Source organism: Pempheris klunzingeri, chromosome 7 (genome assembly GCF_042242105.1).
Source record: "Pempheris klunzingeri isolate RE-2024b chromosome 7, fPemKlu1.hap1, whole genome shotgun sequence".
NCBI lineage: Eukaryota > Metazoa > Chordata > Actinopteri > Acropomatiformes > Pempheridae > Pempheris > Pempheris klunzingeri.
In genome coordinates, this window is record NC_092018.1 from 15,000,033 (window position 1) to 15,061,357 (window position 61,325).

The 61,325-nt window shown below is 41.0% G+C and overlaps 4 protein-coding genes across 4 annotated transcripts; all 4 read right to left on the reverse strand.

Moving 5' to 3' along the window:
- Window positions 1-10,333: 10,333 nt before the first annotated feature.
- LOC139203357 (noelin-like) lies at window positions 10,334-18,730 on the reverse strand. Its single transcript, XM_070833042.1, has 6 exons — window positions 18,540-18,730; window positions 15,024-15,173; window positions 14,619-14,774; window positions 12,809-13,028; window positions 12,440-12,546; window positions 10,334-10,997 (listed from the first exon to the last, which is right to left on the reverse strand). The coding sequence occupies exons 1-6, from the start codon at window positions 18,621-18,623 to the stop codon at window positions 10,335-10,337; spliced, it is 1,380 nt and encodes a 459-aa protein (XP_070689143.1). The 5' UTR covers window positions 18,624-18,730; the 3' UTR covers window position 10,334.
- A 12,749-nt stretch (window positions 18,731-31,479) lies between these two features.
- Window positions 31,480-32,776, reverse strand: pierce1 (piercer of microtubule wall 1). Its single transcript, XM_070833044.1, has 3 exons — window positions 32,677-32,776; window positions 32,232-32,310; window positions 31,480-31,781 (listed from the first exon to the last, which is right to left on the reverse strand). Exons 1-3 carry the CDS (start codon window positions 32,769-32,771, stop codon window positions 31,539-31,541), a joined length of 417 nt encoding a protein of 138 aa, XP_070689145.1. The 5' UTR covers window positions 32,772-32,776; the 3' UTR covers window positions 31,480-31,538.
- Window positions 32,777-35,064: 2,288 nt separating this feature from the next.
- On the reverse strand, window positions 35,065-54,059 carry fnbp1a (formin binding protein 1a). The gene is made up of 18 exons (XM_070833039.1): window positions 54,030-54,059; window positions 51,657-51,772; window positions 50,508-50,558; window positions 49,870-50,017; window positions 47,561-47,623; window positions 47,274-47,369; window positions 45,477-45,491; window positions 44,821-44,949; window positions 44,283-44,429; window positions 43,428-43,604; window positions 43,058-43,249; window positions 42,899-42,913; window positions 42,689-42,798; window positions 42,321-42,453; window positions 41,274-41,419; window positions 40,906-41,042; window positions 40,081-40,239; window positions 35,065-35,093 (listed from the first exon to the last, which is right to left on the reverse strand). The coding sequence occupies exons 1-18, from the start codon at window positions 54,057-54,059 to the stop codon at window positions 35,065-35,067; spliced, it is 1,893 nt and encodes a 630-aa protein (XP_070689140.1).
- A 3,575-nt stretch (window positions 54,060-57,634) lies between these two features.
- Window positions 57,635-60,555, reverse strand: med27 (mediator complex subunit 27). Its single transcript, XM_070833043.1, has 8 exons — window positions 60,351-60,555; window positions 59,262-59,406; window positions 58,861-58,991; window positions 58,472-58,565; window positions 58,208-58,315; window positions 58,082-58,123; window positions 57,919-57,996; window positions 57,635-57,839 (listed from the first exon to the last, which is right to left on the reverse strand). The coding sequence occupies exons 1-8, from the start codon at window positions 60,551-60,553 to the stop codon at window positions 57,705-57,707; spliced, it is 936 nt and encodes a 311-aa protein (XP_070689144.1). The 5' UTR covers window positions 60,554-60,555; the 3' UTR covers window positions 57,635-57,704.
- Window positions 60,556-61,325: the final 770 nt, after the last annotated feature.

Sequence of the window (61,325 nt, forward strand, 5' to 3'; positions counted from 1 at the left end):
AAATTGAAGGCCATGTCCCTGGAGATGGAACTCTCACTATACATGGGCAATTCCTATTAGTAGCCAATCTCACAGAATGAGTTAACTGTTGAAACCACAAATTCCTACTTGCCCATGGATCTGCTATTTGTAACTGTGAAGAATCAAACCCAAATGCTTTCCACTTAGTCTCCCTCTTCCGTAATGCATGATAAGATTCAGTCATATTACCTGATGTCCAATCAAAAGCAACCAAATCATGATCTATGTTTGTAATCCTCTGATCCTTCACAGCTGACTCCATGACTCTCTTCTTAACATCTGGCATTTGATCTCCGACTTCTTCCCTATCCTCATGCAAACCATCCTTCAACTCTGTCTTGGGTTTCTGAGTCACACTTCCTAATAGCTTCAACATAGCATATGTTGTATCTGTCATTTCCAAGGTTGTCACCATATCTGGAGATTTTATAGACACTTCAGAAGACATCACCGTTTTATTGGACGAGGGTATCAACCTCTCTATCTTACTTGTATAATTATTCAATACAGCAGAAGTAGCAATCGTCACTGTCAAGTTCCAGTACTGCGAACAACTTCAAATGGTCCTTCGCGGCGTTCGTTATACCACTTCCTTCTAAACACCTTCACGAATACCTTGTCTCCAGGTTGCACTGTGTCCCTCTTTTTCTCATCAAGTCTTTCTTGTACCTCCTCCTGTTTTTGCCTGTCAGAAACATACATGGATATTCTCTTATGCAAAGCAACCATATACGTAACGTAGGCTCGCATTTCATCTTCCAAGAGGGCCACACTTGGACCTTTTCCATTTGTGCGCAGACAAGGTGTTGGCATCAGTCTGCCTGTGATCAACTCATGAGGTGTCATACGCAAATCACGAAGCTCACTTGAGCGACACACCATTAATGCTAATGGAAGCGCTGCAACCCAGTTTAAGCCTGTGTGTTGACAGATCTTAACAATACGATTTTTCAATACCCCATTCATTTTTTCACAAATACCTTGGCTTTGCGGATGGTACACAGCTCCCAAACGCTGTTTAATTCCCAATTTTTGTAAAATTAGTCTTACCGTTTTATCCACAAACTCTTTACCATTATCTGAGGATATGCGATCTGGAAGTCCCCATCTACTTATGACCTCACGACACAAAAACTTGGCAACAGATTGAGCATCCTTCCGCTTGGTAGGACAAGCCTCAGGCCATCGCGAAAATCTGTCCACTACAACCAGCATGTATCTTTTACCACCGACTGGTTTTATCATGTCAACAAAATCCACCACTAGCTCTCGCATAGGACCTGTCGGAGTTGGAATGTAACCAGGAGAAACTGACACACCCCTCCGTACATTGTTTTTTAGACAGATTGTACACCTACCAATGACATAATCAATCTGCTCAAGCAAATAAGGTGCCCAAAATCCTGGATCACTGGAAGCTGAGGATAAACATCAGCAAACTCTATCTTCTCCTCATATGGTGGGGGTCTCCTTACCGGGGCTGTATGCGAAAAAGGTGCGTCTGCCTTTGTGACTAGCTTTTCCGCTTCCTTAGTATTCTTTTCTATCTCTTCCATGCCTCTTTTCCTTCTTTCTTTTGCCGCTTGCAACCGTTTCTGTCCTTCATTGTCGAACAATTGCAGAATGCCAAGCTCTCTCTGTCTCTTCTCCTTACGTTTCTGTCCCTTCTTACCTTTCTTCTGCTCTACCTTATATGTAGATACAAGCACTTGCATTATCTTAATGACATTCGGATTAAGAGTCCCTTCCATGGGCCAAGGCTGATCAATATCAGGCCAACGCTTACTCCATTTCTCTGACATTTGTGTGATACCTTTAATGAGTGGATTGTTCTTTTGCACTACTTCAACTGGGGTTATTACCTTAGAACTTTTAATATCCATGGTTGATTACTTATTTAAGATATACTATTTATTTTGTAGTTTCCTTATTTCCCTGTTATAGAAATTTGCCAACCTCAGAAGATCCCAAAAGCAAACCAAAGAATTGCACTGCTTATGCCTGACTCTTCTTCAAACCAAACTAGATCATGCTCAGACAATGAAACTAGCATCAACAACTCTCAACAATATGTGATCACACTCAACCCAAATGCAAGCAATAGAATCAAAGCTTGAAACTAGTACTCCACCCAAATCGATCAATCTGTTGCCAAGCCTTCCTTTTTGGATGACTACACCATGTAATATCTCTCAGACATACACTTAATTAACCCCAAATTTTCAGTATATGAACAAAGAACGCTATATTACTATATGTAATATCACACTTAACATATATCTCAACAGTATTAGCTTTGAATGGATATATATGCAGGTAGATAATCGAAATTGCTTTAAAAGAGTTTGTGGATAAATTACACTGGCCTTGATTGAGCTGTTTTCTGGATCATCCGCAAGCCTTGATGTATGTGAATCACCGTCAGCAGTGTTTCCGCCTGTCGTATGGAGGATCCAAAATCAGACACACCTCCTCCTCCTTGTCTCCTCCCCAACTCTCATACATTATAGGCAAATAGACAGAAGGGAAGAGAAAACAAAGCAAGAAGTTAATGCCTTAGTACCCTCCTAAAACCTCTTAAATAATTCAGTAAACAATTAAATACAATTTGCACCAATCCTCTATCAACATTTTAGGTTATAAAACAGATTATTATTTTACCTATTTATTTATATTTTCATAAGAGTTTCTTTTTAAACCATATACTATTAACAGACACCTTTCTAGCAATGTATTATTAACATAACACTTCAAAGAATTAATACTTCTTTTATTTCTAAAGGTGAATCTGTAATTACTCTTCAATGTGCTATGGCCTTTCAAAACTTGAGCAACACCCCTTGCTCCGCCTCCTAAATCTAACCAGGCCTTTTAGTCTATTCTGACCGTCAGAGAGCGAACATCTAGCTCAAACTGCCTGAGGGCCAGGCAGACCCAGTCTAATGAGACCCAAAGCACAAAGCACACAAGTACACTCATAAAAACTAGAAAAAACCTACTTCCCAACGACCAAATTACAAAACCTATCCTCTAACAGTTAAACCCCTCTTTTCTCCTATTTTGAGTGAACCCCCATGCTCTTTCAAATAAATAGATTCTCCTCATATTACAGTCTGACATACTCACACACATTTGCAGACTAAAAGAAAAGACAAAGAGAAACTGCATTCCCTTTTTAAACCATCATCATCCTTTTTTCTTTTTCTAACCTCACTGTCAACCACAATCTTCCACCTTCTCAAAGGTTTATCTTTTCCTTTATTCTACTTCTTAAATTTATACTTCTTTATATTTGTATTATCAGAATGTCCTCACTGGTCTCTCCACTCCTCCACAGACTCAGTAAAGGCTCATATATTTTATCAGTTATAAAAATGTCCTCTTTTGAGGCTCATGTGTTCTCTTGTATATACTAAGTCCTCTTATTCATAAGGCTCATGTGTTGTTTAAAAACGTCCTCTTATGAGGCTCATAGGATTTACAAATGTCCTTTTATGAGGCTCATACTCATTTATCAATGATATAAAATGTCCCTTTATGAGAGGGCTCATAATTTTTATCATTAATGGAACAAAAATGTCTCTTTCTTATACATTACTAACCTCTCCTATAGTCAATCATACCATATGTATTTCTATTTGCTAAAAATCTATTATACACATATCAATTACACAGCCAAAAACATTGCCAAACTTTTCACACACAGCTGCAGCACCACTAACACCCACACACACACTCACAAGATATCCAACAGACAAAAACTCCTCAACAGACCAACATCAATCCCCAAGAAATACCCAGAGCTCTCAATCCTAAATTTTAAAGTCGACTAATTTTCCTCTATCTTCTTGATAATTTCTCACTTTGGCCAAATTTCTTCAAAACCATTTGTCACTTTAACAAATATCTTCACTATGCATGCTCCATGAGCACCATTCACTTCTGGGCTCTTTCAGCCCTTATTTCACTTTCCTCAACTTTATTTTCTATCTCTTCTCTTAGGCCTATATCTTCTCTTTTACCTCTTCTCTTTATTTCATCTCTTCTTTTCTCTTTATTTCTCTTATCTTCCCTTTTTATCTCTTCTTATCTTTCTTTATATTTTGCCAATTTCTCTGGGCCCAGAGCTATTTATTTCCTCTTTTCCTTATACCAATTCGACTATCTCTCAAAGCCAACTTTCACTTCAGTATCTAATTTACACATGTCTTACCGTTAAGAAGATACGGGCCCTGTCTTCATTAATCTTGCATGGTTATTTAGCTTACTTTATCATTACTAGTTCTGCTATTCTACACTTTTACTTCAACTTTTACTTCTCTTTTCTCTTTTCTCTTTAACTCTTTAACTTCTATTTCTCTAACTCTATCTTAATCCCCGTTTTACCCCAATTTAGACGGAATATCACTCTCAACATCAACACATCATCGTCCACACAGTTAAGTATACAGTGCAACCGACCAGCAGTAGCACAACAGCTTCGATGTCCCAACCAGTGCCCCTCATATAGTGAGAAAAACACTCACCTGACGTCAATGTAGGACAGGAGTTGGCCCAACGAAGTCTGTCAGCAACCAGAGCCACATCTGCAATCCTGTTCGTGACGCCAAATTTGTTGTGACTTCTCTGATGATGATGATGTGCAGCTGATGAAAGGAAACTTCCGCTGACAACGACTTAATGAATAAAAATAGGTTTATTGCAAAAAGGTCAGTTGTCTAACAGGCACCATGGAAGCCTGAGAAGACGTTCAGCCAATTGTAGGAACAGACAGCATAACCCCTAGCCAAATCTACTGCCTTTGTCCTCGTCTCCCCCTGAGCTCATTCTTTAGCCACCTTATATACCCTTTACAACTACCCAGCTCAGCATCTGGTGTCTTTGTTAAAATGCAAAGGAATGTAACATAAACATCTGCTTTTCTCTGTGTCCAGATAAGGAGGTAAAGATCAGGTCACTCCTGCCTAGGTCATGCTTTCCCAGGTCTGATTCCTTTAGATAAACAAACACAGATCCCAATACTGACACAATCATAAATAACCCTCCTTTGATGCACCCACCAGACACCACAAGTGTGTTCTGCTGCTCCGAGAACTCCTCATGGACATTAGTGCTGCGTCTTTCTCCGCGTCTTTTAACCCAACTTTATAGCTATATTTTGCAGTCAGAGCAGTTCAGCAGGAGCACAACACACTCAATCCCTTCACTCAGTAACCAATCTCCCCCTCCTTTTTCTAGCCTCTCTCCTTCTTTTTTTTTTTTTTCTACCGGAGAGTCACTGCTCAGATGTGAGCAGACTCTCCCCCCTCCTTTTCCTCCTCTCTCAGCCGGTTTTTGTTTTGACGTCACAAAACCCGCTTTTACCAAACCGCTCCTTAGTTCTACTTCACCGGAGCTCTAACATCCACAGAAACACAAAACAGTATCCAAAATGCATCAAGAACACACACAAGACTTGTAAAAAAACTACTAAACTACAATATGGCGTGGCTTTCAATTTAACGTTTTTAGGACGACCCAGTGCACCACACTGGAGGTGAGACAACAAGGCACTCGTCAGCTACCATGCGTAACTCACTCTCCAACATGCCGTTCCAAACGGGCCTGGCAACTGTCCCGCAGGCTCTCTACCAGGTCTTTTGCACTGGCCTCGTCAATCCTTAATTGTGATTTTAATTCTTCAGCAGGATAAGAGTCGCATCTCCCGCAGGCGCTGGCTCTTTCCTCTGGTATACCTTATTTTTACTACCACACAAACTCCACACGCCGGAGGAGCCCCTCTTTAGGGTAATTTCCCTACTCTAATTCTTCAGCTGCATTGGGGTCGTCACAATCCCGCAGGCGCTGCCCCCGCTGCACTGGTATAGTTATTTTAGTTCAGATCCCCACTCATAGGTGGAGCCCCTCGCCGGGGGATTTTACTCTTTATTCTCTTTTCAGGCCTCTTCTTTATCTCTTTTCTCTTTACTCTCGAGGTTTCACTACTTTGGCTTAATGCCAGTTATATCACAACATTATTCCCACAGAAAAGCATCACAGTCCAGCTTTTGAATTCAGCAATTTAGTTCTCTTTGCTTACCTCCAAACACTCACACTCTAAAGTATGCAACATTAAACTATGCAGAATTTGGTTTATCACAACAGGTTTCTGCTTACCTTTGAGATGTGGCGCCATGTGAGTGTCCAGAGGGTCGCAAGGAGATGTCCAGGCCCTGGATGGCGGGTCCGGGGACTCTGCCCGTCGTCCTTTTCCTCGAAATCACGTCGGGGTCACCAATTTGTCAGCGCGTTCGTTTTTTCCGATGAAGGACAGGCAACTTCTCTCATTTAAGGTGTTTTATTTTCTGTGTGAATAAGTATTGAGCTTGATCAAGGACTCAGTCTGAGCTCTGAAAACCACAGTCAGCAAGCTGTTAGTCTGTAGCCAACAGGTCCCAGAGTGAGCAAGAATACAATTATTTTTGATTGGTTGTCTAGTTGGGGAGTAACCGCGGTTTAGACTTGGCCCTCCCTTCGTTGGTGCACAGGCTGGTCCCAGCCTCTGGACATCACGACCTTGACCAGCAGCCGTACCTGTAAACAAAGTATCCTCCCTAGTGACCTTTCCCTATCATGTGAGAGCTTCTTACAATGGAGTCTTTCTGAGAGCATCCTCCCCTGCCTGCTATCTTATCCTCCCGTTACTATCACGGCCTTCCACCAACCTTGCCCTTGGAGCTCCCAGTATATGGTGCGAGATGTGGTTTATGAGGTGTGTATTGTAGTGCATGTAAGCGTGCTTGTGCTTTCTTGCCATAAATGTCCCACCTGATCGTCATGTGTCTGACCCTTCAGAACCTGGGGCCAGTGCTTGTTCCCCTCTTTAGCAACTATGGGGTATGGCTCTTCCCTGTGGCGGTGCATTGCATTAATAAGTCTCTCCCTGCTGATTAACATAGAGCATACATTGTCAGTAAGAACTGAGCTTCCAATGTTAGCAACACAAATGATTCTAATGGTTGGTTATATAGTGTTATTAGTTCACTCACAGGTCATGTAGTTAGTTCAAATAAAGGTTATACAGTTTGTGGTAACGTTAATCAATACTTTAATAGTGTTAATTCAAATCCAGTGTTCTGTAATTGGTTATATATGATGTTGTTAGTACTTACTCTGTTACATATATATTTAGCGCAGTTAGTACAAATTTGAGGCTCAGTATTGTATAATTGGCCTTTTATAAGTAGTGATCAAAAGTAATAATAAAATTCCCCACAAGCAGGATCACCATTTAGTTTTTTTAGTTTAATTTTGAACTCATTTTTATAGTATCATCAAGTGTTTTTTTATCCCCAAAACCAGCACAACCTCTGATATCCAGTAATGTTACTTGTTAAAATGTACAATACTGTAAAATCTAGGGAATAACTGCGGGGAAAAAATGTATTTGCCCACAAAATTCATGTTTTTAAATTAAAAACAGACAGAAGATAACAAAGACAGAGGCACACAACAAGGCTCAGAAATGTCATTTCGCACTGTCAAAATGATGTTGGCACATTTTGGTTTGGCAAGGCTATAAGAAATCCTGTCATGTTGTGTAACCCAAATAAATGAAATGCACCAGCACCTTCTATTTCACACTGTTTAGTTTTTGGATTAATGTTGAATCCAAACAGGTTGTCAATCTGGTGCTGAGGGCGGTTAGACCTTAACTCTGAAAGGAAAAATCAAAGAAATTATTTTCATGTGGCTTTTATTCTTACCGGACAAACATCCAGAAAAATAAAACCCTGTTACTTGGTAACAGTCCTCACCAAGAGTTTGTTCATCCCCAACACACAAACAGAACCAGCAGGCTGTAATGTTAATTAATCAGTGGAGCCTCTTTATTTCACTTTTGTAAAAGGCAAACAAACAAAAAAACAATCCAAAATACATCAGCTGTTAAGGCTAGTGGTTACCAAAACTGAGTTTTCCCTTTTTACATGCAGTCTGTTGTAGAATAAAGCGTCTCCTGCTGATTTCTTTCACTTGTACCATCACCGCTGTTTCCAATGGTTCATAACACTCAGTCACTCCACTGTGAAACTAAAGGCCAAAATCTGAAAGTTCATGAAAAACAAAGACATCCAAGAAGAGTACGAATCTGTTGAAATACAAAACACAGAAGTAACAATAGAAAATTTCAGTTACATGTTAAAATGAACTACGATACTCTCAATAAATTCCTATGATAATTTTATAGTGTTTCCTGTCTGTCTTACTCGTACACTCAAGCAGATTAAGTTTACACAGACAAGTAAAATATTTAAGAGGTTTGTAAAAAAAACATCGACAACACAAGGACGAAAGAGGGACCAAAAAATACCCAAATGTGACAGAATCTCACTGAGCCGAACGTCTTTTAAACACAGACCTGCAGAGTCTGGTCACCGTATCTGACATGTTTACATCCACCTGATGTCCCAGACATGATTCACCCTGTCTAGCACATCAGACGTAGCCCTCAATGATGGAGACTCCTGAGCTGAAACTGGAGGCTTTCGGAAGCTGTCTGCCATTAGTGACTCCGACTTGAGCATGAAGACGAGCATTGAGCATTTGGTAAAAGTCATTAAAAAAACAACCTTCACAGACACGCAACGAAATCTTCAGCTCCCTTTTTCTGACAGCAACCAGCTGAGGAGAAACTGCTGTGTGATAGAGGCTGTTGAGGGACCACATCTCCCAGAATGCTTAGAGTGTGTGGTAACGCCACATGAAAAGATGGAGAGAAAGAGTCGGGGTAGCCCTGCTAAACCTACGACAACTGATTTAAAAATTGAGGAGACTATTTGAAAAGGGAGAGTGTAGTAAATGTTTTGTATAATACACAACAGTAAGAAAAGACATTATTACTATCATTATAGTTATTATTATTATTAGGCCTATTATTATTATTATTATTACTTAGTAAGAACAGTACGTCTGATTTCATTGTCACAAAATATCACCCAGAAAAAAAACTCTTCATAAAAAATGTGTAGCATTCTTCAGTGTCCACCATCAAATAATTAAAACATTTCAGTGTCTCTTATGGTGAATGTTTCATTTCTTTGTGATTGTATCAGTGTGTTGTTTAAGTGCATTTGTGTCGAATACTTTGGTCATTAACCTAAAAACAACAGGTGGTGAAAATGTAACTTTAAATTCGTTTAATGAAAAAGCTCAAAGATCGAAGTTAACAGTCCTACAATTTGAGAAACACAGAGAGATCCAGGATGTGGTGAGCCTAGCTTAGCACTAAAGCTAGCAGCAGGGGGGAAGATGCTAGCCTAGCTTAGCACTAAAACTAGCAGTAGGGGGGAACTGCTAGCCTAGCTTAGTACTAAAACTAGCAGCAAGGGGGGAACTGCTAGCCTAGCTTAGCACTAAAACTACTAGCAGGGGGGAAAACTGCTGGCCTAGCTTAACACTAAGACTAGTGGGGGGGCTGCTAGCCTAGCTTAGCACTATAACTAGCAGCAGGGGGGAAACTGCTAGCCTAGCTTAACACTAAGACTAGCAGCAGGGGTGGAAAACTGCTAGCCTAGCTTAGCACTAAAACTAGCAGCAGGGGAGAAACTGCTAACTTAGCTTAGCACAAAGACTAGAGCCAGGGGGAAGCTGCTAACTTTGTGTAGGACAAAGGCTAGAAGCAGGGGGGAAACTGCTAGCCTAGCTTAGCACAGAGACTGAAAGCAAGGGTAAGCTAACCTTACTTAGCATGAAAATTGGAAGCAGCCAACGAACTACAGGATGAACTGCTGAGTGATTAGACACCAACATACAGTGGGTCAATCAGTCAGACTTGGACATCTTGGAAGGTGGATTTTCTTTTGCTGGAGCTAAACTTGCCGTTTTCCCAGCTTCTAGTATTTGTGCTAAGCTAAGCTAACAACCCCACTCTGTCCTGAATTAACAGAAATGAACCTGATAACTACATGCTCCTCTGACTCTGTACAAGGGAGTCATCCCTATGTTCCCACGTTTCTAAGTAATCCCACATTCCTAAGTAATGTAACTATATAATAGTGAAAAGTATGTCTGTGTGTGTGTGTGTGTTAGGGTTAGGGTTAACCCAATGAGGAGAAAACAGACTTCAGACAGGCAGACACAAACAGACACACTTTTCTCTATTATATAGGTACATTACTTAGAAATGTGGGAACATAGGGCTGTGGGAACACGCTCCCTGTACAAGTCAGAGAGTCTGAAGATTTATCTGACAGTTGTATTTATTGTATTCATTCCTTAGTGTTGCTGTATAATGTGGTAGAGTGTGACATTTTGAAGGATTTGTACCTTTAATCTTACTGTATGATGTGGTAGAGTGTAACATTATAAAGGACTTGGTGGCCGTTGTTCCAGGCGTACAGCGCTCTGTCTCGGGGGTTGTAGTCAAGCATGGACAGGTGGCTGTATTTATTGGTAAGAGGAATGTCGATGTACTCATAAGTGGAGGAGTTGGTGGAGTAGGCGTAGTAGACTTTGGTTCCTCCGGAGTACCCGTTAGTAACGTACAGGGTTCCACAGATCATGAAGGCCTCGCCGGCGCTGCGTTTCGGGTGGTTGGTGGTCCAGCTGCGGATGATCTGCAGAGTGTTTGGGTTTAACTGGCTGAGAACAATGTTTCCAGCATTCTGATTGGTGGCGTAGACAGCCCACAGCCCCCCCTCATCCACCATGAGGTCGATGTCTGAGTGCCCCCCCCAGGAGTAATGGTACATGTTGTTGTAGCCGGCGAAGTCGAGCTGTCGGGAGCGGCTGATGAGCGACGTGCTGAAGTCAAACTTAATGATTGTGTGGCTTTGAAACTTGTTGAAGTAAATGGACCCGTTATAAACCACCTGACCTGTACCGGACCAGGGGTGAGGCAGGCGGTGAGAGGTGAAGTTATCTGTCGTCATGAAGTCATACACCGACTGATACTCCCTAACAAATCGGTTGTTATGGTAACCATCCATGTACCACACCTGTAAGGGAAGAAACCAAAAATAATGTGAAAATAATCCAAAAATACGGAATGATTTTTGTTCTTTTTGGTGTCAATGTGATACATTAGTGTTCTCCATCAAATATTAAAATAATGTTAAATGTTATATCTTACTAATTAACAATACCAGAGATCGGACTAACTCATCCCCTTTTCACACAAATTATTAACTGGGCTAAAGATCAGATCAGCAATACGTCATCCAGCGTAGCTCTCATCACCACACCCCCTTTTTGGAGGAAATCAATCCCTTGTCCCACTGACTGCAACAGCATACACACTTAAACAAGCCAATTTGAGTTAATAACTCTGCCAAAGAGATGCTGTGTAGTTGTTTGCACCAGATTTAAATTCCTCATCACTGTTCTGTGATTTGTTCCCCCACCATGTACTGAAAAAGATCCCGACAGAAGGGTTTTATGGTTCCAAGCTACATGCTAATGCTATATGCTAGTGTGTTAACCGCTGCGCCGCTCATCTGCCAGTGTGAAACGAGTCACCTGTGTTTCCTGACCCTGTACCAACGCAGCTTATTTTTAGTGGCACAAAGCCAAACCGTTTCTACTTTAACAAATTTAATATTAACAACTGTAGACTAATGTTACAAGCACAGATGCTTTCAGCCAATAGCACATGCAGGGCAGGACAGCGGCAGGGATCCTGTGAGTGCTCATCCTCTCTGCAGAATCAGGGTAGCTGATAATTGCATAAAAAATCATAGCCTGGTAAAGAATAGCTTGTAGTGGGGCCTGGGTTTTTTTTATAGGCTACTAACAGTTAATCACTAGTTGGAGCTAGTCAGCTACACTGACTACCATTAGCCCAGGCTAACGTAAGTTAACTTATAGGTCATAACATAAGGTTAGCTAGGTCAGTTGCTGTTACTAGCTAACGTACTATCAGTGGAGCAGGACTAAAAATTTAAATATTTCACAACAGATTATCAATCAACTTAAATACAAGGTAATGTATTTAGGTAAGGTAATAAATAATGACATCATGACATCAATTAAAGTAGTAGGGGGGAAACTGCTAGACTAGCTTAGCACAAAGACTAGAGCCAGGGGGGAAACTGCTAGCCTTGTTATAGCCTAGCTAAACTATTTTGAGATTGAGATTTTACTGTGGTTGTGTTCATGATCAGGATCATTTTAAATGTTAAAATAATACTCCAGTGCTTCAGTGTAAAGATCACGCCAGTCCAAATCTGAGCTAAAGAGGCCGATACCATTAGTCCGAAAACACTAGATCCTACATTTCCCACAATGCACTAGTGTCTCTCTACAGAGCCTCCCTGCCTGGTAAATAACCACATCTTTCAAACTCCTATGTTCCTGTATGTTAGAAATCTGTAGTCCACAAGCTGCGGTAAAACTGATGTATTCTCGTTTGGTGTTGTTGTGTTTTGTTGCTGAGACTCACTCTGTTATCTCCAGCCGGAGCGACCGGGTCGGTCATCCACGAGCCAAACCTCGATCCAGACGTCTTGATGGTGACTGGCTCAGAGATTCCTGTCAGCTTCCCGCAGGCTGAAACACAAACAGCAATATATGAGGGTACAGGGTGGACAAAATAACTGGAACACCTGCTCAAAAATGTCTCTATGGACTCTGTTGAAACTGAGAAAATGCTTTTAAATTTGAGCCCGTTGTGTGTATGTGTCTGTGCTCTGTTATGTTCTGTGTTTAGCGTGAACAGTACCACTGTTTGCCTACCCACCCTCTCTGCCTGTTTGTTTGTTTATTTACTTGCTTTCTGTGTTTTTTATTCATTCATCTGTTGTTTGCTCACCCAGTCTCTGCATACAGGCCCTCAGCCGGTCCTCCAGGCTCATCACTCGGGTGTGGAGCTCCTGGTAGTCCAGACCTCCCAGTTGTTCCTGCAGCGTTCCCAGCAGCTCTGTGACATTCGCAGCCTCCTCCTTGAACTGTCGGACCAGCAGGGCGTCTGCCTTGTAGGCCTCCAGGACCGGGATCAGAGGGCGCAAGTCGTCCATCTTTTCTTTGATGGACTGACAGACAGCAGAGAACAACACCCGTCCAGGTCAGACATTTCCTCCCATCAGTCACATTTGTTCATTCTTGACGCTTAATTGTTAACATGTCATAGATTATTGACTAATGTTTTGATCATTAATTTTGATAACACAATGCCAAATGCTAAAAAAAAAAATCAGATTGATCTGTTCTGAGAAGTGACGCCATTTTAACACAGGAAGGCTAGCATTAGCAGCACGTTAGCAGAGCTACATCTGTGTCACACAGGATACATTCAGATACAATATGGAGTGCATGTCAGAGCCCAAAACACAAGCACTTTAGTTACACGTAGCTATAAAACAAAAACTCAATAGATACACTTACACAGATTGCATACTTGTGCTATTACATGTGTATGAAGTGAGTAAAACCTGTGTAGCATCGACTATCTACAACAAGTGGACCTAGCTTCTGGGTCTGAAAAGTGAAGCTGAAGCTGAGGAGCCTTAAACCTGAATTCTTTCTAATGTCCAGCAGGGGGCGACTCAGCTGGCTCCAAACAGAAGTCTGATTATATGGAAGTCTCTGAGGAAATGAGCCGTCTTCTCACTAGATTTATTAAACATCAAACAAAGTGAACATTTTCCGAATGAGTTTATGATCTCAGTCAGTAGTTTCAAGTCTTCTTCAACACAGCAGGATGTTCATTTTGTTATTTATGGTCCAATTTAGACAGAAAATAAACCATAAAGCAGGGTGTGTTTTAGGGCGGGGCTACATTCTGAGTAACCAATTAGATCTTTGGGGCATGAACGTGAATTCTGGCTCCAAAAAAACCAAGATGGCAACGCCCATAAAGCCAAATTTGAGGCTTCAAAATGGCAGTGCACAAGCCAATGGGTGACATCACAAGGCTTACGGCCACATCTTATATACAGTCTAAGCTGTGTAGACGGCTGACTTAGTTAAAACAGAACAGTGTATTTCCCACTAGATGCTCTGTGTGGACACGCTGTAAGTTCTCAAACTAACCTACGTTTTCAGCCATTTTTTCAGCCACGAGTAATCAAACTTACTTGCAGCTTTAGCCACATTATTCAGCCTTAATCGATCAAATGGTTTCAGTCACACTATTCAGTCGTAGGTTCTGAAACTTGCTTCAGACGAGTTTGTTTATCAAACTTATAGTGAGTCCACACAGGAGGTATTTCAGCCATGTTTTCAGTCATTTGTCTCATCTATGAAATGTAATGATTCAGTGTTTACAGAGAGCTTTGCTAAGTTGTTGATTGGTAGTTTAAGCCATGATGTCATACATGTGTGTAGGAATGTCACGTGTGTGTGTGTGTGTGTGTGTGTGTGTGTGTGTGTGTGTAGGGGCTGCAGCTTGTTGCCAAAGCCTCCCACCATGACAGCCAAGCCTACTGAGAGGAACCGCAGAGTGTGTGTGTATGATGTCATATGTGTAGGAATGCTAATTGGCAGTTTCAGCCATGATGTCATGCGTGTGTGGAAATCTCACGTGTTTGACGTGTGTGTAGGAATGTCATGCGTGTATGACGTTGTGTGTGTACAGATGCTGATTAGTAGTTTAAGCCATGGTGTCATGATGTGGGCGGTACCTTGTACTGTCTGGCTATGTTGGTCTCGTGTCCGTCTTCCACCTGTTTGAATTTGTTTTCCAGACCTTTCAGCTGAACTTCCATTTTCTCCACAAACTGCAGATCTCTCTGAGTTCGCTGGTCCAGAACCTCGATGGACTGACTCATATTCTGAACCTGAATGACACAAATTTAAAACACATAATACTACATTTATTACTGCTACTTCTACTAACACTGTATTATTAATGTACTTTTATAATAAACATCACTATCAGGTTATCTGGTATTGCTGGAATCAGATATCATCAGTAGAATCATTATTAATATTATCATTATCAGCAGTTTTTATTATTATTTTTAGCAGTACCATCAGTAGTATTATTTATTACTAATAGTGTAATAACTAGTAGTAGTATTTCGTACCTTCTCCAGCAGCTGTCTGAGCTGTTTGGTTCGGGCATCTCTGGAGCAGATCGTCTGCTGAGGAGCGACCACTGTACAAACACATCGACCCTCAGAGTCCTGAGCTGAACTGTACACCTGCCAGCCCTCCTCAGGGGCAGCAGGACCCACCTGTTAGACAAGAAATCAGAGGACAGCGATGGGAACAAGAAGGGGTGTTGATGACTGGAAATACTGCAGTGCAGTGTTGTGTACAATCACCATGAAAAACAGACCAATCAAACAATTAAAGAGAAAGAAATAGAGACTTCCAGTTAGACCTTTCAGTTCAGCCTTTAGACCTGCAAGTCCTGCTCAGCAGCAGCGAGACCCAAGTTAATCTTTTTCTGCAGAAATCTTTTAAATAATTAAAATCAACGGGAAGTATTTTTGTTCTGTGTCATTTGTGTTTGCTGAACTCAATGTCACACACTGATGTATCAGAAATGATGATGATGATTATTATTGTGTAGGCTACTATATTATATTATATGTATTATAAATTATATTACATGAACTGATGAAACAGTGAAACGGATTTGATCTGAGGGCAGCTTCATTCAACAGGAGTCCGTTTAAATAAAGATGCACATCACCTTCTGCAGTTCTATCTAGTCAATCACGTGGAAACAGCTCACTGCTTTTAGACTTGGAGACAAGATGATCTGCTGAAGTTCAAATCGAGCATCAGAATGCAGAAAAAAGGTGATCTAAGTGACTTTAAACATGGCATGGTTGTTAGTGCCAAGTTTGAATATTTTCTAGACTGACAATTGTTTGGGATTTTCACTCACAACCATCTCAAATGTGAGAGATGGTCCAAAAAAGAGAAATTATGCAGTGAGCGGCAGTTCTCTAGGTCAAAATGCAATATACACTGTTGCCCATAAAGTTGGAATAATTGTTCAATACCCCCAATTTTGTCAAAGCCTGAATACACAGTTTGCAAAGGTTAATTGTGGTTTAAGTTTCATTGCGATATGTTTGGAAGAGTTTGATCAATGAAGTTGAGAAGATATAGACTTTATTTATCAAGAACAAATCACATTGTCACAATCATTTCATGAGAAGAGGTAAAAACATTTTATTCCAACTTCATGGGCAACAGTGTATATACATACTTATATATACACTGGATGCCAGGCATGTGGACAGAGGGCATCTACAAGGAGGAGGAAGAGGAGGAGGAGTGGATTAAGTAACCAAATGTGTTGAAAATTGTGTTAAAAAGACCAATTGTGTTCAGGACGTGTGAAAAGCAAAGAATGTGTTAAATATGTGTTAAAATACAAACACTGTTCTCATCCTGTCTTTATTATTCAGTCTTGGTCATAATTCAGAATCATAACTAAAACTGAATAAACACATTATTTCAAATGTATTGGTGTCTGTCGTTTGGATCAGCCATTTTGCCTCCATCTTTTGCACTGGAGGGTTGGGGAAACTGTTAATGTAGCTTAGTGCTAAGACTGGACGCAAAGGGAAACTGTTAGCATAGACTTGCACAACGACTGGAAGTAGAGGGAAACTGTTAGAGTAAGTTAGCACCAAGACTAAAAACAAGGGGAAACTGTCAAAGTAGCTTAGTGCTAAGACTGGAAGCAGAAGAAATCTGTTAGCATAGACTAGCACACAGACTGGAAGCAAAGAGAAACTATTAGCATAGCTTAGTGCAAAGACTGTAAGCAGAGGAAAAAATAATCGTGGCTTGGTGCAAAAGCTGGAATCAGAGGGAAACTGTTAGCATAAGTTAGCATAAAAACTGTAAGCAGAGGGAAGCTTAGCTTAATTTAGTGCAAAAACTGGATGCAGAAGGAAACTGATAGCCTAGCTTAGCATCTCTGAAACATGCAGGTTCTTAGAAGCTCCTGATGTGTATTTATTTATAGAAATGTTATTTTAATTATATGCTTTTATAAACTAACTAGCTAACTAATTTAGATTGTTGGTGGACAGCATTTTTCTACTTTCTTGAGCAAACTACAAACTACACTGATCTTTTTTTTTTATCCTGAATTATTGTAATGCTTCTGAGGAGTTGATTGAGACTAGCAGGACTACTGACTGTGGAAAACCGGTTATTCAAGAACAGCCTTCTAAAGTCATAGTGATATGGTTTTAGCAGTAAACACAAACATGGGAAGTAAAAACAGAAGAAGGCCGAGATTCGATCCCAGTGGCGCTCCACAGAGACACCAGAATGACTGAACCTGTCAGTCAGGTAAAAGGTAAAACAGCCTACTAATACAATCAGAGTGATTAATTCTATCTATTTCTACATGTATTATTTTTAACACTGAGCTGTGAACAGTCGATGTAAAGAGAAGATGGTCAATGTGCAGTGTTAACAGGATGTCATCTAAAATGTTCAACATAGCCCTGAATGATAAATATTTTTGTGACTCAAACATGGCAGCAGATGAGAGAAGAAATTATGTTCTGCAGGAATTTGGCTGAAAGAACAGTGATTAAGTAATAAAAATACTGATGACTGATGTTTAAAACCCATCATGAAAGAATTAGTCTCAGTTCAGCTCTTACTACTAGGCTACTATTATATTAGCAGTATAGTAGTAGTAGTAGTAGTATGGCTGTAGTTGTGTGTAACTGTGCTGTCATTATGTTTATAATCCTCTCTAATTGATCCAAATCTGCTATAATCCGCCTGTTAATCCGGATTATTAACATATTTATTGCTGTCTGATGACAGAAATCTAATTAGACATGAAATCCAATTAAAAAGCTTTGATGTGAGTACTGAATTACTGTAATACTCTGTAATACCGTCAGTAACGTCACAGGTTCGATCCCCTCAGAGCCACTGAGCTTTGTTCTGACATCAACACTATTTTGGTCGCTGATGTTCAAATATCGATCAATCGATCTGATCAGAAATTAATTTATTTTTTAAAACATGAAATTATTTTCAGTCAAATCAAATGTGATAAACAGGAACATCAGTGAATGAGGTCTTTGACTAAAATATGGTAGAATACAATAGAATATAAATAGAGTCATCATATATTTACCACAGTGAAGTGTGATTAGAAGATGATAGAATACAATAGAATATAAATAGAGTCATCATATATTTACCACAGTGAAGTGTGATTAGAATATGATAGAATACAGTAGAACATAAATAGAGTCATCATATATTTACCACAGTGAAGTGTGATTAGAATATGATAGAATACAGTAGAATATAAATAGAGTCATCATATATTTACCACAGTGAAGTGTGATTAGAATATGATAGAATACAGTAGAATATAAATAGAGTCATCATATATTTACCACAGTGAAGTGTGATTAGAATATGATAGAATACAGTAGAATATAAATAGAGTCATCATATATTTACCACAGTGAAGTGTGATTAGAATATGATAGAATACAGTAGAATATAAATAGAGTCATCATATATTTACCACAGTGAAGTGTGATTAGAATATGATAGAATACAGTAGAATATAAATAGAGTCATCATATATTTACCACAGTGAAGTGTGATGCGATCAGCAGCAGCAGCAGAAAAGCGTTGAGCAGATTCTCCTCAGACTCCATCTGTGTGAAAAACATTCACCGCCTGCTGGTTGAATGTCTGGTTATCTGTTTACGAGCCTGGTGATCTCTCTGGTTATCTGTCTGTTAACCTGCTGATCTCTCTGGTTATCTGTTAACCTGGTTATCTCTCTGGTTATTTATTATCTATCCCTCTGCTCCTCTCTCTGGTCTCTCCGTTGCTGCTCTTCCTCCTCCCTCCCTCCTCTCTCTGGTTTCTCAGTCCCTGCTCTTCCTCCTCCCTCCCTCCTCTCTCTGGTCTCTCATCCCTGCTCTTCCTCCTCCCTCCCTCCTCTCTCTGGTTTCTCAGTCCCTGCTCTTCCTCCTCCCTCCCTCCTCTCTCTGGTCTCTTAGTCCATGCCGCCCACCCCCCATCCTCCCTCTCGTTCTTCTTCTCTGATGCACCGCCAAAAATCAGCCGAGTGGAAACAAGATCCTCCTGCTCCAGTGTTTGTGTGTGTCGTGTGTACTGTGTATAACTGTCCTATAAAAACAGATTGTAACATCTGTATATATACACACATACATACAAACAAATGTGTGAGTGTATATATATATATACTGTAAATACTATATATATAAACTGTATACGGTGTTGCTGGTGCAGGCTGTTTATTAGAAGCTGTTTAATAGAAATAAACATCCCTTCCTAATAAGCCTCCAGAAAAACAGCCTATAGATCTCACCAGTAGGTCCAGGGGCCGATACTGACCTTGCAAGGTCCTGAAAAGGATCCATATTATGCAAAATGCATTTTTTAATGTCTTTTCAACATAAATATGTGGTGTGTCTAGAGACCCTCAATCTATGAGAAAAGACCATCCTGTCTCTGTTTCTCTTGTTTCACTAAATGTGTGTAAAAAAAGCTCTGTTTAGATTTGGCTCTTCTTATGATGTCATAAGGGGTCTGTTGATCATGTGACCTCCCACCCCAACTGAAGACCTCCACCTCGCTGTCCACATGCACATTATTTCACAGCCATGTTTTTTTGACATGATGTTTTTTTACATTAAACCATGTAAACCTGTTCTAGTCAGACCTCCAGTTACCGGTACGAACTTCAAAATGAGTGGGGGTGTTGTCATCCATTGTCATCCATCCTTTCTCCCTGTGGCTCTCTTTATGGCGGGGTGGGTAGCCCAGAACAGGGCAAAGACATAAACGCAGATGGAGGTAGAGGATGATCTTCAGTGATTTTAATAAGAAAGTATTTAGCAGTGCAAATACAGGCAGGCAGGTGCAGGTGTAAATCCAGACACGGTCCAAACACACAGGGAACAAAAACCAAAGACAAGCTGGCCAGTATGAAATGATCTGTGCTGGTCTGACGGCGACTGACTTGACGAGGGATGGGAGGACAGGTGAGACCAAACAGGAAGCAGGTGAGGGAGGTAAAGTAGCAGAAAACCAGTGTGTAGATGAGCTGTAATACAAAAGACACAATGTGCAACATAAAGGATACTTCCACCCAAAAACAAAGGATAAAACCACACAACTATTATTTGTCTGCAGACTTTAAGTCGGGAAATGAAAAGGGTGAAACTCCACATCTCAGCCTCTAGTAACTGCACTACCTGGACAGTAAAACAGGATGGAACAGAGGCAGATGAGGACACTCTGCCTGCCTCTACCTCCCTCTCAGCCCCTTTTAGAGAGGTCATTACTAAATAATGTCCTGACAGACGTACACAGATCTTTATAAAAACTGCCCTCGTTCCTTTTTCTTCTAATTTTCCTCAGACCTTCTGCCGTCCTTAAAGTTGCCAACCTAGATTTGAGGTCACTCTCTCTCTCATCATCTGAAGTCTTCCTCCGCCTTGACTTTACTACCAAAAATGTTAAAATTTTCCTGCTCTCAAAACCCCAACTGTTGGTTATCAGGGAGGACAGAGAAAGTGCCTAAAGGCAGACAGCTCTTCCAAGAGTTTAATAACAAAGAAAGCTTACAAAGAAAACATAGGCAATCCAGATTCAAGTTCTGGTAGAAAAACCACAGGTGCCATAAGTAGAACTAAAAAAAACTGATGACAAACTGACAAGAAACACTGGTATACATGCACACACAGCTAAGAACAAGACACAGCTGGAGGAGGCCGGCACTGGGACGAGGACTGGCTAACGGTGAGGGTGTGGTAGGCTAAAGACACCAGGGCAGAGCTAACGAGACAAGACGATACAGAAGATACAAGATGGGCGTGCAGGGGAAACAAAGGCTGCGGCAAAATGAGAGGAACACAAGGAAACAAAAGAACAAAAACACAAAGAGTCCATGACAAATATTTCCACATCATAATCATGGATTAAATGTCCCAGCGTCTCTAGCTTCCTCTCTTCCATCCCTTTCAGGCCCCCAGATGCCCATATGGCCTCCTCATTAGCCCTTAGCAATCTCACTTTGGGTTTCTGCCCGTCGCTCCTCTCTCCTTGGCTGTCTCACCTCCCTCCTGCTGTTCAGTGCCTTCTGCCTCCTCCTCTGTGCCAGGGATGCTGATATCCTGTGAACTTTGCTTACTACACCATTGCTGGACTTACCCTGACCGATGCGATTGAGTTCTTAAGAGGTATTGACCAATGCGGCTGGTCCCCGACCTCCCAAGCACCTTTTCTAACCCTTGGCGTGGTCTAAAACCCTTGTTGGACACCTCACTAGACACACGAGTTGGTCCAAACAGGATCTATTTCCTTCTGTCTCTCCAGTCCATCTCTCTCTGGAGGTGGTTGGCTGCCCAGTTCACAGCTCTCATTAGCTAACTAGGCTGTATACTGTACATATTTACAGTATATACTATAGCCAGTGTTGGGGAGTAACCAGTAACATGTAAACATGACGAGAAGACAGCCTGTGCAGATCCTCCGTCATCGCATCAGCTGGTCACAGGTCAGCTGCTGTTGCCACGGTGGCAACCCCAGGTGATGCTGCAGGTGAAGGAGAAGTGGATTTTGGCCGAGATCAGATGATGTGCTCGCCTCCAGGAATTGATAATGATGGTGTGATGACGTTTTTTTTTCTCTCATCTGACCCTCGATTAGCAGGATGACGTCGTCTCACAGAGACTTTTAACCTGTGACAGACATAAAACTGATTTCTGATCAGATGCCTCTGTGGTCAGAAGTTTGGTTTACAGAAAGATCGCTTGTTTTAAAATGAAACCACAAGATCAGTCGGTCTGAAACTGTCATCAGGTCAAAACCAACAGGTAACCAGTCAAGCTGCTCACTGAGGTCAGACAGGTGAGGGCGTTTCAGCCTGAGACACAGAAGAAGAAGAAGAAGAAACAGATGGAGGGAAAAAAGTCCCTAAATTAATCATCATTTTCCTCATTTGGTTGCCATGGAAACAACATCTCCATCTGCAGGCACATCAAAAAGATTGTGTGTGTATGTGTTTGTGTGTTTGTGTGTGTGTGCTCTGAACCCTGCTGAGGACCATCTGACATACACGCTCACACTCACAGCCTGTTGGACAGAAATCAACATTTCAGCGTGAGAAGAAGAAACGAGGCGTTCAGAAACATTTTGTTATCTTACTGGAAATTCACAATAAAAATAGCAACACTGATATAAAAAGACTCAAAGAATCATTTTAATGAACATTTACTTTGATGATGAGATAATAATTCACAGTTTTCTCCTCAGCTGGTAAAGTGAGTAAATTATATACGTTAACATTCATACGGTGAGAACAGAAGGCTGTTTGAAAACACTTTAACCTAAATATTACTGACTGTATTTATATTTACATGCTTTCATGATGCAGTTTTCTTGAGAATCAGATTTAAAACAAAGCCAGTATCAGAGCTCCGTGTTTATGGTTCAAACTGTGAATCAAACTTCCTGTTATATCTGCTGATTCCACCTGACAGAAATATTATTTAATGCTATTTAACAGGTTCCTCGTTTTTCCACAGACCTTCTGTCAGTATTTAATACATTCATGTGATCAGGTGGTACATTTCACTTTCCTTCATGTGATTATTTGACGTATTTTCATGTGAAAAGTCACTGACACTGAAGCTGCCGTGTTGAAGAGTAAAAGCGTCGACACCTGCTGGTTAAACGTCAGTATTACATTTATCTGAGGGATTCATATAAAAGCTGTCACTGCTGCAGTCAATATTTTGCCCACTGAAGGTTTTATGATAAAAAATACATAAATTTTAAACTCTGCGGCAGAAACACGTCCAGTTATCAAAAGCAGAAGTTGACATAATGAGGTTTTGTTCATGATGATCAGGTGGTTTGTTGAAGAGAGACTTTATATTTAGATATTTCTGCTTCATCATGTTAAACAGTTAAATGTGACTGCAGCTGAACGATGCAGATATTAAAGCAGCAACAAGGAGTTTTTGAGGGATCATGGAACAGTCTCAGTTAAATGCTGATGCCTCTATAAGACCCACATGAGCAGGCTGTTTCTTCTGTTTTGTTACTTTAAAGGCTCCTCCGTCACCTCGTCTGACGACCTGCAGATTCATATCAAACAATTTGGAGCACACAGACCAGACATGTACACATGTATTCATGGGATTATCAGGATTGGGTAGAAGTATTTCAGCACCTTTTCACACCATGGACGCCATGAACACTGCATGTTTGTTTCCAGGTACTTTACAATGAGTTTAGCGTCCTGGAGCTCTTTAGAAAAGACCGACTTTCTCTTCAGCGTGATAGCATACAGCCAAGTGCATCCAATTACCACCACCCAGTGTCCAAAATAATAAAGCAACATATATCTAAAGGAAAATAAAGTAACATGGCAACAGTAAACATAACAGACTGTATATAAGACGCAGACATGACCACAGTGATGTCGCTGGTTGGTTTGTGGACCGCCTTTTCGAAGCATCAAGTTTGGCATAACAGGCGTCGCCATCTTGGTTTTTTGGAGCCAGAAGTTCCGTGAAGACGCCTCTGATTGGTTAGTCACAACATAGTCCCGTCCTAAAGCCTCCCCTGGTTTATCGTCTATCTTCCTCTGAATTGGGGCCATAATTTACTAAATGAACATGATGCTGTATTGAAGGCTTGAAACTAGCGACTGAGGCCATAAACTCGTGTTGGAATCGAGGTTTACTCGCATTCCTGGATTCTTTTGATAAGGCAAAGTAGGCACGGAAAGTAGTTGAACAAGCACAAGTTTAATTAATTCCTTTTGTGCACAAAAGGGGAGATCCACACATCAACAATGTACCCAGTACAGCATAAAAGATCTCAGCCCGTCTCTCTGTGTGTGTGTCTTTTATACAGTCAATCTGTTCCTGTTTCTGCTGGTTTGTCGGTTTCAAGGTCTAACAGTCAAGGTCTAACCGTCACACACAGTACTTCCTGTCCTTGTTCTGCACACTATGTGCCTGTGCCTTGATATGGAGCTGATTAAGTGGACATGATTATTACACAAATATCACACTATGTTTTCCATATATGGTGGTATACCGATCCCACAATTCCCCCTTTTGATCTCGGTTACGAGATCACATCAAATAGGAATACATATAAAGAAAAGAAAACAGTGTGCAACAGAAGAAGTCAAAACATCACTCAATTTGGGAGGGCTGCAGGTCAGAAACATCGGAATCGTCGGGCTTGTGGGGGAGAGCGAGCAAAGGCATCATAGTCGTTGGATCCGCACCTCCTATTGCTCTCGTGATGATACGATTGACTAACGTCCGGATACAAGGGATACAACAACAGCCGCATAACGTAAGTAGTGCCGCAAACACTGCGATCGACAGCAAGACAGAGGAAACCAAATACTTATATTTACCAAAGACATCCATCCATTGATCCCACATGGAAGTGTCGACGCCCGAATGCTCTTTCATCTTTTTGTTGAGCGTGCGTAGCCCGTCCAGGGCTTTGGACAACCTACCACCAGTGTCAGTATTGTTGGGGATGAACGTGCAACAGGCGTCGCCAAATATGGAACATACACCCCCCTTTTCAGCCAATAACATGTCCACAGCTATTCTAGTTTGAAACGCCATTAAAGATGTCGCTTTTAATTGTTCATGGACAGCAGCAAAGCCTTCCTGGGTCCAATTACCTAGCCTTTGTACATTGTAATGCACATAATTTATCCTATCAACATTTTTGTTTGTAGTACACCACCAACAGAGGGTAGATTCAAAGCCAGCAGCAACTTGGTCCGCCAATTTGTATTCATCAGGTACACCTCTAGGGACCCCTATGGCATCGATATAAGTGGTGTCGGTTTGATCCATCCATGCCATACTGCGTCTAGACCTGATCTTCGTCGGGGACAAGGATGAGGCCGTCTCTAGGACTTCATTAAGCAGTGTGTTAGCTGACATAGGGAAGATCTGCACCGGAAGGATGAGGGATACAACAGCACATGTTGCGGAAATATTGCGGGCAACTGAAAAGTCATACAGAATGGGGCCTCCACACCACCACCAGATATCAGCGCGAGTCACTGCTTTGAAATTAGACGGGGCGGTGATATTCATGCTACAGTAAGTGTGAGGCACTGATCCCATACGGTGACCTGTTCCATTAAAGTGAACACATGTAAAATTGCTCATTGCAACGGTTTTATCAAACACTGGTTTGGCTTTGGTGGTAGTTGTACGAGGGAACACCCGTTCCCAAACCTTACAATCCTGTATGAGTGGTGATGAATTATTCATGACGTCTATAGTGCAATTTCCTGAAAGGGCCGAAGGGACTACTTTTAACAACGGACGAGGACCTAAGCATACCACACAGTCTTGTTTAGCGGCTTGTGCTGCTTGTTCAGCCATCAACAGCCAATTATTGGTATTGCCTGAGACTCCAGTGGTACCTTTATACCAGTCATCGACCTTAGACACCGTTACAGTCGTGATCTTCACAGCGTCTCGTCCTTTGACTACCACTACAGCCGGGGGTGAGGGACTATGTTGTGTTGTTGCGTTGGATGTAGTCATCCAAGTAGTGTTAGGACAGAGGACAAAGCCATGACAAGGGTCCACTGCCCCAGGACGGTATATACAGACCCCCAACCAATAACAGTTTACTACCGTGGGATGGACGGATTAAGACGGACAGACTTCTAACGGATAATGAGTGGTGTCTAGTCCCATGACTACCTGTCCGCTCTGTACTGAAAACTGAGTCAGGCGTTGTTTCCAAGGTCCGCTATTCCACCCATAAGAAGAGTTAGCCCAGTTTGCTGTGGTACCAAATGTGGAGCCCCACGTACTATCTACTTTCCCAGTCTTAATATACCACGAGTATTTCTCCAGCCATTTACCTCCTTTCCACTCCTTTAAGTTCCAAAAGGAGAAGGAGGTAAATGGAATCCGGACGACGAACGCTGTTTTATTAGTGCTATAGCACACTCGTGTGAGCTCGCCGGCTGTGTGATTACATGGATTGTAGCTCTTGTTACATGACCCTGAAAGGGTGCGTTTGGGTCGTGCTGAATTAGTTGGAGAGTCTCCGGGAACCCACCAAAGGATAGATCCTACTAAGAGTATAGATAGGACGCACAGCACTCCCAAAGTTTTCCACGACCCGTACATGTTTAAATAAAAGTTCTATGAAAGAAAAAGGAAAAAAATAAACAAAACCTTCTAATGACTTAACTGAACTATCGGTGTATCCTGAGCAGGGTTACTCTCAAGAGCGATTACCACTTTCTCATCTGGTATAAGTCATTCAACTCAATGCAGCGTACATCAATAGTTAATTTACAACATGGTAGAGCCTGTGGCTCCCAGGTGATATAAAGCCCATGAAAAAACAATAATAACAATAATCATGCAACAAACAAAAAACTGCAATGTTGAATCACTCATGTCGTGGGGCGATGTACAGGCGGTAGCTTGGCACGCTACGTGTTGGAGAGACAGCTCACTTATTCAAGTACTGTCTCTCGTCGGGGAAGGGTAGACTACCTTCCCCCTTTTGCCACCAGGGGATTATTCTGCCCCTCTACGTTAAGGTGGGCTTTCTTTGGTGCTGGTTGATGAATGATGTTGTACCTGTAGGTCCCTACAGGTGTCACTCAGCGATCTTTGAGGAGCCTCCGCAGCGGCACACTGGCTCCAATGGTACCAGGTATCTCCTTTTCCTTTTAGCCTTACTGCATGTGAAGTCCTCTCTATTACCTGGTATGTTCCAGTCCACCTATGTTCGGATCATTGTTGTTTGATCACTTTCAGAAGGACCCACTCTGCCTGTGGCGTGGTGTCTTTGGGTCCGTGTGCGCTGCTATCGCAGTCTGCGTATTCTGCAATGAGACTTCGTACTCAGAGAAGTACACTTTATGGGTTAACCCTTCTACTACATGTGGTCCACTGAACTTTATTCCCAATTCATTTTTGTCTGTGCACAGATTTTGCCAATTTATTTTTAGAGTTTCTGATTCAATCTTTTTTTTTTTTTTTTTTTTTTTTTTCTGGTACACCGTACCGAATCGGTGCTTTAATCACAACAACTCCTCTTTCTTATACAATTCTTAAATTTTTGACTGTGTCTTTACACACAAATATGTACCTGAGCCTTCATACTGGCTCAGTCCTGTCTGTATAAACAATGATTTTTTCTTTACCTGCTTCAGTGACTAGAGGAAAAACGTCCAGGATATGGTTTCACCGTTGGTCTGGCATTGTACATGTTACATTACTCACAAATGTGTGCATGATGCTTTACCAATTTCTCATCTTTTGAGCCACTCCTACATGTCCTACCCCCTTTTGCTGTCTCTGTTGCTGTTTGTGAATCAATGTTTTATATATTAATCTGTCAAAGAAAATTATTTTTCTTAAGATATTGTCTAATCTGTCAAAAATTATTATTCTTCTAATTTTCTTATTTTTCTAATCTGTCCTAATCTTTCCCCCTTTTCTCTGGAACAGAATATCATCTGTTCCAGAGACATCAAGGAGAATACGTGAGCGTAAGAAAGCCAATAGTACATGTGGTATTGTACATGTCCTCACATAACAGGTTGACAGCCGCGGCCACACCCTATTTGGCAGAAATAGTAGCAGCAGTGATGTTCAACATAACATGCAGAACGCCACATGAGGTAGATCAGGTGGGGAGACGTAAGGGTGGGGCTGGGAGATCCAGGGGTTGCAGAGTAGGACTGAGGGGATGGTAACACCGTGAAGTGTTGGCGTGTGGTATCAACAGAGGTCTAGCCTGGTATTGTCCCACGCGAGCAGTTCCTGTATCTTTACATGGTAACGTAGCACCGTCGGGGAGACACACTTCCAGTCCATCAGGTGAACATAGGAGCATAGCATTAGCTGTTGTTAATGAGTTCTGGTGGCACAGGGGCAGAGGGCTGTTTTCCATTACCAGGGATTGTGTCCACGTCCACCTCCCTATCCTCTGGAGTATGAGTACATATGTCGTCCCTTGCCACGAGATGTGGGTTGCCAGTTCGGTCAGGGACAATCTTATTGTCCGATGACCTAAGAAAACAGTCTTGGTTTCTCCTTCTGCGTCGTCCATGTCCCCCTTTTGCTCTCCAGCTCCTCCCACTCACCCCATAGAATTGGTGTGCTCAAGAAGGCACAGGATAGAGGTCAGATTGTTGACCAGGTTGTGACTCGGCTGTCAACATGACGTTAAGGGTGTCAGTGTTTAATTTATGTTGGTGTCGCTGACCGTATGTCCAGCTTTGGCTAGTTGCCTATTTCAGCAAGTATTTGCAACTTCGCAAGTGGTGATGTGATCGCTTGTTTAAATCAATTCCGTTACTGGTTCCGTTTTTGGATTTAAGTCATACATGTTACTTTCTGTGAGGTACTAAAGGAGGTTCTGTTTTTTCCATCCTACTTCATGTCAGGCATTACAATGGTGTTTTGGCAGTGGGATATTTCCCTCATGGTCTTTATTATGTCTATGCTATAGTGTAAGAAAGGGTCATGGTTGATTATGATAAGTGTCCTTGTATTCGATTCTTAATTGTGTCAGCCTTCAGCTAGTTTCGTGTTGACATTGTGAACCTTGTGATGCTTAGTCACCTGCCTATGAACCTATCACTAATCCGTCACTGCTACATGAGAGTCCTACTATCTGAAGAGTATCATCTGTGTTTTGTAAGACTGAGGACAGCCCAAGTTATTGGGGTGGTAAGACATGTGTGGGTGTCAGGTGTGATTGGAGTTACCAATTATTCCGTGTTACATGCTCCGTCAGGTTTCATTCAGATACTTCACTCTTTGCCACGTGACCGCAAGCTTCGTCCATTCCCGTCGTTGTTCCTCCTGGTACATCCACGCCCCTTTATCCACGTGTTGTCTGTAAGACACTCTCCGTCTTCCCCTACTCTGTCAACTATCCTCTCAAGGTTTCTACTTTCTAGCTTTCTCCCGCCTTCAACCTCCTAGACTATTCCCTTTTTATCAACTCTTCCACATGTTCTCCTGTATCAACTTCCTTTTTGTCTTTCTTTGTTATCTGTGGTTGTGACCTTCACAGTCCTTATCCTATTTATCTATCTGTTGGTGGTATGTATGTCATAATCCTCAACCTCCATCGTCTATTCGCCTATTAAATTCTCCTTCCATTCTTATTTTCATCTTAACTCAGAGGCCAGGTGGTTTGTATGACACTTGCGTTCCGAGCAACCAGCCCTTGAGCAGGTCAGTTTATGCAGCCAAACAGTTTGTATGACACTTGCGTTCCGAGCAACTGTTCTGATTGGCTGAGACAGGTGGTGTTTTGTTCACCGCTGAGGTTTCCCTCCAGATAGATTCTGTTGACACCGTTAAGGTTTCCTCTATCTGTGCTCTGTCTCAGTCAAGACACTGCAAAACATGACCTCTCTTATTGACACCTCTGAGTTTTATATTTCCCACTCCCTCTTATTTGTCTATTTTCACACACATAGTTCAATTAATATCACATTGCATTATATACAGCATTATAAAACAACAAACTATTTGTACATTAATTTCAGGCCTATTACATTGAACTTCTTTTCATTTAGGGACTATAGCCCAGGGCCTCTAACCCACCTTGTATTCCGCAGAATATACTACTTTAGGGGACTCTAACCCCAGGGCCTCAAACCCAAATTTAGAGGACTATAACCTCAGGGCCTCTAACCCGTTCCGTGGAACATTCTACTTTAGGGGACTCTAACCCCAGGGTTCCAAACCCAAATTTAGAGGACTATAACCTCAGGGCCTCTAACCCGTTCCGTGGAACATTCTACTTTAGGGGACTCTAACCCCAGGGTTCCAAACCCAAATTTAGAGGACTATAACCTCAGGGCCTCTAACCCGTTCCGTGGAACATTCTACTTTAGGGGACTCTAACCCCAGGGTTCCAAACCCAAATTTAGAGGACTATAACCTCAGGGCCTCTAACCCGTTCCGTGGAACATTCTACTTTAGGGGACTCTAACCCCAGGGTTCCAAACCCAAATTTAGAGGACTATAACCTCAGGGCCTCTAACCCGTTCCGTGGAACATTCTACTTTAGGGGACTCTAACCCCAGGGTTCCAAACCCAAATTTAAGGGTACCTCAGTCCCTAGGGCCTCTAACCCAGCTTGTACCGGACCTCGTCAGATCACGGTGGGGGTTTGCCACACCCAGGTATTACTTCTCTTTTACTATATTTGTCTTCCATATATACTTCTTTTATCGTACTTATGCCTTGTTCTTTTGGTCAAACTTAAACACGAGATTTCAGACAGGACACAGTTTCCTAATTGACAGAATTCGTTTAAACAGGTTTCTTTTTCGTTTTATTTGGCCGGCCTGTGTCCTTGTCTCTGCTCGTGTAGAAGTTCTGTTAGTTCAAATAGTCCGTCCTCCCTTTCAACCCTATCCCGGACGAGCCCCCAAATTGTTGGAATCGAGGTTTACTCGCATTCCTGGATTCTTTTGATAAGGCAAAGTAGGCACGGAAAGTAGTTGAACAAGCACAAGTTTAATTAATTCCTTTTGTGCACAAAAGGGGAGATCCACACATCAACAATGTACCCAGTACAGCATAAAAGATCTCAGCCCGTCTCTCTGTGTGTGTGTCTTTTATACAGTCAATCTGTTCCTGTTTCTGCTGGTTTGTCGGTTTCAAGGTCTAACAGTCAAGGTCTAACCGTCACACACAGTACTTCCTGTCCTTGTTCTGCACACTATGTGCCTGTGCCTTGATATGGAGCTGATTAAGTGGACATGATTATTACACAAATATCACACTATGTTTTCCATATATGGTGGTATACCGATCCCACACTCGTTAGGAAAATGTTTCAAGTGAGAAGTCGGCTCATTTTCTCATAGACTTCCATTCATTTGGACTTCTTTTTACAACCAGCAGTCGCCCCTTCTTGGCCATCACACACACAGACAGGCGCATTGGTGCATTGTTAATGTTAATTAGTGACAGAATGGGAGACTAAACATGGTGAACATCTATGTGAGCGCAGAAAATAATTATAAATATTATAATTATTATTCTAATTATGCTGAAAACCAGAACAGTTTGGTAGTGGATGTTGAGCACTGGGACATTTTAGTGTTTTACAGATATTTGTCAGGATTCGGAACACACAACTTGAAACCAGGACAGACTGGGTCGTCTGGTTAACACAGGCTAAAACAACGCTAGCTAACTCTTTGGCTAACGGTAGTTGAATGTAGCTAACGTTAGCTGCATTTGCAGAACAAAGCAAGTCAGATCAAGATCTTTATGACACTTTTGTCCACAGAGGCCGCCAAGATCTATACAAAATGAAGGTTCCTTGGACACATTATAACTCACACTGGGACAAAATGTTGATGTTATATCTCAAATCGCAAAATGTCTCCACAGATTAAATCAGCGGAAGAAAATAAACTTGAACTGAAATCTGTGTATTGATGTTAAACTTGTTTACGTTCTGTCATGAAATCAGATTCATCACTTTGTATTTTCTTATTTTTATTGTGGTGAATTTTCCATTTGTAAACTTTAATTCTCTTGTTAATCAGCGATTACAGTTCCCGACTTTGGATTTTTGGCTATTTCATGACTTGTTGCTGCCATCGTGGCCACTGCCTGGTTGCCATAGTGATGGCGGCGATGGAGTTTTGCTCTGTCGTGCTGGGTTGCCGTGGAAACCATCACTCTGCTCCTCTCCACAGACGTGTTGAAGCCGTGGTCACGATACATCCCGCTCTGCAGCATCGCCTCCGAAAACTGACGGGACTTCACTTTAAACTGAGTCTGAAACACACAGACGACGGTCAGTCCGCATAAAACTGACGGACTGTCCCTTTAAACTGAAACAAGCTTCACTCATCACACACGACTGTCTGTCTCTGTTGCCATGGTGACTGCATGGGGTAAAATATAGTTTTGGTGTTAAACAGTCACTTGTCAAACAGGTTTATATTTAAATTAAATGATTAAATAAATCTATAAATAATACATTTACAAATGAAGGGATATTTTAATGTTTTAATCTTTATTCGCAATAAACTAAAATACAAAATAAATATGAAAAATAAGATTTGAACTTAATACAAATAAACTCAGTGATGTACCATCTTTACATCATTTTGCTCATTTTAACTGATCTTATAATTGTTTGTATTATATTTAAATGTCTCTCTCTCTCTCTGTCTGTATGTCTCTGTCTCTCTCTCTGTCTCTCTCTCTCTGCCTGTCTCTCACCTGTATCTCATGCACAGTCGGCCTCCTGCTGCCGTACGTTTGGTTCGATGTCTGATAAAGTGGGTCACCTGTTTTCTGACTGAAACACAAACATCAGTCACAGTATTAGTACATGCAGTACAACATGTAGTATTGGTGATATTAGTATTAGTATAGTACAGTAGTAGAGTAGTAGTATTACAGTAACAGTACAGAAGTTAAAAACTAATAAAGTCTGATACTATTAACAGTTACACAAACAGAAGTATTAAGAAGCAGTAGTTATAATGCAATTAGTAGTACTAGCAGTAGTAATACTACAAACAGTACTTCATTTCTTGTCTCTCTGAAGTGAACTAACTTCCTGTTGCTGAATCAGATGAACTGACAACTGGTCACTAGTTATACTAGTTATACTCTCGGTGTAACTAACTAGTATCTGTGTCAGACTGTGGTTGTACTGTACCCGTAACCATGGAAACAGTCCGGGTTGTTGAACCTGTGCGGCAGGTCTGGATCCGTTCTGTAAACGTCGCAGGTCTGAACCCTCTGCTCCTCCATGGCCGCCCGATCCAAACACCAAACGTTACTAACAACACAACAGTTACCATGGAGACGCATGGAGTCCCTCACTGCCCATTGGCTGGTGTGTGTGTGTGTGTGTGTGTGTGTGTGTGTACAGAGGTCTCAACACACACACAGAAAATTAAGTTAAAATGACCTGAGATGATTCATAGATACTAATAAATTGATTTACCCTGTAAAGTTTCTACAAATGTCTAATTTAGAAATAAAAACATTTGATCCTCTTTACTGTTTAAATCATATTTTCATTCAACCTCACGTTATTTTCTAAATGATCCATCCACAGGCACAGGTTTAACAACAATAAACCGATGTTTCTCAACTCGCCATCAAACACACACATTTGTCAGGTTTTCCCTGCTTATACCACAGCCACTGACCAACATTAATGATGCACCATAATTAAAGTAAAAATATCAGTCTTTCAGTCACTAGATCAAAGGGTCTCAAAACACATTACATCAGAGGATACATCGACTTTTCTACAATGACAATAAGCCCTGGACAAGAGAGTCTGAATGACATCAGCTGGCAGACTCAGTGTTTGATTCAGAGTGTACTTTATTTTGAAAGTTTAACATACAGGAAGTTGAAAAGAGCGTGATCAGCAGTCTCACGTCTCAATAAAAAAATCAATAACTGATCGATATCTCACTATAAAATAAAAAAGCTTCACATTTCACACAATCAACCAATAACATAATAATTGATCAACAAGCAGGGGCGGGGGCATTGGGTTGGGGGCGGGGCTACTGCAGATCGGTTAGTCTGAGGGCGGGGCTAATGTCAGCAAGTATACAGGTGCAGCTACAGTTTATATTTACACAAAGTCGACTCTTTACACTGTTTAAACTTCACTGTAAAGTTTAAACTTTACTTTTTTTAATTTTTAATCTTTACTTTTAAACAGTAAAATTTAAACTTCATACAGTATAAACGGTTTAAACTTTACTGTTTTAAAGGAGTAACGTCACAGCAGTTTCATTGTCCTTTAAAGTGTTTCACGTCTTGACCACACCCACAGTGATGTCACCGTGTACTGACGCACCTTGGAGTGACATCACTGCAGGTGGACAGAAACAAGATGTTCACGCTGTCTTTAACCGTCAAACTTGAATGTTTTATTTCTCTCAACAGGCCAACAGGAAGGATCGTCCTCTCCACCATTTCACACTTTTTCATTTCAATTCAACATTTTTTACAAACACTAAATTTTAAAAGATTACATTTTGATTTTTCATAATTCATCATAGTGTTAATACAGCAGGTTAAACTGAACTCAGGTCAGTTTGTCAGTCAATCAGCAAAACATTCAAACTTATAAATTACAGAAACTGTTTTCACATCAGAACAAATGTTTAAAGAATTGAACACAAGAAGCTAAATTCATAATTTTGGACTCAACATTAAATGAGAGGGTAAATTAATCTCAACAGGATTCAGTTTTTTTTTTCCTTCAGCTACATTTAATGATTTCTGTTAATTAATTGTTACAATTATGAAACACTGCTGTTTAAAAACTCATTCTCTGAAACATTAAGGTGGATTTTTTTCACATTTACACAAATAAAGATAAAAAACTCTCCAACAATAAGTAATGATTAATGTGATAATCTGGATCGGTAGTAAATGCAGATGGTATGAAGTCTGATCTGCGTTTGGTACATGTCTAATATCTGCTCTTTTATCTGAAGTCTGATCTGTATTTGGGATCTGTCTAATAGCTGATCTGAAATCTGATCTGTTTGGGACCTGTCTAATATCTGAGTGCAGATCTGTCACATGATCTGTGTTTGGGACCTGTCTAATATCCGATTTCTGATCTGTCACATGATCTGTATTTCGGACATGTCTAATATCTGATCTTTGATCCGACATATTATCTGTGTTTGGGGCCTGTCTAATAACAGAAACTTAATTAGATACATTATCTGTGTTTGGGACATATCTATTATCTATAACATCTATATAATTTCTGATCTGTCACGTGATCTTTATTTGGGACCTGTCTAATATCTGATCTTTGAACCGAAGTCTGATCTGTGTTTGGGACCTGTCTAACATTTGATCTCTGATTGATCTTAGATTGATTTCTCAGGCACCATTAGAAGTTTTCCTCCTTTGCGTATCGACAGCAGTCTGTCACCTGATTGGTCGGGATATCTGAAGAGTTAAACTGTCCAATGAAAAGCTGTTACCGGACTTCCTCTGAGCTCTTTCCTTTACATCACTTCCTGTGGCGAGACGTCCTCACTGGTCGATTACTGTGCTAGACTAGCCGACTACTCTGCACAAAGCCTACAAGATAGACACAGACAGGCAGACAGACAGGCAGACAGACAGAGAAACAGACAGGCAGACAGACAGGTAGATATGTTAGAGCTGGTAGAGTGAGGCAGGAGGTCAGACTGCTGCCGTCTGCAGCACAAACACTGACTCACTAAAACTACACCTGGTACTGCTGGTACCAAATTATATTAGCACTAATAATAATACTTATACAAGTGAAATAACAATAAAAATTGTTGTTGAATATAAACTGCAGCTTTCTAATGGACCACTTTAAACATTCAAAGATCAGAGGTTTGTTTCTGTGACTGAACTTATTAACAGCATTTTCTGTTTTTCTCTGTGTTAATTCGCAGCACACTGAATATAGTTGGGTTTTGATGACAAGAAGAGAAACTGAGATGGAAATTTTTCACTTTGAGATGGAATAATTGATCAATAATCAACAGATTAATCAGTAGCGAAAGTCACTGTTAGTTGTTATGTATTGGACATGAAGTTAGGAGGTGATGATGTGAAAATAAAAAGACAAAGTGAAGCTGAAAAAACATAAAAGTCGACAGAATGAATAAATGAGACTGATGTGAACATTCAGCTGTTTTGCACTTTACAGCTTCAATAACTGATTTAATCAAAACTCCTGTTCTCAACATCTGGTGATCCAGTAATAATGAGGTACTTACTAATAAACATACTGATAAACTACTGTAAACACTGCGAGCAGGTAAACCTTTACTGTATTTTAATGAAATACTGGAGATTCATGTTGATGACAAAGACTTAAGATTAACAGGTCTTGATCTGTCTCTCCTGACTGAGTAATAAATGATTAATCAAAAGAAGAACTGATATTTTAAAAGTATCTGGCGTCCACAAACTTTTGGCCAAGTATTGTGTTGCTGAATCTGTCATTTGGTCTCTGAGTGAAAACACGTCAACGATCATCAGAGTTTAAACTTTGGTGTCATGGTGGACGAGTCGATCTGCTGCTGATTTAACAAACATTTCAGCTGTTTTAACTTCCATCATTAACAAAGTTTAGTTTAATAAATTTAATAATGTGTTTAGTGTGTTTAATGTGTTTGGACACTGGTGATGAAGCCTTTAAAGAAACCTCCATCTGAAAACCACAAACAAAAAATAACTACAGATTCACAATGGAGATCTCAGTTTTACATTCAACATGAAAGAGAGCACATTCAGGTTCATAAGAAAATAACATCTGTCTGATCTAATCTCAAATATCTCTAATATCTCATACATCTCCCTCATCTCACAGGTCTACTTTAACATATTTTCTGAACATATTTAGGATGCATCAGTCCACATCTCCCACATCTCTCTCATCTCTAACATCTGTAATATGTCCCTCAACACTCAAATTCTCTAATTTGTAACATCTCTAACATCTCACATCTATAACATCTCTTACATGTCTCAGTCTACAGCATCTCTACCATCACTCATATCTCTGTCTCCAACATTTCCCACATCTCTAATATCTCTCACATTCCCAACATCTCTCATCTCCAACATCTGCCTCATCTCTAATGTCTCTTTCATCTCAAACATCTCTCATCTCCAACATCTCTCTCATCTCTAATGTCTCTAAGTCTTCAATTGTCACATCTCTAACATCTTCAACACCAGTAATATGACCCTCACTTCCAATATCTTTCATCTCTCAGTCCCCAACATTACTAACATCTCCCTCATCTCTAACATCTCTCACGTGTCTCAGTCTGCAACATCTCTAACATCACTCATATCTCTCAGTCTCCAATATTTCCCACCTCTCTACTATCTCTCACATCTCCTCCGTCTGTCTCCAACATCTCTCTTATCTCTAATATCCCTGTATTCAATTGTCATCTTTAACGCCAGTTATATGACCCTTGCCTCCGACATTCTCCCTCACCTCTGATATCTCTCTCTTCTCTAACATCTCTAAGTCTCTATCACTAACCTCTTCAACATCTGTAATATGACCCTCAGCTCCAAAATCTCTCTCATCTCTCCGCCCCCAATATCTCTCTCTATCTCTAACATCTTTAACATCTGTAATATGACACCCATCTCTAACACCTCTAATATCTCTCACATCTATAATATCTCTTACATCTCTGTCTCCAACATCTCTCATCTCCGACATCTCTATCATCTCTAATATCTTCAAGTCTTCAACTGTCACATCTTACACCCTCACCTTTAACATCTTTCATCTGTCATCTCGCAGTCTCCAACATCTCCAACATCTCTCTCGTCTGTAACATCTGTAATATTTCCCTCAACTCTAACATTTCCCTCATCTCCAACATCCCTAATATTTCTGTCTCCATCTCTCACATCTGTAATAGGCCCCTGAGTCTCCAACATTTCTAGCATCTCTCTTATATCTAACATTTCTAAGTCTACATCTCTCACATCTCCAACATCTCTCTCTTTAACATCTTTCTTGTTTCAAACATATCTCTAACATGCCCAACATGTCTTATATCTCTAACAGCACTCAGTCTCCTGCACCTAACACATCTCTCATATCTCTAACATTTCTCACATCTCCAAAATCCTTAACATCGCACACATCTTTCATCTTTCACGTCTCTTTCATCTGTTAACTCTCATATCTCTAGCATCTTTAACATCTTTCTCATCTCCAGCAGCTCTCTCATCTCTCTGCCCCCAATATCTCTCTCTATCTCTAACATCTTTAACATCTGTAATATGACACTCATCGCTAACATCTCTCTCTTCTCTAACACCTCTGAAATCTCTCACATCTATAACATCTCTCACATTGCTGATGCTTGTGTAGATAAAGAGGTTTCATCCTCCAGATGTTTGAGCTGATAAACTGATCCAGGATCAGTCCCTGGTCACAGATATGACTGAGCCAACTGACTGCAGATCAGTGATATTGATATTTGACAACTTCACACACTGACTGTTGGTGACTGACAGCTGGTAAAACTGTAACAGTCATTCTGTGAGCTGTAGGATGTTTTTACATCAATATTTGAATCCTGTAAACTAAAATCAGGATTTTAATTAAGCATGTATAATGTGATCTGAATGGGCAGAGTTAAACTTGACATCCAAGACAGACTCTGTAATTACAGATATCGATTACAGATATTAAGAAGCAGCAGATCCAGACCCACATAATAAAAGCAGGAGTTGTGTCGTAGTTCAGGCTCCACCTCCTCCACGTGAAAAAAAAATTAACTGTAGATCTTTCTCAATACAGAGGACGCCTGAAGTTTGAACTCAGTGAGATCAACTGTGGAGTCCAAACTCCTGAGAACAGGCGGACACAAAACAATCAGTTTATAACTGAGTTCTTACTGACACCAGCTCAGCCTCAACACACCTGTGCCGTCACTTTAAATGTATGCTATATTCTGAATATTTTCACCACTTCACATTCACATCAAGCATCCCTTTTGATGGGAAAAGCCGTTTTCTCTTTCTCTTCAAGCCACCAGACTCCATTCACAAAAACAGTAATTTTGCCTCGCAGAAAACAGGAGTTGCTAGTCTATCACTTCCTCAATCACTTAGTTTGCTTGTGTTATTGTATGACTTTGGTGTTTAAAATGGTTAGTTTGGGTCTGAACTAATGTGTTAGTTGATTTATCAAGGCAGCAACAGCAAAGCTATAAAGCTAGCAAACTATCTCATAAAAACGTGAAACTCCTTTTTACCTTCAAACAAACTAAGTATTAGACTAACACACCAAAATGTATCTTCAAAAAGTTATTCTATCTACTCTAGACATGCTACACAGACGTCAGACAGAGCCAAAGAGCTGCTGACATCCCGATGTTCCCCACGAGGTGGTGACCATGGATTCTGACTGAAAGCTCTGGAGTAAGGCTGGTGGTCTTGAGATGACCAGTGAGTCTCACATTTCTGAACATACATATTCAAAACTATCTACATTTTCTAAAACTAAACTAAACTTATTTTCTCAATTATTTTCTGCTCAAAACTTGATTAAATTACACAATAACAGCCGAGCACAAAACCATTGCTGCTGGTTCATGTGAAATGCATGCTGGGATACTTGTCTAAGGTATCAGTAGTAGTAAAAGACAGGTAGAAGTGTCCTGATAGACCAGGTGGAGTGAGACCTCTTCAGGTCCTGTCTGGATGTGAGTCTGAATGTGAGAAAGATTTACTGTCTGTCTACTATAAATTAACGCATCCCATAATGCACACAGCTCACACCCTTCTTTTTGAATCTGTCGAACATTAAGTGTTCAGGTGGCCTGTGAACTGATCATGTGACCATGTATTTCAGGAGGACCTGAACGCATCACCACTCTGGTGTCTGTAGGAGGCGTGAGGAGGTTCAGCCCTCAGCAGGCCATGCCCACCTGGAGGCGGAGCCTGAGACTAGACACACCTGCCCTACAGGTGCACAGGTTTGTCACACAGTTGTGACGTCTTCCTCGGCAAACAAACAGCAGAAAAGCAAGAGGAAGCGTTCAGCACACAGACAGGCAGAGCATAAATATATATATATATATATATATATATATATATATATATATATACACACACACACACACACACACACACACTCGCATAGGCTGCTGTAACCATAGCAACCAACGCGTTGACTAAAGGTCAAAGTTCAAGGGTCATCAAGAGGATTACTTACTCAAGGTCTAATTACTTAAGGTTTATATAAGAAAGGTCAAAGTTCATCTGGAGGTTAAAGATCGACACCTGTACATGTTTAACAAGAGGTCACTTAACGCTGCGTGGAGGTCATTTAAAGGTCATACAGAGGCGGTTAAAAGTCGAATTGAGGTCAGATGTAGGTAATATAAAGGTCATGTGGAGGTCATATTAGAGGGTCATGTAGAGGTCATTAAAGGGTCTTATGTAGATCATGTGATGGTCATAGGTAGAGGTCATATGTAGGTCGTTAAAAGTCAAACTGAGATCAGATGAAGGTCATTTAAAGGTCATATGTAGGTCATGGCACCTTTGGCGCTGCTGTCCAGGAAGACTTTGATGTAGGAGGTGGGAACGTATCCCTCCTCCTCCAGGTTCCTTCGTACTCTGGTCCACCCGTCCCCTTTGTCCTCTTCCACCACAGAAAGTAGTTCTCCCTCCACCATCGACAGAGTGCCTTCATTCTGACCTGCGGTGGATCAATGACGACATGTTCAGGCGACAGAGAACCAGAGTGGAACCCAATAGAACCAGAAGAGAACTCAGCGGCTCTATTCGAAAACCTAATACTACACTAGCAGTACGTACTGATTTGGCCAAAATGTAATATTTCTTATGCCGTATGCACACAAAATGAAATCTGCAATATGCTAAATATACCTGGATGTCGTACCGATTCAGAAAAAAATCTCCAGTGTTCACCTCACCTACCGTGTCCCACAATGCAAAGTGCTTCACGTTGTATGACCAGGGTTCAGAAAGCTATACTGTCCCTGCGCTCTCATTGGTTACTGTCCCTGCTCTCTCATTGGTTACTGTCCCTGCGCTCTCATTGGTTACTGTCCCTGCTCTCTCATTGGTTACTGTCCCTGCGCTCTCATTGGTTACTGTCCCTGCGCTCTCATTGGTTACTGTCCCTGCACTCTCATTGGATACACGAATGACCCCACCTGACATACAGGAGTGTTAGTTCTAAGGATTTAGTCTCGATCAACACTAACCATGTCAGGTCTTGCATTAACACTAATGGTCACAAGGTGCTGTTGTCCTCTTCGTGATGACATCACAGGTGACATCATTGTGTACCTGCACAGCAGGTGAGGTACTGACAGTAGGACACAGTGCAGTGAAGTACCTTGGAACGGGTAAAGAGACTTGCAGGTGCCGATACTCGGTAGCGGTTCTTCATCATCAAAGTCATCATCGAACTCTGAACTACGAGACTTGAAGTGAAGCTCGGCACTGTGGTCTTCAGTGTAGCTGCCGTCAGGACTGAGGAGAGAGACAGGCAGACCAAGAGAGACAGGTACAGAGAGACAGGTAGAGAGAGGGACAGACAGGTAGAGAGAGAAACAGGCAGTAGAGAGAGAGAAGGGTAAAGAGAGACAGGCAGGTAGACAGAGAGAGAGAGAGAGAGACAGGCAGACAGGGATAGCATAGTATAACAGGGACGATCACTCAGATATAATCAATAATCAATAGACAATAATCAATAATCAGTACCTCTCTCTGCTGGCTGGACTGCGGTTGTCCAACTGTTTCAGGCTGCTGCTGCCTGGTGTCGTCACCTGGGAATTTAACCCACACCCTCCACTCTGCCTCCTACTGCTGTGGTCAGACAGTCTGCTGTCGGCCTCCGACAGCCACGCCTGCACACACACACACACACACACACACACATTAATGTCCACAAACACATGCAAACGCGCACATTAACACACATTGTGTATGTATAGCATAGTGTGTGTGTGCTGTGTGTGTACTGTGTGTATATATCAGGGATGTGCCGTTAAGATAAACATCTGGATGCTCCATCAACGATCTGATACAACAAACACACACGTGGAGTCACCACCAGTGTGATACGACACAATGCCAAATAATACGACATTATACAATTCAGTCTGGTACAGAGAGTCTGATTTTATTTCTTTGGCTCTTTTTAGATGAACAGCAAATTATAAATTAACTAAAAAAGTGAGATCTTTACTTCATATATTTGTTTCTATCACAGGCAATTCAAGAAGCATATAATTATTTCTATTTCTTTTGACCTCTAAAAACACTTTTCACAGGTCCTTTGTAGTGCAAAGAAATATAAAAAGGAAATAAATTCAAATGTAAAAACCTCTCACCACGTCACAGAGAGACGGACAGCAGAGGAGAGAGCTGGAGAAAAGCCAGGGAGAAAGTCGGACTACCTGACCTAACTCTGAAAATGTCTGTCTGTTACTTGATTCTAGTGTCCGGTCATATTTTTCTGTAAAGGAAGTTAGCATAGGCATTAGCTCCAGCTCGCTCGTCACTGTGTTTATTCGCACGAATAACCCGAATGAATAAAAAGCAAACTCGCACGAGTAAAACACCTTTAAAACCAACCCCGGTCTCCCCTACAGTCAACATGGTGGCGAAGATAACAGAAACAGGGGTTTATTCATTGTGAGTGAGTGGATCATAACATACCTGGTGGCAAATTAATCTGCAGATGAATCTCACCATCCCGAGTATATTTAATACAGTGTGTGCATATGTGGTATCTGTAGTACACACCTGGTTCCTCCTCAGCTCGTCCTCCAGTTTCTGCAGACTTTGTTTCACTTCCTCCAGCCGAGGCTCCAAACTGCTGGCGTCTCCCATCTGAGGGCTTCGTTCATACACCTCCCTCATCTTCAACAGAGCGTCTCTGAACACACACAGAATTATACACAACATTTAACACACTGAACTCAACAGGGGATATTTTCATTATAGTTTCATCCAAAAGTAGCTCATATTTCAACTGAATTTGCAGAAAATTGGTTGCAAAATCTCAATGGATACTTGTTTAAAAAGAAAAGTGGGCCCAAAACACAACCCTGTTGACATTGTCCATGACCAGACAATGTTTTTGTGTGTGTGTGTGTGTGTGTGTGTGGTACCTCTGCTCCCTCTCTCTCTGGATCTCCTGGTTGATGTTGTTGATTCTGGTTTGAAGTTTCTTTCGTCTCTGTTCAGGTGGAAGATGACTGCAGTCTGCAGGACTGGAACCCTACAAGAAAACAAATATTATATTATATTATATTATACTGGACGATAGAGTAAAAATTATGTGGTTTAAAACATCTGTATGTTACATGTGTGATACTGACCAGTTTGAGTGACAGCTGTCCAATCAGAGAGGAGCATGAGGGAAACATGACAACATTTAAAACATAAATTTAGGTTAATAAACATGTGAGTACAAGTATGTCTATATGTATATATGTATATATATGTGTGTGTGTGTGTGTGTGTGTGTGTGTGTGTACCCCTCTCTTGAGGCTGCGCAGACACTGCTTCCTGGTTCTGGAGCCAGAGGTCATGAGGTCATTCAGCCGCTGTGTGATTGGTTCTCTAGAGGCAGGGGGCGGGGACTGGGGACTGTTGTCCACGCCCCCAGGTGAAGGTGAGGTCGGAGGTGGAGGAGGAGGCTGCCGGGGGGAGGAGAGGAGGGTCAGCAACTGGAGAGAGAGAGAGAGAGAGAGAGAGAGAGAGAGAGAGGGAGAGAGAGAGGGAGAGAGAGATAAAGAGAGAGAGATGTGTGGTCAGTACAGCCAGGTGAGTCCTCCAGGTGTTTGTACCTGTTGTGTGCATGTTTCTACCTGTGTTGTGTGTATATACATGTGTGTATTTGTATACCTTGTTTTTCCGTATGAAGGGCCACAGCTTCCTGCTGTGTCTCCGCCCCTCAGTTCGGTTGTCGAGGTAACTGGATTCAGAGATGCTCCTCCTCATGGTGGCGCTGTAGTCCTCAAACTCGACGTCACCAGGAGGGTCGAACCCTGATTTATACACCTCCACTACCTGTCGGGTGTCCTACACACACACACACACACACACACACACACACACAGTATCAGATCTGACCTTTGACCCTTATATCTCTCACTGACAAGAAATAAAAACATTCTTGTTGGAGTTTGAAAATCAAATTACCAGCACGTCTACTTACTTTGTGTAAGTAGGCTCCAGAGCTTTCAACAGCATATCATGGTCTTCCTCAGCAGGTGAAGTTGCTCGTTGTCATGGAAATAGAAGAGTATATATACAACCACCTGTAATCATGTGAGGGTCCACATGAGGTGATGTGAAAAATCTCCATGACAACTTAGCTACTCTTTTCACTGAGGAAGACCATGCAAAGTGGTCAAACAGGTGGTGAACACAGGCAGCAGGAATGAACAAAGAACTGGAAGTGACACTATACAATCATTCACTTTTAGACTCTGAGACCTGCAGCATCTGTGTGAGGATAAGCAGCCTGTTTACTGCTCCACAAACAATAGAAAACTCTTAAAGACTCTCCAGTTCAGCACTTCATACACAAGTGTTGATGGAGGGAGGTCGAGGAATCTGGTCTCATCCTCTTTTTTTTTTAAACAAGAGCAAACAGTCTCAAAACATCCAGAGACTCCAGCATCTCAAATCAGATCACAACAAACTACCAAAAATCTACCCCCGAACTGCTCAGATTTCATCCCAGAAGAGGCTCACCATCCTGGGCTGGATGCTCTCACAAGCGTCCATCATGGCGTCCAGGCAGCGACTCATAACAGGAAGAACCTTTCTCTCTGCCTCCGCTGACGAGCGCATCGCCTCACAGACTCTCTCAATCCGCCGCTCCTCCATGTCCTGGATACGCTGCAGACATAGAAACGATCTGTTGTACTGAGTCTGTATGGTTCTGCTGGTTTAGCTGGTATATAACTGGTACCAGTGTGTGGTAGTGCTAGTTTACTTGGTATATAACTGGTACCAGTGTGTGGTAGTGCTAGTTTACTTGGTATATAACTGGTACCAGTGTGTGGTAGGGCTAGTTTACCTGGTATATAACTGGTACCAGTGTGTGGTAGTGCTAGTTTACTTGGTATATAACTGGTACCAGTGTGTGGTAGTGCTAGTTTACCTGATATATAACTAGTACTAGTGTGTGGTAGTGCTAGTTTACTTGGTATATAACTGGTACCAGTGTGTGGTAGTGCTAGTTTAACTGGTATATATCCGGTAATATATTGTGGTTCTGCTAGTTTACCTGGTATATAACCGGTACCAGCGTATGGTAATGCTGGTGTTGGTCCTGGTTAAACTGGTTTAAACAGGTCACATAGTCTTTCCTGGACTCCTCTGCTGCTTGTTTTTTCTGTTGAGCCGTCTGACGAGCCTGAAACCAGCAAACAGGTGAAAACGCCAAACCAAACGTATCTACCAACGCCTCTACTGCTCCGCCATCAACATGTGCTGCCTCATTTGTTTAATCCAAACAAAAACACTAAATGTAAAGAACATTTTAGAGGGAGCTATTAGACAATGAGAAATAGTTCCAGCAGTAAAAACCACAACCTGTTCTTCACATTTGTTTAGATATAACCTGTTAATCAGTGAGCTTTAGAGGTGCTGGTAGATGCAGGGCAGAGCTCTACCACCACTTTCCTCCTGCTTCCAGTCTTTATACTAAACTGACTGCATCCTGACTGCAGCTCTGTACTGAACACACAGACACGTAATCTGAACTGATCCCACACTAAAAATACACCTCTTTTACAAAATGTAAAAGTATTCTTCAACAAAATCACAGTATTGCAGTAAAGTACCGTAAAACAACTTCTCTAATACATTCAAAAATATAATGAAATGAAAACATTTATAAATATAGTATAAGTTTCTAATAAATATGTGAAAGGACCTTACCTTCAGTGAGCAGCGCTGACAGACAGACAGACAGACAGAGAGAGACACAGACAGACAGGAGTTCAGGTTAGCTAATTTAACTCTCTGATGTTTATGAAGTTACACGAAAAACTATCTGTGGATTTCCTTAATACAGGAAACATTTATCTTCTGACCTTTAAAAATTAATCCTGGCCTCTCCTCAGACATTTTAACACATAAATGCAGAAATGTAGATACCGCCTTCGTTCATGTGACCTGTGTCTATGTAGCAGCCATAAGTCAAGATCCGCTACTTAACTGTATTGAGAGATGCACACTTCAGATCTGTCTTTTATACCTTTTCAACATGTGTTGACATCTGTGAATGAGTGTGAAACCTCCTCTGAGGTGGTTCAAACAACCACATTTTAACCTTAACGCTAAACACATGGTTTTAAGATCAGGAGCCACAAAACACTGTAGGTTAAGATTTTCCCTAAAATCCAAGTTAATCGCTTGCACAAAGCACCCTTAAGGATTCTCCTCTGGGTTTTCCTAAGAAAATTAACGTATCTCGAGAAGATAATCTGTGACCAGGAGAACCTGATGGATGCACTTAATGACAAGTGATTCATTTTCCACTAAAGATTTGACGGGCATTCAGCAGCTGTGCTCTTCCAGCTGTTTTCCTCTAAGGTTTTATGCTACGAGTCTTCTACAGTCAGTGACAGACGAGCTGTTTCAAGTCCAAAAGTCACTCCTTGACTTTTAGACGCCCTCAACCATCTGCTGAAGCCCCAAATAAATCAAGAGGATGAGATAGCGCTGCGCTTCTTTAATGTTGCCGACACCAACATTAGGATTCAACTCAGGAGTCTTAGAGTGTGCTTTCTTTTCTTGTCTTCCTCCAGAAGTTTAACCTCTTCCATCTCTCAATAATTTAGTTCTTTGTTTTTGTTTTTTCTTGGTCGTTCTTTCTTTTTCTCTGTCTTCTATTCTTCTTCTTGTTTTTTTTAACTATGAGCCAATGTTTCGAGGTGATAAAGGTGAGGCTATAACAGGTATCACAACCACAAGTGCAGGCAAACAAACTGTAGAGTTTTACTGAGGTAAAATCTCTTTAAATGCAGTAAATCTCTTAATGTTTTTCTTTAACTAAGGACATCGGGATTCTGTGCAACACCCTAAAGTAAGTCCCACAGCTAAGGAGAACCTTAAGTCTCAAGTATCAGATTTAAGGTGTTTTGTGCAACCAAAACCAGATATCTGGTTCGCTGAAGAAGCACAAAGTTTTTGTTAATGGGATCTAAGCCTTCAGGGATCTTAAGCTGCTTCTGACTCACACTTTATCTCCAAGCAGCTGCTCACACGAATAAACATTTTACTCAGTTTCTGAATAAGTAAATCAAACTGAAGACATTAATCTTCATTCATCCTGTCTGCAGACCGTTTGTGCAGCAAAGTGCTCAGGCAGAGCTCTGAAGTGCTGCTTGTATTGATCGGTATCAGCTGCTTCATTCATGCCTCACAATCATTGGCTCGTTTACAGCCGTGTGGCTGACGATTAACAGCCAATCATTACAGTCAGCCTTTATATATCTAACACAACCCTCTCACTGATGAGCAGCACCTCCCCCACCTCCTCCTCTGCCTCCTGCTGGTGTCATATATTCTGTTTTTGTTCATTTAATTCAGATTTGTGTCCATGTGTGTTTGTTAAGGATGGATTAAATCTATCAGCAGAGCTCCGTTATGAAGAACACAAACTAATGCTCTCAGGTTTACTGTGTGTATACTGTACATTACTGTGTAATGTTTGTGTTTGTATTCATCCACCTTCTCTCCGTCCGTCTTGTTGTCGAGGTCGATTCTGTCGGAGATGTGTTGAGCTCGCTCCGCCTCCTTACAGTCACGCTCAAAGCGACGTTTACTCTGAACAACAAGGAAACAGAATAAATGAAAAGTAAATACTGAAATGCATGAAAACATCATCACAGTCTTTGACATCTTTTAGCTGTTTACTGTCAATAAGTTGCAATTTGTTTTTTCAAATCTTAAAATTTAAGGTTCTGATGATTTGGTGGGCGGGGCCATGATGATGGGTGGGGTCAGAGGTCACTCACAGACTCCAGTTGTTTCCAGGAGCTCTCAATGTGCTGCTGGGCACGGCGGCCATCTTGGAAATGCTGCAACAAAACAAACAAACAAACTGGTCAAACCGGTGAACCCTGATCAAACTGGAGCCCTCATGATGTTTTTTGTGAATTGGAGAAGATGAACTTTAAAGCACGTAAGCAGAAGTGCAAAAAGCAGTAAAGTACAATGTAACTGGATGGATGTAACTTTGCGTTCGTCACAAGCGGCAGCACTCTGTTTTGTTTATATCTGCCAACTTTGGTATGAAGTCTTTAACTGTGAATTTGGGATACTCCAGTAAAGGTACTATCATTTTTTGTGTACTTGTATTCGCGTGTTTATTTCGGACATTATTTTATATAAACTATTTATTCATTGAATTTGAAGAAAATGTGCTATAGCCTATCGTGAAATGTATTGTTATCAGGTTGGATCAACCGATATTAGATTTTGGTGACAGTACATTACTTGTCAATGTCAACAGTGACATATTATACACAGAATACATACATACACCTTTTTCACATGAATTCAAGCACTTTTCAGGAATTTTCAAAGTGCATTTTCAAGGTTTTCCAGCACCTCACAGCGTTGGTAAATTAAATATGCTCAAATCAATTAGGCTCTCTCCCACTTACGTTATTTCTTTATCTAAAAAGCAAACTATTAGGTCAGATCACAATTTATTAATTATTTACAGTTATAATTTCAAGCAGTTTCAAGCACCTCACCTAAAATCCAAGAACTTTTCAAACCTTGAAAACACCACATGAATATTTTTTCCAGCACCCATATGAATCCTGAGAATAAAGAGCTGGGGGTTGATGAATACTGTGCACACGCTATAGATCAGAAATATTTATAATGACTTTATTCTTTATTTTAAACTCAACATTGAATTTAATGTCCTGTTTTATTTATTTTTGTATTTATTTTATTTAATGTGATGGAAAATGTAGAACAATGTGAAGATACACAGATCACATGACCATCTCTCTCGGACAGCCACACACACACACACACACTCCAGTATTCAGAGCTGCTGGGTGGAAGTAATGTAGAAACTAAAGAGTGTCTGTGTGTGTGTGTGTGTGTGTGTGTGTGTGGCTGAGCTCAGCCAGATGCCGTGAACGTTCTCGGTAAATTCACTCTACAAACTTTGCTGAGCTGAGCTGTTTGTGAGGAGCGATGATCCTCATTCACTGTTTGTTTGTTTGTCTGATTGTTGGTGTGTGTGTGTGTTTGTTTGCTTACTCAGGCTTTCTCTCAGTGTTCACTTCCTGTGTGTGTATGTGTGTGTATGTTCACACAGTCTTCTTCTAAGTCTACAGAGGGCTGTACTACTAAGACAGATGAGCTGGTTAACGAGGTCTGATGAGCCTAAAGCCACTAAATGTCAGCAAATAGGAACACAGCTGGTTTCTGACACAGGTTACCTGTGGTGGTGGCTCCCTTTTAACCTGCACAGATCACCATGGTAACTTATACTGCACCACTTACCTGGTCTTTTCCTGATGACACTCTCTTTATGAACCACAAATTTTCAGGTGAGGGAACACGTAACATATGCAAACATGTTCAGCCGTACGTTATTAACACCACCGAATTAACTCGTGCAGTTACATGTAGCGCAAGCTGTAGCATTGCGTTGCCGTGGTAACCTACAGTACATGCAATGAGTTGGTAATGCAGACAATCTGTAAAATTAATACACACACTCCACAGCAAAAATTAATTAGTTCATTGGTATTTATCACAGATAAAACAGACATTTCTCTTTGATTTGGCCAAAAACTAAAGTGATTTCTGTGTCTCCATCACTAGTCAGACCTAAATGCACTTCTCAATGTTTAAATTTGCTGCATCAAGTTTAAACTTTAAGAGCTCTGAATGTGCGGCTGCCACATTAGAAATAAACAGAAGGCACTAGGAGCCACAGAGAGGTAAAATAAATATATTCACTGCAACATTCCTCTCTTTCCGTATTTGCAACAGCAGTTTTTATATTATTCACAGCTCTCCATTTTAACGTCCTGCTCCTCTTTACTGACGTAGGCGAACGCATGCAACAGATCCATTTTGTAGAAGAGTCGAATGATGCATCAAACGCCCTCTTTTATGTGAACGTGCACAGACCCTGAAGCAGAAAGCCTGAATTAACAAAGACAGTTGATAACAACCTTTATGATGCCCATTATCTCTGGTTCAGAGTTTAGGTTTTGTTGAGCCAGCGCACGCTCAGAAAGCCTGGATGTGTTGAACCTGTGTGTGTGTTTACTTGTGTTTATTTACTCACTGTCTTCCTCTCAGTCTTCAGTTCCTGTGTGTATCGTGTCAGCTCACACACGATCTGTGTGTTCAGGTTTTCAGCAAGTTCTTCTCTCTGAACCGAAAGTTCATTCAGCTGACGGAGAGTCGCTGCAAACGCCAAACACCAGGTGTACCTGTAGCAACCAATAAGAAAGCACGTGTACATGTAACAACCAATGAGAAAGCAGGTGTACTTGTAACACAGCAAACAACCATAATAATAGTAACTATAATACTGATAATAGACATATGACTAATAATCTGAATATGGCATAAGAATAATTGATATATGAATAACAATAACATGATCAATAATAGTAAAAACCATTGTAAAATCAGAATCTCGATGTACCTCTAATGACCAATCAGAAACCAGGTCTACCTGTAACAACCAATCAGAAACCAGGTGTACCTGTAACCAATTATCATCACTTCCTGCTGCTGAGCTGTTTCCGTATGGTGACCAGGTGAGGATCCAGACACCCAACAATAACTCTGAACATTTCATCTTTTCCAGGTGAGTTTACTAACCGAAACATTTTTATAAAACTGAAACATTTGTATGAATTCAGACGACAGAAGAAATTAAACTAAATAATAATATAAAGAAGCACGCTGACTGACCTGCTCTCATCCTCTCTGCTTCTCTTGGGGTGATACTTCTTAGAAAGGTTCCTGCAGACAAACAGAAACAGGGAGAGTTAAAAACATCATGTGGAGATTGTTGAAGTTAGATTGTTGAAGTTAGACTGTTGGTATAAAATTCACAGCGGCTGTGTTGAACTGATGTAGAGGTGACCTACAGGCAGCTGGCAGCAGAGAGAGAGCAGCAGCAGAGGGGTTGTTTAGTCTAGTCAGCCTGACTCACTGGTAGCATAACACCAGGAACACACTACCTACCTCCACCTGAGTGTGACTCCTACCTCTCGTGCCTGTGTTGTCCACACAGACAGCAGTTGCAGGCAGCCACGCTGTCTACCACCAGCTGGACAGACAGCGGAGCACCTTCTCCAACAGACTGGTGCAGCTCCAATACAGGAAATCATTCCTGTTGAGTTCCTGAATCATATTCTACGGTTACAGTCATTTAAACTGTGCTAAAGGTGCATAATGTTGGGCTGGAGCTGTTCGACCTGTCAAGTTCTTACTATTTTGACACCAGCAGAAAGAACAGATATCAGCTCAGAACCTGAGATAACTGCCGATATTTTTTTACATTACCAGTTGTAGCGGTTAGTGGCTGTGCTAGCTAGTTGATTTAGTTTGTTCTAATTGGTTTTTAACATTTTTTTCAAGCGGTTTCAGTTGCTTAACGACAACAGGCGTCACAATAGGGCAACTTCCAAAGCACGATGAAGAAAAGGATGGAAGTGCCACGTCTGAACAGCTGCTATGCTGTGCTACAATAAATCCATGGCAGTTTAATCTTAGATCTATAATATTCTCTAAACAGTACACTCAATTCTATACTATATTGTAGCCTATAGACTCCATAGAGGAGCATCACAATCATGACCGCAGTAACAAGGAGCAGCGTGCAGTCACTAAAGAGTGAGAAGACATTAGAGACACACTGCTGCCTCTACTGTTCCTATAATATCATAGGAATTATATATAATTACTGTCCTATAATAATTATTATTATTATAGGAATAGTATAACATTAAAAAACCTACAGGTCACCTGTTGGTGACCTGTTGGTGACCTGTAAGTGATCTGATGTAGAGGTGATGTACAGGCTATGTAGAGGTAACCTACAGGTGATGCTGGTACCTGATCTGTTTGGCGTAGCTCAGCTCGATGTCGGCTCTCTCTTTGACGAACTTCGTGTATCTTTCCAGGAAGTCGATTCCCCAGCTGGTGTGTTTCTCCAAGTTATCAAACTGATCCTGAAACACAAAAGAAGACAAAACCCCCGTCTCAGATCTGTCGTCTCCTCACGCTGACACCATCCTGCTCCCTGCAGCACAGTAGTAGTACTGCACTACTCAAATAATACTTTATTGTGTCATGCACGCAGTAGTATTCAGCTGTACAAGGCACCAACAGTGCATCACTGCAGCGGTGAAACAGAACTTCTTAAATAAAACATTACAAACTAAAAAAAGTGCTCTCTGTAGGCTGCAGATCTCTGCTACACCTAAACATAAGCAAACCTGACACCCGCTGTGGAGGGCCTCGCTACCTGAAACACTGAGAACAATCTGACGGGGGAACAAACCTCAACATAACACCTGCTAACCCACTTACAGATTGCAGAAACTGGGATTTATTCACGTTGCATCGCGCCTGCAGTGGACCATAACATATCAGGTAAGGAATCAATCTGAAGAACGTCAGTCAGTTTTTTCGGCCTGGACTAAAGGCCAGAATGTGGCCTGAACAGATGAGGTGAGACTTGTTTTAAGATTCGCCGAATGTCTTTTGTGCTGTGATGTCAAACTGAAACAGCTGTTGATGACTGGCCAGTTAAGAGGAGTGAGGAGTCTGCAGTCGATGATGATATAAAACAGTCAGCGAAACAGGTTTTTGAAAAATTGTGAATCCCCACGACTATGAGAGGTGTTTCAGGACGCAGGCGTAAATGTGCATGATAAATATTGAGCTGATTGGTCCTGCAGTGTGTCAGTATGTAGTATGTGAAAACACACACACGACCAAAAGCATGATCATGATGATAACAAAGAACTTTGTCTCTCAAACTCTGACGCTGTGTTTCCACCAAGCACACCTCCAGTTTGATCTCTGGATCATTTTTATGACAAACATTTTCTGAATTTAACAGCCAATCAGAGCTGAGATTTGCCTCGAGGATGTGTTCGCTGAAGCTGTCTTTGTGGGAAATTGCACCTCTTTTCGCTCAGGTTGAATATTTGAATATTCCCGTCATTTGCGCCATTGACATTGTGTGTAATTCACCCGCGGGACAAATTTCACTACCAGATGAAATTCAACTACCAGATGATCTCAGCTCAGTGCTGCTGTGATTATCAATAATCATAATAATCTGAAATCTGTCCACTGTAAAAATTTTTAAATAAAACCAAACAAAACATCCAACACAGTCACCATGGTCTATTAGTGTCATAACAGCACGCAGGGAGTAAAAATGCTAACAGATTAGCCGACTATAGGGCTGCAACTACCGATTATTTTCTTTGTCGAATAATCTTTTATTTTCTTGATTGATTAATTATTTGTCTTGTCTATATCATGTCTGAAAATGGTGAAAAATGGCAATCAGTGTCTCCTGAAGCCCAAGATGACGTCCTCTAATTCTTTGTTTTGTCCACAACCCAAAGATATTCAGTTTACTGTCAAAGAGAACAAAAACTGAAAATATTCACATTTAAGAAGCTCGATTTTAAATTTAGAAAGAGAATCTAAATTAGTCAAACTGATTTATCGATTAACAAAATAGCTGGTGATTAATCTAGTAGTTGACATCTTTTTTATCATCATCATTATCATCTTCAGTCATCTAACAGTGTAAGTCTGTGGAAAAACGTAGGTTTGGGCCCAACGCATGGGTGTATTAAAGACCTGTACTACAGACTACTGACTGACTACTACAGACTACTGACTGTAAAAATACTTCATACTTAATCATTCTGAAATATCTGAGTGTTTCTTAAGGAAGAATTGAGCCTCTAGAAAGAGAAAAAACGATATGGAATAAAAGGTGAATTGCATGGCTGCAATAATAATAATACTAATAATAATAAAAACATTAATGGTCAAATGTCTATTCGTAATAATAATAATGATAATAGGTAAAGCAGAAATGAAATGGTAATAATATTGATTAGTATTGATAAGTCACGTTAGGGTTGGAGGGGTCTCTGTCTCTCCGGTCGCGCGCTGCAGCAGCATCATGGAGGACGCAGAGCGCGAGCCGTTGTCGTCACTCACCGTGTTGCTATGGCAGAGCAGACAGAAGCACGAGGGCCTCTCTCTCACACTCACACACTCACTCACACACACACACACACACACACACACACACACACACACACACACAGACAGGCCGCCCGGTTACCGGCTCTCCATCGGCAGGTTATCGGATAAACGGTAACCAGGTGACCGTGCTAGTCAGGGTGACCCGGGTCGTGTCCGGGTGCAGCAGGTGTGAACAGGTGAACGTACCCACAGCTCGGTGCCCCAGTTGCAGCTCATGGTGTCCGGTCTGCTACTCGCGCTCCGCTGCGGCTGCTCCTCTCGGTACCAATCAGACAATCAGCGCGAGCTGCTGCTGTTGCTGCTGCTGCTCGCCGCGCGCATCCTCACTGACACACCGGCCTGTCTGTCTGTCTGTCTGTCTGCCTGCCTGTCTGCCTGTCTGTCTGTCTGTCTCACCCCCTGACTGTCTATCTGACCGCTTCTATCTGCAGCAGCACGAGAGCAGAGGACGCGGTCACGCGCGGCGCGTCTCCCCGGAGGACCCTTTGTCATCAGTGAGGAGATGCTGAGATTGTGTGCGTGTGTATACGTGTGTGTGTGTGTGTGTGTGTGTGTGTGTTTGTACTGGGCATGCGCAGTTGCAGCCCCGCCCTGCTGTCACACACACACACACACAGACACTATAATAATAACTGTTCCGGTCAGTACAGACAGAATAAACACAGTCAGTAATAAAAACCAATAAGATAATCGATATTCATAATAATAATGATAATAATAATAATGATAATAATTATAATTATAATAATAATAACAGCTGTGATAGTGTCAGTCCTCCGGCACGCGGCGCTCTTCTCTCATTAATCACATCTGCAATAAACCGTGACGTCATCGTATCAGCTTTTACATTAATTAATCAACTTTATTTTTAATATTATTTATTATCATTAAAACTAATGAGTCAGGAATAAACACATTCATCTGTCACCACATTTACATTAATTGAATAATATGATATAATATAATATAATATAATATAATATAATATAATATAATATAATATAATATAATATTATATTATATTATATTATATTATATTATATTATATTATATTATATTATATTATATTATACTATATTATTAAGAGTCAGGTTCAGTCACACACACACACCATCCTGCTGCCCCAAATACTCACTACAGCACCAAATGGTATTGGTATTGGATCTTGGGCTGGACTATTTCAGGGTGTTTTACTTGACTGGTACTATTTAATGGTGTTGTACCTGTACTTTTGTGGCTTTGACTTAGACTATTTTATGTTACTATACCTGTATGTTCTCATAGTGTTGTACCTGTGCGTCAGGTTGGGACCATTTAATCTCAACAATTTACACAATACTTTTAGAACTTTGACAGTGACCGTTTCATTGCATATGTTTCATTGGCTGGGACTAATTCATGATTTTACACCTGTACTTTTGCACATACTACTATAGTATATGCCACTACAGTAAAAACTACTACAGTAAAAATGACTACAGTAAAAACTACTACAGTAAAAATTACTACAGTACAAACTACTATAGTAAAAATTACTTCAGTAAAAAAATACTACAGTACAAACTACTACAGTAAAAACTTCTACAGTAAAAATGACTACAGTATGAAGTATAACGACTGTTTAGGCTCCCTATTCAAAGAACATTATAACATGAACATTAGTATAAAGTACTCAGTACACAGTGTGTACGTTATACTACACTGTTAGTACACAACGTGTCCCTGAAGGTTTCTGATGCCGAGCAGCAGCATGGAGCCGCTTGTTGTCATGGCGACGGGATAAACTCTCCTGCTGATGGGTTCATGTTGATCCACTGACCTGCAGGCGGCCCTAATGTTTTTGTGATCAGTTGGAACAGCAACACAGAGTCAGTACAGAGAAACCAGAGACCAGGATCAATTAAATGTTTTTTTTTGCTGTTAAAATCAGATCAGCTGGAAACACAAAACACAGTTTCCTTCAAACAGTAAAAGAAATATGTGAAATCCAAATGTTTCTTGTCAGGTCCAGGTCGAGGTGCGGGATTGCTTCCTCAGAGAAACTGTGAATATCAGACAGTAAATGTCTGTAGAGGCTTGTGTTGTCAGCGAGTCGACCTTCTGGGACATTTGAACTTTTCCCTTCAGATCAGAAGCTGAAATGTCAGCGAGTCCTTCAACAAGTCGAGCAGCAGCTTCAGTCTGAAGGTCGCTCACATTCTTTTATTAAATACCAGGAGACTGTCGGCATTAAACGTCACGCAGAATAAATCAAATATAACAATTCTTAGTTTCTGTCGCCGCTGACTCTACTTCATTAGATCTTAATACAAGTGATTCGACTCACTTTTTTCCAGATTGTTGAGTTTAAAAACAAATATTTTCAGATGGTGAACACTGTTACTGAGAAATATTTAAAATCCAGACATTAAAATCTTAATTTTTCAATATTTGAATCCTATTTGTCAGTTTAAAACCTCAGTTTTCATGTTCTGTGATGTGACGTAATCTAAATGTAAATAGTAGTACCTTTAAGATTTATGTGTTATTTTTATTTAAAAAAATCTCTCCTCCTCAGGTCGTCCTTTAGGAAACACTCAGCTCTCCAATCACGTACGAGCGGGTCGTCTGACTGCTAAAGGTCAAAGGTCACCAGCTTGCATTAATCACACACAATCGCCATCATAATAATAAAGTGTGATATTTCATTTGTATGATAATTTAACTGCCTGAGTGCTTTTATTATCAGACTGTAGAGAATAACTCTCCGCCAGCTGCAGATCAATAATTGATAATGGTTAATGATTATTGTAGTAGGGTCTCTGGAGTTTGTGATGAAATCGTGTCTGAGATGCAGGAAACTGACTTCATTATAAACTATTTTTTTAATAAACTGACAGGGTGAACTGTGTTTATTGAATATTTTATTGATGAAACATCTGTCTTTCAGTTAAAGTTCAGCAGCTGTTTGAATAATAAAATATTTTCTATCAGAGTTTCAGTGGAGTTCTCTACAAATGTGAATCACTTCCAGACACTGGTTATTCAGATGTATTGATAATTGCTCAGATCTGGTCTGTTTGAATACTGATTGGTAAAAATAAAATGTCTTTGGTTGACATGAAACGCTGTTAGAAAACTGATTACTTGATAAAACTACCAATCGTTATTGTTGTACAGTGTATGTGTTTCTTGTGTATTGTACATAAATTCTATTGTAATTCCATATTTGTAGTGTAATCTGATTTTATGATAATGACATCTGTATATTTTAACTAAACTGCATTTGTAAAAGCCCAATTAGGAAAGTTGAAAATTAACAATAGCAATAAACTCTCTGTGCATCTCATCAGTTCCAAGCTTTGTATTGGAGCCATGTTGAATTGTATCATCCCAATCAAATAAATTAAAAATGGAAAAATCTGATTAAACTTCCAAGAAATCTGTGAGGGAGTCAACTACAACTCCCAGGGTGCATTTCACTAACAAACAGCCAACATTTCCTGTCAAATCAGGGTTCATTTTACACTCTAACCTGGTAAAACAGTTACACCTCTGACTGTCTTCTTCTCCACAATAACAACTGCTGAGGCTCATGGGTATTGTAGTATTTAGATTAGTGTAAATACTCAAAACTGATGGTCAGAACCTGGGGTAGTATCTCACTACTGCCACTAGCACTACTATTAGTACCACCACCAACAGTAAACCAATTAAATTAAGCAAATACATTCAAAGCCTCACAGCTCTGTTTTAAAGGGAATTTTAAAAAATACACAGGACTGTAAATAAAAATTAAATCAAACTTTATTAAAGCTTCTTTACACAAAATACAAATAGAAAAAACAAAACACATAAAGTTCATAAACAAGAAGTGTTTGTTCACATGCGACAGGTGTCGTGAAACGCCTCCAGGGTCCTAAAGTCCCTCCATGTTGGAGGAAGTCCGTCCTGCAGGAAACGACCGCAGCGCTGACACGACGACTGGAAGAGTTTAATGTAGCTCCGCAACCAGGTCTACAGAGAGACAGACAGGTAAGGAGACAGACAGGTAGGGAGACAGAGGTCATTGATCAGTTTTCGATCGGTGTCTCACCATGAAGGATCGGACCACGACGTCTGGCATCTGAGGCAGCTGGTAGTGCAGCAGGGCGGTGGTGGCATGGTCCGTTACCTAGCAACAACACAACCAATCAGAGCACTGCTCATGCAGCTCAGGTGTGTCAGAGATCAGGTGAGTGAGAACAGGTGAGTCTTACCTTCTGGAACACCTGGTACTGAGACTTGGTCCAGATGTCCAGCTGAGGAGGACAAACAAACAGGTTACCATGGAGGCAGACAGACAGGTATCAGGGGTTACCTGTCAGGTGAGTTTGACCTCTCACCTTTCCGTCCTCGTTGTAAACATTCTCGTTGAATCCTCGAACAACCGTTCTGTCGATGAACAGTGAACGCATCATGACAATCGCCTTCAACACCTTCCCCAGGGTGACCTGACAGGGAGACAGGTGAGAGAGATGCACACCTGTTACTGTCTGAACACAACTTTACAATGTCACCTGGTCCGAACGCACCTGTCACATGGTTTGAACGCACCTGTCACCTGGTCTGACCGCACCTGTACAGTGTTTAAATGTGTGTTTTATTACCAGCAGCACGGCTGACGTCCCGTTGGGTCTGAATAGCTCGATGGTCATATCAGGAAACATCCTGCCGATCCGCGAGATGACATCATCCACATACCTGTACACAGAGAACCAGAGTACTGCAGAACTGTAACATCAAGTATTACAGTATTTCACACATGTAGTTCAGCTCATTTTCACCAAAAGTAAAAAACTGATCCAGGATTCAGGTCGAGGTCACATACACACTGACAATACTATCCAGTATTATCACTGCAGTATTACAGTATGTAGACAGTATGGTGGTGGTCACTTTAACTTTCTATGCTATTGTAACACCAGAATTTCCCCCCGGGGATCAATAAAGTATTTCTATCTATAGTGTATACAGTGTGCAGTACTGCAGTACTCACTGAGGAGGTAGTACCAGAGTACTGGGTTGGACTTTGGGTCGTCTCTTGGCTGAAGCTCCCATCTGATTAGCCGATCGTTTGAGTGACTGTTGATTCAACAAACTGGAGGCCAAACCGGCGTGGTACTGCAACTACACACAGAAACCTGGTCGTCACGGTAACCAAATATCAAAAAGACTTGCACAATGCAAAGTAATTTGTTAATGGATCAGAGGGACTCTGCTGGTTCATCAAGTAAAGATCACTTCAGTGTTTTATTTGATTAATAAAAATGAATTCCTTTCAAATCAATCCACTCATCTTTCTGACCAATACAGAGAAAACACTGTTGTATCATCTGAAGCCTTCAAAATAAAAGCTGAGCTCACACGTTAGCGTGTTTAGCGTGTTAGCATGTCTACCTTGTTGGACCACTTGTAGGCCTGCAGCAGCTGCGAGTATAGCGGCGTTTTGTCCTGCACTGGGTCCAGGCTGAGAAGGCCGCTGTTATGGAGAGGATGAGACTCTGACGGACGACCGACCAGACCGCTGAGACGCTCCAACTCACTGAGACAAGTGGGGAGACAGGTGGAGAGAGAGACAGGTGGGGCAACAGACACGTTATTTATCGGAGCCTTTATGTGAGAGTAAAGAATTACACTTGTTGACAACAACTGACTGAAAACTGAAAAATGTATTTATCATCGTTGTTTAAATCTACAACAGCTTCTGCTCCCTTGTGGAAGAGTAAAGCAAAGGAACACAAAATCCTGTGCCGTCCATCACACCAAACTCCATTCACAACTCACTCCAGTTAGTAATCAGCAACAGTTGCAATAGCAACAGTACTTGAAACCAATACAAAATTATACTAAAGTTAATGTTATTTTCTGATCAGTTAATTAAATGTTTATAATCTTCCATGGGGTGAAAGAGGGCCATAACAAGTGAACAAGCTGAGTGAATTAACTGCAGCTGTGCTCTAAAGTTCTCCACCGAACATCACTGAAGCTTTAGCTGATTTGTAAATTGTCTTCACCGATTACCTTTACCTACGTTTCAGATGGTTATCTGTCCACAAACATATCACATGAAAGAATCCAGACACCTCATGGTGCAGTGTTTACATCCGGGGGAGAGACAGTAGCTTTCATTGCAGCACAACAGCACCGTACAGCTGGACTCCATAGTATCTAAAATTAGTTGAAAGTTAAATGTAGTCTGGTGGGAGAGTTACCAGATGGAACCAGACCATTCATGCTGCAGTTTACATCCTGCATAGATTGCATGCGTCCTCAGATTGGCAATCTCATCTGTATCTGTAAGCAGATTTCACAACAAAGAATAACAGTGTTTTAAATCTACTGAAATATGAACGCAGTCTGGTGGAGCTATGACCCTGAGTCTATACTCTACATTAGTATACATCTAGTCTGTGGGGACTATGAGCAGGAGTACAAACTGATTTAAATCGACTAAAAGTTGACTGTGGTCTGGTGTGGCGGACTCACTTGAGGTCTCTGTTGACTGCCTGCAGGTTGTCCTGAAACTCGGCCATAAATTGCTTCTCTCGACCCTCCAGGGTCTCCCGGTTTTTCATGCCATCCTTCAGGGACTCGAACACTCGGCTCACGCTGGAGCGGAGCGCCTGGATGCCGCTGATGGCATGAGAGAAAGCGTCCAGGTTCACCCCGACATTCACCACGTCCGCCATCTTCTTTGCTTCTGTTACCGTCCGCTGCTGCTGCTGGCGCGCAGAGATGACGTCACAGGTCATATTTTTTATTTGTTTTATTTTTTGTAATAATTTAATAATAATCCCAAGCACCATAAGGAGAATAAATTCAATTTACTAATGACCACTTAATGACCACACATAGGCCTTAATTCTGTCCCAAACGATCATAACAATGTTTAATCATCAGCACCATGGTTTGTGCTGGTGTTGTTATGAAAGCTTGTCTTCCCAAACCTTCCAGATCTTCCAGCAGGGCTCTTCAACACCAGACCTTCTTCCTTTTCTACATCAAATAAAATATTTTATATATGCATATAAAAATTAAACACCCCTTAACTCAATTTAATGATTTTTATGTTTTTTTCCATTTGTCATACTGTTCCTTTGTGTCTTTGTAAACACATGTTAATAAACATTAAAAAACAAAACAGAAATTCAGACAATTTGTTAATAAAGTTTGAAATGAATAATTTTTCTTAATAGCATAAAAACACCTGGTCAGTTCAAATACAAATCAAGATTATTGTGTATTTGCTGAAAGTGTATTCTATTTTTATTTTTTAAAAGATGTAATGATTCATTTGTTTAATAAATTTATCTTTGTAACCTTTCATGGAATTGATGATTTGATGTTTGGTCTTTCATTTTCAACTTGTTAGTTAATTAAAATCATTTGTTGCCATAGAAACACAATTAAATTGACTGAAACTGACTGATAAATAGTGTTTAGTTTATTTTATTTGCATAA

What these genes read in the sequence shown, in the direction of transcription:
- LOC139203357 (XM_070833042.1), bottom strand. Translation starts at nt 18,623, where the DNA reads ATGTTTTTCACACAGATGGAGTCTGAGGAGAATCTGCTCAACGCTTTT. An exon ending in ACATAGCCAGACAGTACAAG is followed by an intron (nt 13,029 to 14,618) that starts GTACCGCCCACA and finishes GCTGTCTGTCAG; the next exon opens with TCCATCAAAGAAAAGATGGA. An exon ending in GGCCTGTATGCAGAGACTGG is followed by an intron (nt 12,547 to 12,808) that starts GTGAGCAAACAA and finishes TTTGTGTTTCAG; the next exon opens with CCTGCGGGAAGCTGACAGGA.
- pierce1 (XM_070833044.1), bottom strand. Translation starts at nt 32,771, where the DNA reads ATGGAGGAGCAGAGGGTTCAGACCTGCGACGTTTACAGAACGGATCCA. An exon ending in GACTGTTTCCATGGTTACGG is followed by an intron (nt 32,311 to 32,676) that starts GTACAGTACAAC and finishes TTTGTGTTTCAG; the next exon opens with TCAGAAAACAGGTGACCCAC. An exon ending in CGACTGTGCATGAGATACAG is followed by an intron (nt 31,782 to 32,231) that starts GTGAGAGACAGG and finishes TGTGTGTTTCAG; the next exon opens with ACTCAGTTTAAAGTGAAGTC.
- fnbp1a (XM_070833039.1), bottom strand. Translation starts at nt 54,059, where the DNA reads ATGAGCTGCAACTGGGGCACCGAGCTGTGG. An exon ending in AGAGCATCCAGCCCAGGATG is followed by an intron (nt 43,605 to 44,282) that starts GTGAGCCTCTTC and finishes GTGTGTGTGTAG; the next exon opens with GACACCCGACAGGTAGTGGA. An exon ending in CCTGGACAGCAGCGCCAAAG is followed by an intron (nt 35,094 to 40,080) that starts GTGCCATGACCT and finishes TCTATCTTGTAG; the next exon opens with GCTTTGTGCAGAGTAGTCGG.
- med27 (XM_070833043.1), bottom strand. Translation starts at nt 60,553, where the DNA reads ATGGCGGACGTGGTGAATGTCGGGGTGAACCTGGACGCTTTCTCTCAT. An exon ending in CCTACAAGTGGTCCAACAAG is followed by an intron (nt 58,992 to 59,261) that starts GTAGACATGCTA and finishes TTCTGTGTGTAG; the next exon opens with TTGCAGTACCACGCCGGTTT. An exon ending in TTTACAACGAGGACGGAAAG is followed by an intron (nt 58,124 to 58,207) that starts GTGAGAGGTCAA and finishes TGTCCTCCTCAG; the next exon opens with CTGGACATCTGGACCAAGTC.